The sequence below is a fragment of the Perca flavescens genome, chromosome 11, assembly GCF_004354835.1.
Source record: "Perca flavescens isolate YP-PL-M2 chromosome 11, PFLA_1.0, whole genome shotgun sequence".
Lineage (NCBI taxonomy): Eukaryota > Metazoa > Chordata > Actinopteri > Perciformes > Percidae > Perca > Perca flavescens.
The window spans coordinates 31,180,242-31,252,330 of NC_041341.1; the positions used below are offsets into that span (position 1 = coordinate 31,180,242).

At 40.9% G+C, this 72,089-nt stretch overlaps 2 protein-coding genes and 2 long non-coding RNA genes across 9 annotated transcripts in view; all 4 read left to right on the top strand.

Moving 5' to 3' along the window:
- Positions 1 to 5,810, top strand: part of LOC114563577 (protein FAM171B) — a 20,824-nt gene extending 15,014 nt beyond the window's left edge. Inside the window, exons 7-8 of the mRNA XM_028590378.1 lie at positions 2,456 to 2,579; positions 4,299 to 5,810. Coding sequence (XP_028446179.1) covers positions 2,456 to 2,579; positions 4,299 to 5,199 — 1,025 coding nt within the window. The 3' untranslated portion in view covers positions 5,200 to 5,810. The remainder of the gene's footprint in view (positions 1 to 2,455; positions 2,580 to 4,298) is intronic.
- Positions 5,811 to 8,320: 2,510 nt separating this feature from the next.
- Positions 8,321 to 10,891, top strand: LOC114563581 (uncharacterized). The gene is made up of 6 exons (XR_003693663.1): positions 8,321 to 8,726; positions 9,257 to 9,317; positions 10,027 to 10,152; positions 10,241 to 10,368; positions 10,478 to 10,509; positions 10,795 to 10,891. It is a non-coding gene; the product is annotated as an uncharacterized LOC114563581 (long non-coding RNA).
- A 963-nt stretch (positions 10,892 to 11,854) lies between these two features.
- On the top strand, positions 11,855 to 30,313 carry LOC114563579 (uncharacterized). 2 transcript variants are annotated; one of them, XR_003693662.1, is made up of 6 exons: positions 11,855 to 12,081; positions 25,886 to 25,979; positions 29,152 to 29,277; positions 29,366 to 29,493; positions 29,603 to 29,634; positions 29,870 to 30,313. It is a non-coding gene; the product is annotated as an uncharacterized LOC114563579 (long non-coding RNA). The 2 variants fall into 2 exon arrangements; XR_003693661.1 differs by having other exon boundaries at positions 29,888 to 30,313.
- Positions 30,314 to 30,451: 138 nt separating this feature from the next.
- LOC114563578 (uncharacterized) lies at positions 30,452 to 38,365 on the top strand. Of its 5 annotated transcripts, XM_028590382.1 has the most exons (7): positions 30,452 to 31,300; positions 31,471 to 31,583; positions 31,818 to 31,848; positions 35,569 to 35,697; positions 35,848 to 35,988; positions 36,714 to 36,745; positions 37,487 to 38,365. In XM_028590382.1, exons 3-7 carry the CDS (start codon positions 31,821 to 31,823, stop codon positions 37,766 to 37,768), a joined length of 612 nt encoding a protein of 203 aa, XP_028446183.1. In that variant the 5' UTR covers positions 30,452 to 31,300; positions 31,471 to 31,583; positions 31,818 to 31,820; the 3' UTR covers positions 37,769 to 38,365. The 5 variants fall into 5 exon arrangements, 4 of the variants coding, with proteins under 4 accessions (XP_028446183.1, XP_028446182.1, XP_028446180.1 ...); XR_003693660.1 differs by lacking the exon at positions 31,471 to 31,583 and having other exon boundaries at positions 31,818 to 31,862; XM_028590381.1 differs by lacking the exon at positions 31,471 to 31,583.
- The last annotated feature ends 33,724 nt before the right edge of the window (positions 38,366 to 72,089 follow it).

The window sequence follows — 72,089 nt, forward strand, 5'->3', positions numbered from 1 at the left end:
TAATAAAGATAAATAAATAAATACAGGGGTAATTAATAAAAGCGAGGGCTATGACCAGCTCTTAGCTGAGTTGAGTGCCTGAATGGAACGAGGAATAAAAGAGTTTTTGTATCTCTGTTTAAGAGCCAAGGGTGTGCTAAAACGTAAGCCAGAAGGTAATATTAAGTATTCTCTGTACAGAGGGTGAGGGATGTCCTTGCAAATAGACATGGCTTTTTTTCAACTATCTTGCTGGCCACATTCACAATTTTTAAAAGTGCATATTTATCCTTGATGTAGAACAAAGAGTCTTTGTTGGCCTCTCTTGCACACAGAAGCAGTGTTCAGTTGGAATTTAAGCTGGTTGTCAATCAAGGTGCCCAGATATTTGTAGTATGGCACCATGTCTACGTCCTGGCCCTTGATGACACTACTACAGGGGACATTGGGATGACGTCTGAGATCAATGGACATATCCTTAGTTATTGTAATGTTTAGACGAAGGAAAGCATTCTCACACCAGGCAACGAAATCATCAATCACTGGACCATGGTCATTTTCACGTGTACTGAGAAGATGGCTGACAATAACCGAGTCGTATGCAAACTTGATAATGTGTCTATTATCGTGATGGCTACAACAGTCGTTGGTGTATAGGATGTACAACAGAAGGGACAGGACACATCCCTGTGGGGATCCAGTGGATGACATTAACTTACTGGAAAGCTCACTGTTCACCTGACCCTCTGACATCTCTGAATGAGAAAATCCAGTATCCAGCCTACCAAGCTCGGATCAAGGTTAAAATGACTAATGAGTAATTTCTCTGCTAGCAAATGAGGTTGCATGGTATTGAAAGCAGATGAGAAATCAAAAAAGAGTAGCCTAGCATGATTCCCACTCCGCTCTAGATGCTTATATAGGAGGTTGAGTAAGGTGATGGTGGCATCTTGTACACCCCTCTCTGCCCTGTAGGCAGACTGAAATGGATCTTAAAAGGAGTTCCGCCTTAGCTAAAAGATCAACTTTTATACGTTTTTCTAAGGATTTTATGACCAAGGAGGTCAGGGCAACAGGCCTGAAATCATTAAAGGTTTGGGGATGGCTAACATTGGCAACAGGCACCACCGCTGACTGTTTCCATAGAGATGGCACTCTCTGCTGGGTGAATATATCATAGAATACTGGACCTAGTTGCTCTGCACACACTTTCAGCAGGTGGCTGCTAATACTATCTGGGCCTGGACTTTTCTTAGGTCTGCAGTGTTTAAAGCAGTTGATGACACTACGTTCATTAAAAGGAAGGGATAAATGGGAGAGTTGCCAGAAGACTATTTCTGAGTTCAGAATGTTTATTGCTGAAGTCTTGATTGTCGAATCTGACATAAAACCTGTTAAGGTCCTGTGCCAGCAGTGAGTCAGACTTGTAACTGTTCAGTTCAAGCCTACTCCTCCCCCTTCCCTTGAGCCCCACAATTGTCTTCATACTGTCCCAGGCAGAGCCCAGGTTGTTCATCCTGAGTGGTGTTTCTAGTTTATCTTTGTACTTAAGTTTACCTGCTCTGATTTCCCTTTTAATGTCCTTTTGAAGCTTATGTAGTATCTGTAAATTTCCTTCCTGAAAAGCCCTATACTTTTCCTGGTTTAACATGCTGCATTACAGTAAAGTGATGTAATCTTCTGAACTTACCAAACTGTTCTAGCTGTTCTATTATTTGCATTACCCACTTAGTCATATCCAAAATATTGATGATTATTTATCTAAAACCCAAACCATTATATTTTGTGGAAGCGCTAATAATCAACCCTGCAATATCGCCGCAATATCGACATCCAAGTATTTGGTCAAGGATATTTGATTTTCTCCATAACGCCCAGCCCTAGTTTATTGTCATTTAAACATGTTGTTAAGACATGAAGGAACGGCATTCCTTACCGTGGTCCGGCAGTGTACCCAATACACAATGTCATAGCTAAAATAGACCCTCTAATTAATAAATAATAACCTAAAACCTATAATAAATAGAACACAGAAACCAAGCAGCATGTTAAAAGACTAGTGCATTATATTTTATCTTCTAAGACTATCATCCTGGGCATGTTCAGCAGTAACAGGGTAATGTTATGGTAAATAAAATGCATTAGAGGGAAATTAATGAATGGCAAGCATTGCCTTTAAGTTTTGTAAACCTACTGTGTACTGGGATTGTTCTGACTGTGGCAATTCAATTTCTCAAACCTTGGAACATGATGGAGGAAAAAACTGAGCCTATAAGGAAAAATAATTTAAAAAAATATAACAATGAATTGAAATTGGCCTGGATCTGGCTAAGGTCAGTGAAAAATAAGCACAAGATTTATATTTTAGACATGGCAAAGGTTTGCACCTTGTTCATTTTCATTTTTTTTTTTTTTTTTGCATGTATGTTTTATAATTTATCCCAACTTCTAAATTCAGACCATCTATTTGCTTTAGGTTTCTTTGGATTTGCCATCCCCATTGACTTCATCTTACAGCATTCATCTCTCCTGGTGGCTATCCTCGGAGGAATGCTTGTTATCGCCATCTGTCTCCTGGCTGGGTTCTTGTTTTATTGCAGGTAACAGATAGCCTGGAAATCCAGACCCAAATCCGAAAGATTAAGGGTCTGAAAATGGCCCAACTCGAGGGGCGGCACCAAGCATGTATTTGAAAATCTCACTGCACGCAATTGGATAACACTACGACCAATCACAACAATACACGGGGTGACATATCCAGAGCGTACCCATATGCTTAGCTACCAGCGGAGCTAACTGGTAGATTAAACTCTTAGCTACCAGCGGAGCTAACTGGTAGATTAAACTCTTAGCTACCAGTGGAGCTAACTGGTAGATTAAACTCTTAGCTACCAGCGGAGCTAACTGGTAGATTAAACTCTTAGCTACCAGCTGAACTAACTGGTAGATTAAACTCTTAGCTACCAGCGGAGCTAACTGGTAGATTAAACTCTTAGCTACCAGCTGAACTAACTGGTAGATTAAACTCTTAGCTACCAGCGGAGCTAACTGGTAGATTAAACTCTTAGCTACCAGCGGAGCTAACTGGTAGATTAAACTCTTAGCTACCAGCAGAGCTAACTAGTAGATTAAACTCTTAGCTACCAGCGGAGCTAACTAGTAGATTAAACTCTTAGCTACCAGCGGAGCTAACTAGTAGATTAAACTCTTAGCTACCAGCGGAGCTAACTGGTAGATTAAACTCTTGCCGTATCCGGTCGGCAAAACAGCAAAAACGTCCTTCTTGCCAAGGAAGGATTTGGATTCCGTATTCTGTTCCTCTTTTAGATAAAAAGCCAAGTCTAACTCGTTTCAAACAACTGTTGTTCATCCGTAGCCATCTTGCAGTGTTTACTAATGACTTGGACGTTGCAGCGCTGTCGTCATCTGTTTAGCTCGCCTCTGGCCCTCCTATATCTGATACACTGATGTCATTGGTGCAGCTCGGCTACAAGGGCATAGTTAACGAGCATCATTACTGAATGCCAGAGTGACTCGCTGAGCAAACTCAAATTGTGCTCTCATGAGAACTCTGGATTTCCAGGGTTTGCTTTCATCTCATACCAGTCTATATACTACAAGTTGTGTTGATGTTAACATAATAAGTCAGAATAACATTTAAAGATTTACAATGTGATTTTGTCGCACCCACCCAAATTTAAAAATGTCTCGCCAGCTCACAAATAAAGCACATTTCAAAATATACATTTCATTTTTAAGTTAGTAACATGCTTTATGGCCTGTAACTGAAGGTTTTAGTTCATATATATATATACTATCACCCCTCCAAAAACAGGATTGAGTGTCAAAAACACATGCCTTGGAACCTTTAAGGCTCTGGCAGCATAATCCTGTTCTCCGCTGTTGATCTGCATATGCAGCAGAGTTTCTCCATAACAGCCAATTACACAACTTCTGTGTCTCACTATTACTTCCTCAAACCTCTGAAGCTTTGACAAAAAAAGTATTCAGTGATTTTAGGGGTGATTTGAGAGGTTTTGTTGTATATTAGTGGTCAATCCAAACTTCCTTTAAAGCAAGCAGCGACATTTGCAGAGACACTTAACAAGCCCACAGAACATGAGCATTCTATCATTTTCAGCGGCTTTTTAAGCACTTTTAGATCAGTAAAACCCATTATTCGTAAAATTGAATGTTATAATGTTAAATAATATGTTATAATGTCTGTATTCCGACTGTGTAACCATGTACTGTATGCAGGGTGATCTTTTAGACAGAAGAATTAAGTCAGTTTCATTCACGCCCTGTCTTGTCTGCAGACGTCCGCTCAGTCAAACGAAAGCAAAGAAGATCCTACCGGCGCTGAGAAAAGACCAAACCACCTCCACATGTGACGACGAAGGATGTTCAGGGGACTCCCCTCATCCCCAGGATGGACTGAACCAAACGTTCGCAGAAAGGGGGGAGAATCTGCACAACGGCAACGTAATAGCCAACCCCAATGCTGTGGCTATTACCATGGAGCGCAACCAACTGGAGTTTAACACTGACATGAATGATCTGCTGTGTTTGCATGAAACTACGGATCAGATCAGAGTTCCGGCCTCTCTGACTGAGAATCTGTTCCTTTATAACCAGCCTGTTGCCATTTTTCACGCTCCAGCATTCTTCAGTTTGGATGAGCAGCCCGAGTGGAGCAAGTCGGCCACTCTTCCCCGTGCGGGGGCCGCCGCTGAGCCGCTGGGTAAAGACAGCTTCACCCAGACTCTGCAAAAAGGTCCCTCCGCTGCCCAGAGCCAGGCAGTGGAAACTGAGGACCAGCTCGGGGTTCTGGAAAGCTCTCAGGCAGCAACGTCCACCAACACATCCAGGGGTCACTTCAGCCTCCCAGAGTCCGCGTCGGTCCCGGGAACGTTAAATAAAATCCGGGACGGCAGACACTCCGTGCATGCCTTGGCAGAGCTTTCTAAAACCCCCTCGACTCAGCCTCCCCGGGCCTGGTTCGTGTCACTGGAGGGCAAACCTGCAGCTGAGATCCGTTACGCGGTGTCAGAGCAGCAGAGGAGGCAAAGGCCCGTCGAGAGTCGAGAAACCAGCTTAGACTCAGGAGTGGATATGAGCGAGTTGAACCAGACGTCTGGCAGGAGGTCTGTAACACTGGAGCGCAATGCTACTTTTGTCAAAAGCAAACGCAGCAGCAAACAAGCACCTCCACAGTAAAAACTCTTAACGCTTGCAATGCCTACAGCCCCCTAAGTTTGTATCAAAAGCATCAGTTCTACCTATGAGATGTAACTTATTGACCTCATTGTTTCATTTAACATATAAATGTTAAGGCGCTAGTCCAAGTCGGGGGTAGAGGCCCACATTCCACACACGGGTATTTCATAGGACAGCTGAAGACAGGAAAGGGCTGTGGTTCGGACTCGCGCCACTGCGGTAAGGACTGAGCTTTAGTATATGGCTATCGTGGTGCCACTCCACATATTGTTTTAACCGAAATATATCCGATTTTACAAAGTGTCCAAAAACATTTCATACTGACAAGTTACATAGCTGCAGTTGCTGTTTTTTGTCTGGCTCCAATTGGACAAAGACAGCAATGTGAATGAGATTAATGAGGTCCAACACGGCCATAATGACCAGTCTTAAAACTTTTTATTTCCATCAAGATGAACAGAGGAAAGTCCACACCACCATGGCTAACGGAACACCACTGAATCTTTGTTATTTTAACAATGCCATTTGATTTGTGTTTGTTTGTGCATGTTGTTGTGTATATTGTGATGAAGTGAATCATTTCATTATATTTTAATAAAAAGAAAAACTGACCTTGGCGATGAGCATTCTTTTGTATCTTATTATATACAATATACAGTATGACACTATAATGTTCCTACTTGTGGTTCAAATGCAAGTGACCGCAGATATGTGTCACTCCACATTTTAAACCCACATTATTTCACTACCTCTTTCTAAATACAGTGGAATCATTTAAATCAAATTGTATTTCTTCTTCTTCTATTTCTTCATTTTTTTTATTATTATTTATCATGGCATATTTACTCTCAGTGATGGGTGTAACGCATTACAGAAGTAACGCAATTACAGTAATGTATTCCTTTTTGCTGTAACGCAGTAATATAACGCATTACTGATAACATTTTGGTAATATTATACCCGTTTGCGATCTCAGTAAGGCGAGTTACAACGCATTTTAACCCGACATTTATAAAAATATAGTTGTGAGTGTTATTTCCTGTTGCTTAATTCGATGGTTGAGAGGACTGCATATAGACAAACACATTTGCGACATGGACATTTATTTTCAGGAGTTTTTTACGCTGCGTTCAAGCGAGCTGTCCCGTCACTGTTCCCGTGGTCAGAGCCAGAACCAGAGACGGTAGGCCACTGTCCTGTCAGCGCCTACAGCAGTGTGCCCGAGCAGCTTACATATAACAACATGTCGGGATTTAAAGGTCCCATCACATGGTGCTCTTTGGATGCTTTTATATAGGCCCTAGTGGTCCCCTAATACTGTATCTGAAGTCTCTTTTATATAGACCTTAGTGGTCCCCTAATACTGTATCTGAAGTCTCTTTTATATAGACCTTAGTGGTCCCCTAATACTGTATCTGAAGTCTCTTTTATATAGGCCTTAGTGGTCCCCTAATACTGTATCTGAAGTCTCTTTTATATAGGCCTTAGTGGTCCCCTAATACTGTATCTGAAGTCTCTTTTATATAGACCTTAGTGGTCCCCTAATACTGTATCTGAAGTCTCTTTTATATAGGCCTTAGTGGTCCCCTAATACTGTATCTGAAGTCTCTTTTATATAGACCTTAGTGGTCCCCTAATACTGTATCTGCTCCTTATGACCTCATAAGGAGCAAGATTCCAGATTGGTCCATCTGAGCTTTCATTTTCTCAAAGGCAGAGCAGGATACCCAGGGCTCGGTTTACACCTATCACCATTTCTAGCCACTGGGGGACCATAGGCAGGCTGGGGGAATGCATATTAATATTAAAAAACCTCATAGTGACATTTTCATGCCATGGGACCTTTAATGTTTAGGCTTACTACACGTAATATCATTAAATTTTATCAGCGGTTGACAGTAACTATACTGTAAGCCACTTTGATTCAATTGTAAGGTACTTTTAATTAAGAATTTTCATTTTCTCCTACTTTATACTTCTAGTCCACCACAATTCAGAGTCAAGTAGGCCTATTGTACGTTTTACTTTACTATTTATTTTATAGCTTTAGTTACTTTGCAGATTCAGATTAATAATGCAAAATAATATGAATGAAATGATGTATATAGTGGATAATGATGAGACTTTGTTGATCTCCATGAAATGGGGAAATTCACAAGCTACCTGCCAACTCATACCTGCGCTGTTATTTTGGTGAAAATAACTCAAAAGTAACACAAAAGTAGTGTAAAGCATTACCATTCAGAGAGAGTAATATAGTAATATAACTAATTACTCTCAAATGACTAGTAATCTGTAATGTATTACATTTTGGAAGTAACTTGCCCAACACTGTTCACTCTCACTTGTGATGCTTTAGAGAAATCAAATGTCTACTCACTGCTCATGAGGAGTTACATTCACGTTTCAGATTATTACGTTTATTATTATTATTGATTGAATCACTTGTCTAATTTGAAGGCCTGAAAGGCGACAACTAACCAGTATTTCACAATAAAAGGATGGCATTAGTGGTGGGAAGAAAGTATCATTTACTCAGAAACTGGATGTAACATTTCAGTGTTGAATGTAACTTTGTGAATGTAACATTTACTCAAGTACTGTACTTAAGTACATATTTGAGGTACTTGCACTTTACTTGGGTCTTTTTCTTTTTATGCCACTTTCTACTTCTACTCCGCTACTTTTCAGAGAGAAATATTATACTTTTTACTCCACTACATTCATCTGATAGTTACTAGTTACTTTACAAATCAAGATGTTTGCACACAAAACACATGTAGTTTATACAATACGATGTTTTATAATAAATCAAACTATCCAACAATATATAGGAATAGCTTACAAAATGTGAAGAATTGCCTGCATTGAGTACTTTTACTTGTATTACTATTTAAGTACATTTTCCTGATGACACTTACATACTTTTACTTAAGTAACATTTCCAATGCAGGACTTTTACTTGCAACAGAGTGTTTTTTTACCTTGCGGTTTTAGTACTTTCACTTAAAGTAAAAGATCTGAATACTTCTTCCACCACTGGCAGGCTGGAGGTCAAGTTCAGATCACAGAGTCCACTCAGTGTTCACATAGAAAGATGGGACATTTAACAGCGCTCTGAGCTACAATGGAGATCCCACAGACAGCTACAGTAAGGAGGAGTTCCAATGGGCTGCTGTAGCGCAACCATAGACTGTGAACGCAACACAGAGACATGTAGATGTACATTTACAGATAAACCTGGGAGTGTGCTGTGCTTCAGAGCAGACCTCCACCATGATAAACTGGTGTGTATGCTGCCTTTGTATGCCCTGCCCCCAGCTGGCTGGATGTTCCACACACACACACACACACACACACAGTGGGAGAGAATAAAGGAAGTACAGTAGGCTATACTATCTCTGCTGCCCTGCGCCTAACCCTGGCACAGCGAAGACGCAGGACGCAACAAACTTTTGGTTTCCGTCGTCTATATAGTCTATATAACGTCTATATTTATCTACACCCCGACAAACCTTCCAACAAAGGTAGGATATGTGCGCTTTGTTAGTGTCATAAAGAGACAGTCCAGATGTGGAACTAGTTTGGGTAAAGTAAATATAGCCTCTGTCCTCTGAGTCTTTATGGTGATTGAACTTTTCTGCATACATATGCATACAGGAATTTCCTCATTGTACGTTACTGTGATTTTATTGCACTTACAGATCGTTTTACAGTCGGATAAGCTCCGAGTGTTTTGTGTGCAAACAGTGGATATAGTCCCGCAGGCTACGTGGAGAAAACACACAAAAAACACAGATAGAATTAAAAAGATGAAAAGTTCAAAACAAGTTATTAATTAATTAATTTATTTTACTTGTTGCCCCTTTCTGTCCTCTAACTTTACAGAATAATGCCTACGACTCTTGCATTGTATTGCGTAATTATATAGGCTAAAACTTTTTCACTTTCGGTTCTGGGTGAATTATTGAAATTAAGGTCATTATTTTACAGGAACCAAGAAATCCACGTTAAGCACGTGTCAAACTGCCTTTTTAAATGTTCTGTCTCGTTGCAGATCATGGACCCGGGGCCAAAGGAGACTGCCGTCGCAGAGAAACTCGCGGCTTTAATCTCAGGTGACCCTGATACATCCTTAACCCTTGTGTTGACTTTGGAGCAAATTGACCCGTTTCCAATTTTTGTTTTATATCAGAAAACATGAGACGTAGAAATAAGCGCTGAAAATGTGTAGAAGAAAATAATAATAATTTAAAACGTTGGAGAAAAAAAAGCAAAAGCAGTGCATTAGACAAGACGAGATTGCTTTTAAAAATAATAATCGCAAAGGGAGGAGAGAGCTGTCACTTCTTTTGACATAGTGAGGCAGCTTCCAGAACATTAGCAGCAACAGCAACAGCTTCTCAGCCCTAACACTGAAGCTAAACATCAGCCTGTAAAACAGTAGTATACAGCTGCTGTCTGCACTGTAGGTACTTGAAGTGGACCTCAACATGCATCTGGTTTAAGGCGAGACACGGCAGGCAAAACCATCGTTTTTTTCAACCGGTCAATTTTGAGATTTTGGGCTATTCATCTTCAATAACATGTCTTCTTTCAGACTTGTGGTGAAAAACAGTCCGAAATACACATTTAGGTCTTTATTTTACTACACTTTCAGAATCAGAATCCGTTTGCGTCTGTAGATTTCTCCTAAATTCAACAAAAGTTGGCGTTCTAAATCATCATGCTTCATCATCATTCTTCAATCATCATCATGCGTCAAGTTTCTCTTTTCTATCCATTGTTCATACATTTCTGAAGGATGACTGTTATTCATATTTACAGGCTCACGGACACGACCAGTCGCCGATAGCAACAGTGTTGTTACTGACAGAACAATCACAAATATAAAAGGAAAAAACCTCAACATGGCGGTTGAAACAGTGAGTGATCCAGGAAGCGGTCCGAGTGGTAAGCAGTAATATTCCTCAACACGTTTCAATACAAGAAGGCAATATTTGAATTTAGCTCATATTTTCTTTATTAATTCTTCTTTTAGGAAAAGCTGGTGGAGAAGATGCACAGGCAGATTGCTCTGCACGTGGCAGCAGTGTGATTTGTACTGATCATATATCTGATGTTGAGGTTGATGGTGATATCGATTTCTCAGTGACTGTGAAACCAAAGGTACGTTTGGGTAACATCTGACCAACTTCTGTTCCATATTGACCGGTATTCTGCATATATATTCTGTCTGGACATTTCAGCAAATCCTAACACTGCTCTCCTCTCTCAGGCACAGTAGACAAGACACTGCCGGACTCTCAGGTACACACACACACACACACACACACACACACACACACACACACACACACACACACACACACACACACACACACACACACACACACACACACACACAAAATACTCATTGATAGTTAGTGTGTTTTGTAGGGAGTTTTACTGATTATCCAGAGTGGAATAAATTCAAGGATGTCTTTTTGTACACCTCTATAGTTTAGAACAGAGAGCCAGATAGTGGAAAGAGAAATTAACCTCGTCCAAATCAGATGAATACTTTACTCTTGTTAGCCTCTCTTCACTGAACAGGCCAAGAAACATGGTGTCCACCCCATTCACCTCCAGTCTCCATTACATCCAGGGCCCAGGGTTCCTCCAACTCTACTCATCACAAGACCTGCTCCACATTCCACCATCATCCATGTAGGCTGGCTGGGGTTATTGAGGGTCTTCCTTTTTAAAATAGTTTTAGCATTTGCTGTTTTTTTCTGGGGATGTTAATTAAGTTTTGCTTCATGCTATTAAATATGGAACTATGTTTACTATGTATGTGTATATGATCATCCATGTATCACTGGGGACAGAAACGTGAGTATTACAATACACTAAGTATCTAAGCAAGAGTCTCTCTCTCTCTCTCACTCACTCACACTTAATGTATGCTGTTACACAAGTGAGTCGATTAGTTTGATATGATCCTGCCATCAGCTCTTAAATCTAAGCACCATTTGTGTCTTTCTCCAGCGGTAACGTATCAAATATGAGGAGAAATGGGCATATTTGATTTGGTTCTATTTGATAATTCATTGGGAAATAATTTGGCTCAACCTTTAATTGATACCAGATCGGAGTGTGTAGAGTTTATCCAATCAGAGCATCCAGATTTCTTGCATTGAGTACTTTTACTTATATTACTTAAAGTACATTTTCATGATGATACTTACATACTTTTACTTAACATTTCCAATGCAGGAATTTTACTTGCAACCCAGTATTTCTTTTACAGTGTGGTTTTAGTACTTTGACTTAAAGGATCTGAATACTTCTTCCACCACTGGCAGGCTGGAGGTCAAGTTCAGATCAGAGTTCTCTCAGTGTTCACATAGAAAGATGGGACATTTAACAGCGCTCTGAGCTACAATGGAGATCCCACAGACAGCTACAGTAAGGAGGAGTTCCAATGGGCTGCTGTAGCGCAACCATAGACTTTGAACGCAACACAGAGACATGTAGATGTACATTTACACTATAAACCTGGGAGTGTGCTGTGCTTCAGAGCAGACCTCCACCATGATAAACTGGTGTGTATGCTGCCTTTGTATGCCCTGCCCCCAGCTGGCTGGATGTTCCACACACACACACACACACACACACACAGTGGGAGAGAATAAAGTTAGTACAGTAGGCTATACTATCTCTGCTGCCCTGCGCCTAACCCTGGCACAGCGAAGACGCAGGACGCAACAAACTTTTGGTTTCCGTCGTCTATATAATCCGAGAACTGTTTCATATTTCCTCCTTTAGATCTACAGTCATTTTCTACCCGCAGGTTTTGTTGGACTTTATCTACACCCCGACAAACCACTTCCAACAAAGGTAGGATATGTGCGCTTTGTTAGTGTCATAAAGAGACAGTCCAGATGTGGAACTAGTTTGGGTAAAGTAAATATAGCCTCTGTCCTCTGAGTCTTTATGGTGATTGAACTTTTCTGCATACATATGCATACAGGAATATCCTCATTGTACGTTATTGTGATTTTATTGCACTTACAGATCGTTTTACAGTCGGATAAACTCCGAGTGTTCTGTGTGCAAACAGTGGATATAGTCCCGCAGGCTACGTGGAGAAAACACACAAAAAACACCGATAGAATTAAAAAGGTGAAAAGTTCAAAACAAGTTATTAATTAATTAATTTATTTTACTTGTTGCCCCTTTCTGTCCTCTAACTTTACAGAATAATGCCTACGACTCTTGCATTGTATTGCGTAATTATATAGGCTAAAACATTTTCACTTTCGGTTCTGGGTGAATTATTGAAATTAAGGTCATTATTTTACAGGAACCAAGAAATCCACGTTAAGCACGTGTCAAACTGCCTTTCTGTTAAATGTTCTGTCTCGTTGCAGATCATGGACCCGGGGCCAAAGCAGACTTCGGTAAAGTTAGACAGAAATTGGCAGATTCGCGGGTTTGCGGTTCAATAAATCTTAGATGAAACGTGTTACTTACACAATAGGCAGCTCTATCTAACCGTAGGAAGGTAGACAACAAGCTACAACCCGGTTTTCATCCCCAAGAACCTTCTACTTATATGGATGAATACAATGCATCCCTGTGAGCGTTATGCTTTCAGCCGAGCGTCTAGGGACCGTCTGCAAAGTGCAAAACCGAAAGTGCAAAACCGAAAGTGGATACAAAGATAAAATTCAACAGCTTCACTGTTATTGAGCCTAGCTCTTCCAAAATCACTCCACACATCTATGGCCTCCCTCTGAACATACTACACCAACTAATATTTTACAATATGCCTCAGCCTATTTTGTATGAATTTTTATTGCCAAAAATTCAATACCGTCAATGTTATTGAGTCTTGCTCTTCCAAAATCACTCCACATATCTAGGGCCTCCCTACCAACATACTACACCTTCTTATGTTGGGTAAGCAGGCTCAGTCTATTTTTAAATAATTTTTATTGGGGATAACATCCAATAGCTTCACTGTTACTGAGCCTAGTGCTTCCAAATTTACTCCCCACATCTGGGGGCTCCCAAACAAAATACTACACCTTCTTATGTTGGTAAAGCAGACTCAGTCTTTTTTTTATATTTTTTATTGTAGAAAAATGCAATAGCTTAAAGGTCCAATATGTAATATTTGTACTGTAATAAATCCAAAAATGACACCAATGCCTCATCAGATATTAAGGAAACATGTTAAACTGAAATACTATCTTTTCTGACAACAATGCTAATTTCAGTATTTTTTCTTTTTGAAATTTACATTCCGTGACGGAATTTATGTTAATGTTTTGATCTGTGTGTTGTTATCAACGGCCCAGTTTGACAGGCAGGCCGGGTTGCCAGATATACCTGTAAAAACGTAAACCCAGCACGCTACAGCTGTAACGGTAGTACAGCCATGAAAGCAGCAAACAAACGAACAGGATCAACGGAGATAGATTCTACATGACATAAAAAAAGAAAACAGCATGTTTCTAACAGTTGCGTGACCAGAGACGTAACAACCCCCTGGTAAATATTGGAGATGTATTTGAAAGATGGAGACAGCTTAGAGCCCAAAAGGACGCAGAGTTGGCTTATTTTCTCCTGAACCGGTAAGCATTAGCTTCAGGCTAATTTATCACAGCTACTAGGGATGGGCATTTTTTGTCTTTTCAACATTTGTGTACTGTTTCAACATTTGTGTTGGTTACTCGCAAAAACAATTGAGACATAGCCAGTAAAGTGATCCCGACTGGTCCTGGCTAACGCCACCATGCTAACCCTGCTAACTGTTAACGTTACCGGGCAGCCCATGGCTGTTTACAGCGTGTAGCCTCTTCAGCAGCTGGAGCCGACAACGATGAGTTATTTTAAGCCACGAGAGGGGGGCTGTAAATCGGAAAGAGGGGACTATGAGTTTGCAGTGTGTTTAGCGATTGTTGCCGTAATTCTAAGCAAATGAAGTGTGTTCCGTCGGCAAGGTAGTGGTATTTTTAGCGTTTCGTATTGTAATTCTAAGCCGAGGAAGTGTGCCTGACTGGTGTGTTGAGAGGACAGTGAGGTTGTTGTGTTTTTAGCGGTTCATACTGTAACCGAACTGTTTAAGCCGAAAAAGTGTGTCTGTTAGTTGGTTACAGAGTTCCGCGTGAGCACGGCTTTTATGACTGTCAATATAGCCAGCATCTAACATTAGCTACTCGGCTGTGCTGTGGAGTAATGTCTGGCTATGTGAGACTAGCATCTAACGTTAGCTACTCCGCTGTGCTGTGGAGTAATGTCTGGCTATGTGAGACTAGCATCTAACGTTAGCTACTCCGCTGTGCTGTGGAGTAACGTCTGGCTATGTGAGAAAAGCGTCCAGCTACATTGTTGTGAATGCTGCGGTCTCAGCCTGGCAACCCCCGTGAACTTCGAGTCTGGGCAGGAGGGGGCGGGGGAGACAACTCTCCAGTATTTTGAATTGGTAGTGCAGTAACTATTTTAACCGCTAGCTGCCAGTATTACACACAATATTACATATTGCACCTTTAACTGTTAGTGTGCCTAGTGCTTCCAAATGTAGTCCACACATCTGGGGCCTCCTTACCAACATACTACACCTTCTTATGTTGGGAAAGCTGGCTCTGGATATTTTTAAAGACTTTTTATTGGGGATAACATCCAAAAGCTTCACTATTATTGAGCCTAGTGCTTCCAAATTTACTCCACACATCTGGGGCCTCCCACACAACATACTACACCTTATGTTGGGAAAGCAGGCTCAGACCATTTTTAAATAAGTTTTATTGGTGATAACATCCAATAGCTTCACTGTTATTCAGCCTAGTGCTTCCACATTCACTCCACACATCTGGGGGCTCCCTACCAACATACTACACCTTCTTATGTTGGTATAGCTGGCTCTGTCTATTTTTAAATAATTTCTATTGTAGAAAAATGCAATAGCTTCAATGTTGTTGAGTCTTGCTCTTCCAAAATCACTCCACATATCTAGGGCCTCCCTACCAACATACTACACCTTCTTATGTTGGGTAAGCAGGCTCAGTCTATTTTTAAATAATTTTTATTGGGGATAACATCCAATAGCTTCACTGTTACTGAGCCTAGTGCTTCCAAATTTACTCCCCACATCTGGGGGCTCCCAAACAAAATACTACACCTTCTTATGTTGGTAAAGCAGACTCAGTCTATTTTTTTATATTTTTTATTGTAGAAAAATGCAATAGCTTAACTGTTAGTGTGCCTAGTGCTTCCAAATGTAGTCCACACATCTGGGGCCTCCTTACCAACATACTACACCTTCTTATGTTGGGAAAGCAGGCTCAGTCTATTTTTAAATATTTTTTTATTGGGGATAACATCCAATAGCTCCACTGTTATTGAGCCTAGTGCTTCCAAAATCACTCCACACATCTGGGGGCTCCTTACCAACATACTACACCTTCTTATGTTGGCAAAGCAGGCTCAGTCTGTTTTTAAATAATTCTTTTTGGGGATAACATCCAATAGCTTAACTGTTAGTGTGCCTAGTGCTTCCAAATGTAGTCCACACATCTGGGGCCTCCTTACCAACATACTACACCTTCTTATGTTGGGAAAGCAGGCTCAGTCTATTTTTAAATATTTTTTTATTGGGGATAACATCCAATAGCTCCACTGTTATTGAGCCTAGTGCTTCCAAAATCACTCCACACATCTGGGGGCTCCTTACCAACATACTACACCTTCTTATGTTGGCAAAGCAGGCTCAGTCTGTTTTTAAATAATTCTTTTTGGGGATAACATCCAATAGCTTCACTGTTACTGGGCCTAGTGCTTCCAAATTTACTCCACACATCTGGGGGCTTCTTACCAACATACTACACCTTCTTATGTTGGGAAAGCTGGCTCTGGATATTTTTAAAGACTTTTTATTGGGGATAACATCCAAAAGCTTCACTATTATTGAGCCTAGTGCTTCCAAATTTACTCCACACATCTGGGGCCTCCCAAACAACATCCTACACCTTATGTTGGGAAAGCAGGCTCAGACTATTTTTAAATAAGTTTTATTGGTGATAACATCCAATAGCTTCACTGTTATTCAGCCTAGTGCTTCCACATTCACTCCACACATCTGGGGGGTCCTTACAAACATACTACACCATCTTATGTTGGTATAGCTGGCTCTGTCTATTTTTAAAGAATTTTTATTGGGGATAACATCCAATAGCTTCACTGTTATTGAGCCTAGTGCTTCCAAATTTACTCCACACATCTGGGGGCTCCCTACCAACATACTACACCTTCTTATGTTGGTATAGCAGGCTCTGTCTATTTGTAAAGGATTTTTATTGTAGGAAAATGCAATAGCTTCACTGTTATTGAGCCTAGTGCTTCCAAATTTACTCCACACATCTGGGGGCTCCTTACCAACATACTACAACGTCTTATGTTGGGAAAGCTGGCTCACTCTATTTTTAATTTCTTTTTGTGGAGAAAAATGCAATAGCTTCACTGTTATTGAGGCTAGTGCTCCCAAATTTAGTCCACACATCTAGGGTCTCCCGATCAACATATTACACCTGCTAATTTTTGAACAGCTGGCCCAGGCTATTTTTTATGAATTTTTATTGTGAAAAAATTCAATACCATCAATGTTATTGAGTCTAGTGCTTCCAGATTTACTCCACACATCTAGGGCCTCCCTCTGAACATACTACACCCGCTATTTTTGGAAAATCTGGCTCAGCCTATTTATAATATATTTTAATTGGTGAAAATGTAATGGCTTCAATGTTATTGATCCTAGTGCTTCCAAATTTACTCCACACATCTCGGGTCTCCCTATCAACATACTACACCTGCTGTGCCTATTTTTTAAAAGTAAGTGCTGTAGTACAACCAGCAGGGGGCTTTGTATGTGTGGAGTGATTTGGGAAGCACTACATCAAAAAGAGTGAAGCTATTGAACTAACTATTGGATGGGCTTCTCGATAACAGAATATTTAGATGGAGACTTTCCTAATTTCTGTTCTCCAACTCTTATTTTCACTCTTCGCACTAAACCATCACCATCCGTAGATGTTTCCACTACTCGCCCCAACTGCCACTGGTTCCTTGGGAGGATGTCTTCCTTTATAATGACCACATCGTTCACTCTGAGATTGCGCCAGGCCACATGCCACTTCTGTCGTGTGGAAATGTTCTGGAGGTACTCCCTTTTCCATCGACTCCAGAACTGCTCAATCAAATATTGAACTCGACGCCATCGCTTTGTACTGTATACATCCTCTCTCTCTAACTTTCCAGGAGGTGGAAGAGCTATCTTTGACTTCATTAGGATTAAATGATTAGGCGTTAAAGGTTCAACAGAGTTGGGATCATTCATTCCATCTACTGTTAATGGGCGGCTGTTAACAATAGCCATGGCCTCGTAAAAGAGTGTTCTCAGGGAGGAATCATCAAGCCTACCTAGACTTTGAGTCAAAGTAGCATCCAACACACTTCGAATGGTGCGTATTTGACGCTCCCAAACTCCACCAGCATGACTTGCTGATGGGGCATTGAACACAAACTCGCACTGATTCTCAGCCAGAAACATTTCCAAAGCCTGATTGTTACACTGTTTAAGTGCTTCTCTCAATTCATTCTTAGCTCCTATGAAATTCCTGCCTTGGTCACTGTAGAGTTGGCGCACTCCACCTCTTAGGCTGATAAGGCACCGTAAGGCATTGATAAAAGAGTCAGTGGATAGATCTAACATTTCGATGTGGACGGCTCGAGAATAGAAGCAGGTGAATATCAAGCCGTACCTCTTGTACTCCTTTCGACACCTTTTAATGACAAACGGTCCAAAGCAGTCCATTCCACAGTATGTAAACGGGGCAGATGCTTCAACACGCTCTTTAGGCAAATCAGCCATACGCTGTTCTTCTACCGGACGCCTCAGCCTCCTGCATTGAACACACTTGTGTATCAGCTTCGCAACCAACTTGCTGCAACTCATGATCCAGAATCCATTTGCTCTAAGCTCCATTTGGGTTTGACTTCGACCTTGGTGGCATACTTGAGAATGATAATGTGACAAAACCAGCTGGGTGATATGGCTATCTTTGGGCATAATGCATGGGTGCCTAAATTCTTCACTAAGAGATGAATGTTTCAGTCTTCCACCAACACAAAGTATGCCCTCTTTAAGAATGGGATCAAGGCAAAAAAGGGGACTGGACAGTGGAAGACTTTCTCCTGTTCCAAGTGCCTTTATCTCTCGACTAAATGCTTGCTGTTGAACAAGCTTTATCACCACTTTGGCAGCACTCTCACGCTCTCCGACAGTCACATCAGTTTGACACTTTAGTCCAGACGCCAGTCTCTTAATTCTCGCCACTACCTTAAGGAGTGTTGTCCAAGAGGATATCCTAGACAGACGATCCAGCATGTTTGTGCAATCATTCACTCTTATGGCAAAGGCCTGAATGGTTTTGACCTCTGGGTCACCAACCAACAATTCGGGTGACGAAGTAGGTTCCAAATAAACCTCTTCCTTCCACAAAAATTCAGGGCCTGATAGCCACGTTGTTAACAGAATGTCTGATGCACGGAGTCCCCTAGAGGCGTGATCAGCTGGGTTTTCTTCTGTATCAACATAATGCCACTGGCTCGGATTGGTGCACTCCCTTATAAGCTGGACACGATTGGCCACAAATATGTGAAATCTCTGTGCTTCATTATTAATGTATGCTAGAGTGACTTGAGAATCTGTCCAGAAGAATTCTTCATCAATCTTCATGTTTAACTCTGATTTCAACAGAACACTAACTCTGGCTGCAACAACAGCAGCTGAAAGTTCTAAACGGGGAATGCTTGTGATCTTTGATGGTGCAACCCTAGCCTTTGCCATAACAAAACTGCAGTGAACTTTGTTCTGGACATTCTTATATCGAAGGTAAGAACATGCTCCGTAGCCTATACTGCTGGCGTCTGCAAAGTGGTGCAGTTCTACGCTCACAATCTTGCCAAAGTTTTGTGGATGATAACATCTTGGAATCAAGACTCTTTTCAGGCCTTGTAGACCAGCCTTCCATTCCTCCCATCGTGGGCGCAAGTCCTCAGGCAGCAGATCATCCCATCCAATGCTCCGACGACATAATTCCTGGAGAATGCACTTTCCACTCAGAACAAAGGGAGCCACAAAGCCCAGAGGATCATACAATGAAGCTATGACCGATAGAATGCCTCGGCGTGTGTCTGGCTTGTCTTTCAAGGTTATATTAAAACTGAAACAATCACTTTCAATTAGCCACTGAATACCCAGTGCATGTTCTACTGACACTGAATCAGGGTTGAGGTCAAGGCGTTCGACCCTTGACGCCCTTTCGGATGCCTCAACACAATGAAGAGCCTCAATTTCATTGAAGTTGAATTTGTGGAGTCGTAATCCTCCTCTCTTGCACAACTCTTGTGCTTGAACTATCAGTTCACAGGCATCCTCAACTGTGGGAACACTCACTAGCCCATCATCGACGTAGAAACTATTTTCGACAAATGCCGCTGCAGAGGGATAATGTGCTTTGTATTTCTGTGCCAGGTATTTCAGGCCGAAGTTCGCGCACCCTGGAGAAGAGGCGGCACCGAAGAAATGGACTGCCATCTGATATTCCTTAGGCTCACAGTCAAGGTCTCCATGCTCCCACCATAGAAACCTCAGATAACTGCGATTGTCAGGGGTGACAAAGAACTGATGGAACATCCTTTCAATATCGCAGATGATGGCCACCTTCTCTTTTCTGAAACGACAGAGAACTCCCAGCAAAGAATTAATCATATCGGGGCCTGTCAGCAAAGTATCATTCAATGAGATGCCACGAAATTTAGCTGAACAATCAAAAACGACTCAATTTGTCAGGCTTCTTCGGGTGGTACACACCGTGATGGGGTATGTACCAAACAACCTCTCCGACAGATGCCTCTGGAACTGACTCTGCGTCTCCTTTGTTGATCATATCCTCCATGAATGCCTTATAATGATCACAAAGCTGTTGATTTTCTTTCAGTCTCCTCTTTAAATGCTGCAGACGAATGATGGCCAACTTCTTATTGTTAGATAATGATGGGGAACTGTGGCCTTTAAAGGGGAGGGGCATCTCCAGGTGACCATCCTCTTTCTGCCGGATGGTTTTACTAAGAATCTGTATGAAGCGCACATCATCTTGTGAGACGCCTTTTCCCTCAGAATTCCTCTCGCTGAAGTCAGACTCCAGAACTTTTAAGACATCTACGGCTGATGGAACTGGCATCTCTTTCATTGCAACTCTATGTACGAATCTTTGACTTCCATGCCTATCCAAGTGGGGATTAACTGCCCCTATGATACTCCATCCCAGCTCTGTCTTCTGTGCAAATGGTTCATTCTCACCTCCAGTGATGACCTCAAGGGGAGCCAAAGCTGAAGGACAGTCATAGCCAATCAATAGTCCCACTTCACACTCTTGAAGGGATGGCATCTTATTTACAAGATGTTTAAGGTGAGGCCACTGCGACGCTGTGTTCCTGGTTGGTATGCAAGACTTATCAACAGGAATAAAGTCACGTGTGTATGCTTGCCGTAACTGTATGCAGTTGTCAGAATGAAAACTTCGAACTTGCAAACCACACACACTTTGGCTGGCTATAACTGTGTCCACAGCAGTCATTGTACTAAGCTTCAACTGTAATGGTTGAGAAACTACATCCAGCTCTCGGACAAGGTCTTCCAAGACAAAAGATGAATCGCTCTGTGTGTCAAGAAGAGCATATGTAAGAATTTCCTTCTGAGGTTCTTTCACTGATGACAAAAAAAACTGGGACAATACTTTTGCAGCATTCTGAGTTACTACATGAGACAAAACTTTGTGGACTTCCTGATTTGCTTGTCCTTCTTTGGAACCAGAAGTGAAGCTTCTCTTTGACGTTTCACCGGATCTCTCCTCTCTCTCTTCATGCAAACAGGTTGGATGGCGTCGGCTACACACTCCACAGACATGTCGTGTTTTGCAATCTTTAGTCATATGTCCCTTACGCAAACATCCAAAGCATAAATAATTTTGATGTATAAATGCCCTTTTATCTCCCATAGTCTTGGCAGCAAAGACTGGGCACTTAGCGGTGCCGTGCAATTCATCCTTACAGACAGGGCATGGCAGCTTTGGCTTGAAGGGAGATGAACTTTCTGACTTAAATGCATGATATTTTGTTTGGGCACTTGTACTTAGGGCCTTTGCTCTCTTGGGGAACCTTTCATCTGAGCTGGAGCTCAGGAATAAGGAAGAAGTGATGGGATTACAGGCTATGCGGGCTTCCTTCAGCACAAACTTAGTATAGTGTTCAAAGGTTGGATAATCTCCAGATGCATCAAGCTGTTCTACTACAATTCGGCTCCATTTACGTACAATCCAGTCCGGTAATTTTTTCAAGAGTTTATGATTTTCCTCACAATCATTTAAAATGGCCAACCCTTTAACGTGGGGCATAGATTCCACACAGCTCCTTAAAAAATCTGCAAAATCTCTAAGTGCTAAAGAATCATTAGGACTAATCTTGGGCCATTTTATCAGCTTGTCTCGAAACGCTTTCTGCACAATAAATGGGTTTCCGTACCTGTCCTTTAAAACTGCCCAAGCACTTTCGTATGCATCCTCAGAACTCCGGTAAAAGAATCCTTCCACAGCTTTCCTTGCCTCTCCTGTGAGGTAGCTTTTCAAATAGAGCATTTTTTCACCAGCGGAGATAGGTTTCCTGTCAATTAGAGTTGTGAACGACATCAAGAAGTCAACAAATTTCAAAGGATCATCAGCAAACATAGTTGGTTCAGGAACAGGCAGACGATTTAGACTTAATGAGCTTGCAATTGCTTCAGCTAAGTTGGCTGTTACACTCTGAGATGATGATTGCGATTGGAACTGTCTATTTGAATACATAGCTGGAGTGGTTCTGACGGCAGAGGCTGTATTAGGTTTTCTTACCAAGTTCTCCCCATCACCATCCAGTTTATTGTATGTTCTAACTCAAGCTGCAGCCACTTTCACATCCACGCTTGCTAGTTTTGTTTTCTCCTCCTCTAACTTCAGCTCCACTTCTGCTTGTTTCTGCTTCATTTGTATCATCATTTGTGACTCATGGAGTTTCCATTCACTTTCCAACTTAATAAGTTCGGTCTGTTGAACTTGTAACTCTTCCATTGACTTTGCTTGTTCTAGCTTAGCTGCAAGATCTGCTTCGGCATCTGCTCGCCCACTAGAAGCCTTAGAGCTTGTAATTGACTGGTTATCTAATTTGATGGATTCTTCTGAAGTAACACTTTCAGTGTTTGTCCCACCAAAGACAGATTTATATTCATCACGACTTAAGATCATTCGCACTCTCTCCTTTTCAGCTTCCTCTTTAAAAGGTCTCTTGAACTAGGCCTACATCCAGCCGTCTACTCACAAGGTCACATATCTCTGTTGTCAGTGTATTACAAGCATCCAATTTTTGCACAATCTCTAACGTACTAAGAGATTTGCGTTGAAGTGGCTCATAATTTTGATTTACACAGTCATATCCACTCTGAACTTGTTAGTTTATTTTGTTGAGATCCTCCTTCAAACAGAATTTCTTGAGCCTAGTTCTAGCTTCTCGTGCTATCTGCTTCCAAGATTCATAGGCTCTCAAAAATGCTTTTACGTGCCTTTTAACTTCCTCTTCACGCATTTGTTTGCCCTTTTCTGTAGCCTTTCATTCACGAGAGACCCTTTCTTCTGGGCCTCTAGATTTCTCTGCTGTTGAAGGTTCATTATCAGTGCTTAAATCTTTCTCTTCAGTGGACTTTTCCTTTCCTCCTGACACAGACATGTTTGTATCGCTATTAATGTATGACTAGATTTGAGTAATTCAAGAAGCTGTTGTTATAAGAGGGCTGCGTAGCCTAGTACTGCTCACCTCAAATATTAAGATAGGCTTACTCAAAATGATAATGCAACACCAAAGCACTTTAAATATTCAAGAGAGCTTAATAAGAAATAGAGTGGCTGAAATTAACTTTCGAGATGTAAAACTCTTTACCATACAATTTCATCACATTTCACAAGTTTTAAGAGTGAAAATAAATCAAACATTTCATACATGCAACCATTTCAGATATTTAGCACACAGTTCATTCACAAACAAAAGATCAATCAGGATACGACCATATAGGCAGACAGTTCAATTACCCTTTTTTTTTTCTTTTCTTTTCTTGACAAGAGTCTCTCACCGCATCTGAAGTCTCTGTTATTAAGCTTGCTACCAATCTACGACCTTGCCTGTAAGCGTGGAACAACGTCGGCAACCTCTGGAACAAAGACGGCATGCAGCATAGCAGGCAACTCCGATGTAGCGTCGAGTTTTCATTGTTACAGCCCTTGGGTCCAAAAACGAGAGTCTCAACTGATGCATAAGGCGTCTTTTATTTAGTTTGCCAGTCCAGCATGACGTTCAGCATTCGTTAATTCATCATCACCTTAGCACCGTGAAAACTGTATTGAAAACATAAATACACAAACATTTCACACGTGTTTTCACGGATACAAAACACGTTACGTGAACAAACATTTAGGATTACAAACATTAATTACGCAGCAAAATAGACTATACAAACATACAAACAATTTCTAAATCACTATGAATGGAAACCCATCGTAACTCGCTGCGCTCCCCAAGGAATGCAAACAATATACGATCGTCCTTTCTTCCGTCATGAAACGGGCGTCAAGTTTTCAAAGTTCATAAAAGAAACAAAATCTCAGATAAAAATCCTGTAGGCTCAAACAGCTGTGAGCCATTCACACCCGCCAGCTACCTTTCAAAGCTCATCTCCCATTGTGCAAAAACAAACTACGGTGCCACTAAAAGGACACATTTCAACATTGCGGATACATTTTTCGAATCTCCGGTCAATCACATACAAATATTTTTCCCATCTTATTCATTAACTCCACAGCACATATTAAACTTTTGTTTCTTTTATGAACTTTGAAAACTTGATGCCCGTTTCATGACGGAAGAAAGGACGATCGTATATTGTTTGCATTCCTTGGGGAGCGCAGCGAGGTACGATGGGTTTCCATTCATAGTGATTTAGAAATTGTTTGTATGTTTGTATAGTCTATTTTGCTGCGTAATTAATGTTTGTAATCCCAAATGTTTGTTCACATAACGTGTTTTGTATCTGTGAAAACATGTGTGAAATGTTTGTGTATTTATGTTTTCAATACAGTTTTCACGGTGCTAAGGTGATGATGAATTAACGAATGCTGAACGTCATGCTGGACTGGCAAACTAAATAAAAGACGCCTTATGCATCAGTCGAGACTCTCGTTTTTGGACCCAAGGGCTGTAACAGTGAAAACTCGCTGCGCTCCCCAAGGAATGCAAACAATATACGATCGTCCTTTCTTCCGTCATGAAACGGGCGTCAAGTTTTCAAAGTTCATAAAAGAAACAAAATCTCAGATAAAAATCCTGTAGGCACAAACAGCTGTGAGCCATTCACACCTGCCAGCTACCTTTCAAAGCTCATCTCCCATTGTGCAAAAACAAACTACGGTGCCACTAAAAGGACACATTTCAACATTGCGGATACACATAATTTCCGGTCAATCGCATACAAATATTTTTCCCATCTTATTCATTAACTCCACAGCACATATTAAACTCAGAAGTGGTCTTTTACAACTACTAATGCGATTAAATATTTTAATCGTTTGACAGCACTAATATATATCTTATACACCCCATAGTACATTCATGTGGATTTTTTATTTAGTTTATTTAATATCTTTTATTGTCCATATTATTCATGTGGATTTGTTTATTTGTTATTTTAACACCCTGTTATGATGTATGTTTATGTTGTGTGGGATGTCTGTAAGCTACTGGGACCTTGAATCTATCATGTGATTGCAGTAGACATACAATAAATAATAAATAAAATTTAAATAAAAAAAAAAAGAGACTATTTGAAAATTACATTTTTGGAATTCTATGAATCGATTTTGAATCTGTACAGCTTGAATCACGATTCAAATATGAATCAATTTTTTTGCACAACCCTAGTTTTTATGCAACTAGTGGCTAATCAGAGAAATGCATTAATTGTTTTCCCTTTTGGCTAATACTTCGAGAAAACACACAAAACATTCTACAGAGTATTTTATAGTGGCAAGGAAACTGCAGTCTGATGTCATATAAAATGTTTTCAGACAGCACAGTGGTCAGTTCTTCTAGCTCTGGGTGCAGAGGGCTTACAGAATCTTAATAACCAGTTAACAGGATGTGTTCAGGTGATTGTCTATGTTTGACTCGGTCTACCTTTATGTGTTGTCCTGCCCTCTAACTTGACAGAATTTCCACAGGTGGCATGCTAGTATTTTTTCCCAACTTTTTTTTAATTAATTTTTAAGTTTTAACCAAAAAGTGACAGGCAACAAGAACAAAATGAACACAGCATAGTAAAACTGACGTCACTTCAAGTTTTGTATTTTATTGTGTAATTATATAAAACATTTTCACTTTGGATTCTTGGTGAATTATTTGAAGTTAATTATTTTACAGGGGGGAAGCAACAAATACGCTTTAAGCATGTGTCAAACTGCTTTTATATTAAGTACCTTGTTCAATATTTTCTGTTTTATTGCAGATCATGGACTGGTTGAGGACAGCGTTGGACTGGTTGAGGCCAGCGTTGGACTGGATGTGGCCAGTCGTGGAGAGACTTATGGCTTTATATACAGGTGATCCTGATTACATCCTTAATAAGTCAGGGCTCCAGACTGCGACCAAAATTTGAGAGTGCGGACTGAATTTTACATCCAGTAAATGTGCGACCAGTAAATTACACGTTAAACGTGGAAGGGGCGCGTCAATGAATCCGGAATCTGTGGCAGGTCAATGAGTGTGAGAGGGATAGGGAATGGCCACTGTAAGTGGCTAATGTGTGGAGGGGGAGGGTCCTAGAGATAATCGAGCGTGCGTAAACATCTGTGGGAAGGAGACAGATATCACAACCTACATGCGTCTGAACAAGTCTGAAAACTTTTTTACGAAAAATCCCAAACACTGAACAAACCATCCTCTCCACTGGAGCGGTAAATCTATTGATGCATTATAAGACAAAGACATGCATGTGGCTACTTAATATGCACGTGAATGATGCAATTGTTAGTTTTGCTTTCTTTATTCTTGATGATGCCGATTGTATTATTTTTGCAACAGCATCGTTTCATTGCAGATGAGGCATACAAGACGAATGCGTGGCCTGCTCATCAGGCCATTCATCATTAAAGCTTGGGTTTTCCACATCAACTTTTTTGACAGTGACAGTTTTACCTGACAACAGGCCTTTCTTTCTGCAAGCATTTCCCACCAATCAGGACACTGCATACTACAACGGTGTTTCCATAATCACAGACTTTAACCATCACTCCTCAGTGAACTGCCTCCTAGTCCAAGACCATTTTCTAGTTACAGAGCCACTTATTATGGAGTTTTCATGTTTTTTAGGAGTTTGCTCACACTAATACATGTAAAAAAAAATTATAGCATTACTTCAGCTAGAAAATGAAAATATCGAACAAGAATAGGTGTTTTAGGTATGAATACCCAGATTGTCTGCTTAGAAAAATTCTGGCCCTTGGAAAAATGTACTTGATGACCCCTGTCCTAGTGGAACACAGGAGGATCTGCTCTAAGGGGGAGTGAGTAAAGGCACAAGTTGTTTAGGCCTACTTGTTTATAGTGGAAGGTTATTGGCCACTGTCCCTAATGTTTATTTGTTAAAGCTCCATTGTGTAAGAATTTCTCCCATCTAGCAATGAAATTGTATATGACAACCAACTGAATATGACTTTCTAGCGCCCCCCCTCCCCCATTCCGAGCATGATTAAACTCCTACGGTGGCCGAACCCAAAATTAGTGTTCTTTCCAGTGTAATAATAGTTTTACGTTATTTTGGTACCATTTCATTGCTAACATCAGCTATCACCTGATAGCTGATCTTAGTAAAGTATCAGTGCTGTCGTTATTCTGTTTATTGTACGACATGTGTCGAAGTCAAGGCCCGCGGGCCAAATCCGGCCCTTCTCAAACTTTGATCCGGCCCGCATATCAGTTCAGGTTCATAATAACTTTTTGCCCGCCTAGTTTTTGTCGCTTTTTCCGACAGTCTTGGCACTTGTTTTTGACATTTTGTGTGCTTTTTTTAACGTCATTTACATTTTATATGATGTTTTGGGAATTTTTTTTCAAAACATTTGCCGTTTTTGTTCGACCTTTTTGGGGTTTTTCCCAACCTTTTTTCCCATTTTCACCGTTTTTTCATTGTCAAACTGTTTGGCCCTCGATGTGATTCTCTTTTTCCAGGGTGGCCCTTAGAGAAGTTGAGTTTGACACCCCTTTTGTATGAGGTTAATAGTGTAAGGCAATGTTTACGGCGTAGGAGAGAAGCAACGGAGGTTTGTGTTTTTGATATATTTCTCTGAGCAGTATGAACAATGTCAATGAAACTGAAATTAGCTCTTAGTATCTCCATCGTTTACACGCAGCTGTTCTAGCTGGAGCTAGTCTGTGTTACAACTGCATTACGTGAGTTGTCTGCCAGGGAAATCACGACACGTATGATTACGTTTACGTTACAAGGTAGACAATCCTTTTTCATCATTGACACGAGGAAAAGTATCAAAGACGTCGTTCTAGCTTTATGCACCACCATGCTATAGTTAGCCAAGCAACTATACAACGTTACACAAATAGGTAGAATTACCTGTCGAGAAGAAAGCAGGCAACCTTTTAAAATCCTTGCTCCTTATGAGCTCTTTCCATCTTGGAAAAGCCACTCCAATATTAACTTTGGTCTTGTTGCGTTGTTGTTTTAATTCTCTTTAACTTCCTTGGCAACTTACCTCGTTATCTTCTCCCCCTCCCTGGCATTCGTCACGGTGCCACTGAGTGTAAAAGCGCGAAAGACGGAGGTATGTCCCTCTTTGACTAATGTATTTTAAAGATGGAGGCACAACATGGCTGCTGTCATTCGAGCGAGTCGCTCGTATGTGTTCTGAAGGATTCTGAATGGCAGATTGTACACGTACGAGAATACTTTGATTAGTTGGTGGAAGTAAATACACATGAATGAGCACATGTATTTGTGAAAGAAAAAAAAGGGGCTTTTGCTAAGAATCAACTCATAAAATGACACAATGTAGATTTTAGTATTGTTTTGAACTGTGAAGCACTTTGTTACTAAGCAGGTTTTTATTCTGAATGTATTTTTTTAATATTTGTACTGTCATGACAGCGATGGTGCTGTCAGTTTACCTTCTATGTTGCATCTTCAAAAGTGCACAATAAAATGTGACACTGAATTTGAAACAGCACATTGTAATTTCTGCATCTATTATCAAAGCATTTTTTAGTAATACAATGGAAATTAGTGGAAATGTGAATATTTGGTTAGCATGTTGATTTACTACTATTTCCTAAATCTTCTGGTTGCGCCCCTAAAATGTTCCATTTTCAGACTAACAAAGTTAGTCTGGAGCCCTGTAAGTGTGGGGATATTTTGATCTGTGAATGAGTTTCTCGAGGTACAAAAAGCAAAGCAGTGCATTAGACAAGATGAGAGTGCTTTTGAAAATAATAATCGCAAAGGGAGGAGAGAGCTGTCAGTTCTTCTTTGACATTGTGAGGCAGCTTCCAGAACATTAGCAGCAACAGCAACAGCTTCTCAGCCCTAACACTGAAGCTAAACATCAGCCTGTAAAACAGTAGTATACAGCTGCTGTCTGCACTGTAGGTACTGGAAGTGGACCTCAACATGCATCTGGTTTAAATCAAGTCACAGGTTCAAGTTTCTCTTTTCTATCCATTGTTCATACGTTTCTGAAGGATGACTGTTACTCATATTTACAGGCTCAAGGACACGATCAGTCGCTGATAGTAACAGTGTTGTTACTGACAGAACAATCTCAAAAATAAAAGGAAAAAACCTCAACATGGCGGTTGAAACAGTGAGTGATCCAGGAAGCGGTCCGAGTGGTAAGCAGTAATATTCCTCAACACGTTTCAATACAAGAAGGCAATATTTGAATTTAGCTCATATTTTCTTTATTAATTCTTCTTTTAGGAAAAGCTGGTGGAGAAGATGGACAGGCAGATTGCTCTGCACGTGGTGGCAGTGTGATTTGTACTGATAAAATGTCTAATGTTGAGGTTGATGGTGATATCAATTTATCAGTGACTGTGAAACCAAAAGTACGTTCGGGTAACATCTGAACAACTTCTGTTCCATATTGACCGGTATTCTGCATATATATTCTGTCTGGACATTTCAGCAAATCCTAACACTGCTCTCCTCTCTCAGGCACAGTAGACGAGACACTGCAGGACTCTCAGGTACACACACACACACACACACACACACACACACACACACACACACACACACACACACACCAGAAAATAAAACACTCATTGATAGTGTGTTTTGTGGGGACTTTTACTGATTATCCAGAGTGGAACAAATTCAAGGATGTCTTTTTGTACACCTCTATAGTTTAGAACAGAGAGCCAGATAGTGGAAAGAGAAATTAACCTCGTCCAAATCAGATGAATACTTTACTCTTGTTAGCCTCTCTTCACTGAACAGGCCAAGAAACATGGTGTCCACCCCATTCACCTCCAGTCTCCATTACATCCAGGGCCCAGGGTTCCTCCAACTCTACTCATCACAAGACCTGCTCCACATTCCACCATCATCCATTACCAGATCTTCAGCCAGCTCTCTTCCTCACCACCAGTGTCTACTCAGGCTGTTTGCTAACTTATATTAAGAGGAAGACACTCAATAGGGAGTCCCTATAAGCACCTTCATCCATGTAGGCCGGCTGGGGTTATTGAGGGTCTTCCTTTTTAAAATAGTTTTAGCATTTACGGTTTTTTTCTGGGGATGTTAATTAAGTTTTGCTTCATGCTATTAAATATGTAACTATGTTTACTATGTATGTATTTGTGTATATGATCATACATGTATCACTGGGGACAGAAACGTGAATACAATACACTAAGTATTTAAGCAAGAGTCTCTCTCTCTCTCTCTCTCTCTCTCTCTCTCTCTCTCTCTCTCTCTCTCTCTCTCACACACACACACACACACACACACACACACACTTAATGTATGTTGTTACACAAGTGAGTCGATTAGTTTGATATGATCCTGCCATCAGCTCTTAAATCTAAGCACCATTTGTGTCTTTCTCCAGCGGTAACGTATCAAATACGAGGAGAAATGGGCATATTTGATTTAGTTCTATTTGATAATTCATTGGGAAATAATTTGGCTCAACCTTTAATTGATACCAGATCGGAGTGTGTAGAGTTTATCCAATCAGAGCATCCAGATTTCCTGCATTGAGTACTTTTACTTGTATTACTTAAAGTACATTTTCCTGATGATACTTACATACTTTTACTTAAGTAACATTTCCAATGCAGGACTTTTACTTGCAACCCAGTATTTCTTTTACAGTGTGGTTTTAGTACTTTCACTTAAAAGATCTGAATACTTCTTCCACCACTGGCAGGCTGGAGGTCAAGTTCAGATCACAGAGTTCACTCAGTGTTCACATAGAAAGATGGGACATTTAACAGCGCTCTGAGCTACAATGGAGATCCCACAGACAGCTACAGTAAGGAGGAGTTCCAATGGGCTGCTGTAGCGCAACCATAGACTGTGAACGCAACACAGAGACATGTAGATGTACATTTACAGATAAACCTGGGAGTGTGCTGTGCTTCAGAGCAGACCTCCACCATGATAAACTGGTGTGTATGCTGCCTTTGTATGCCCTGCCCCCAGCTGGCTGGATGTTCCACACACACACACACACACACACAGTGGGAGAGAATAAAGGAAGTACAGTAGGCTATACTATCTCTGCTGCCCTGCGCCTAACCCTGGCACAGCGAAGACGCAGGACGCAACAAACTTTTGGTTTCCGTCGTCTATATAGTCTATATAACGTCTATATTTATCTACACCCCGACAAACCTTCCAACAAAGGTAGGATATGTGCGCTTTGTTAGTGTCATAAAGAGACAGTCCAGATGTGGAACTAGTTTGGGTAAAGTAAATATAGCCTCTGTCCTCTGAGTCTTTATGGTGATTGAACTTTTCTGCATACATATGCATACAGGAATTTCCTCATTACTGTGTATTTATTGCACTTACAGATCGTTTTACAGTCGGATAAGTAGGCTACAGAGTTACGTCGTGTGCAAACAGTGGATATAGTCCCGCAGGCTACGTGGAGAAAACACACAAAAAAAACGATAGAATTAAAAAGGTGAAAAGTTCAAAATAAGTTATTTATTTATTTATTTTACTTGTTGCCTCTTTCTGTCCTAGAATAATGCCTACGACTCTTGCATTGTATTGCGTAATTATATAGGCTAAAACGTTTTCACTTTCGGTTCTGGGTGAATTATTGAAATTAAGGTCATTATTTTACAGGAACCAAGAAATCCACGTTAAGCACGTGTCAAACTGCCTTTCTTTTAAATGTTCTGTCTCGTTGCAGATCATGGACCCGGGGAAAAAGCAGACTGCAGGTGACCATGATATGGTATTAAGTGTATTAAGTATACACTTAATAAGTGTGGGGAGATTTGATCTGTGAATGAGTTTCTCGAGGTACAAAAAGCAAAGCAGGGCATTAGACAAGACGAGATTGCTTTTGAAAATAATAATCGCAAAGGGAGGAGAGAGCTGTCAGTTCTTCTTTGACATAGTGAGGCAGCTTCCAGAACATTAGCAGCAACAGCAACAGCTTCTCAGCCCTAACACTGAAGCTAAACATCAGCCTGTAAAACAGTAGTATACAGCTGCTGTCTGCACTGTAGGTACTTGAAGTGGACCTCAACATGCATCTGGTTTAAGGCGAGACACGGCAGGCAAAACCATCGGTTCTTTTAACTGGTCAAGTTTGAGATTTTGGGCTATTCATCTTCAATAACATGTCTTCTTTCAGACTTGTGGTGAAAAACAGTCCGAAATACACATTTAGGTCTTTATTTTACTACACTTTCATAATCAGAATCAGTTTGCGTCTGTAGATTTCTCCTAAATTCAACAAAAGTTGGCGTTCTAAATCATCATGCTTCATCATCATTCTTCAATCATCATAGTTCTAATCATTAGAAAGCTCGCTCTCTCCTCTGCAAATTGCAATGCTGTAGGATCCAAATATGGTCATTTCCTTTTCATCAGCAACCAATCGTGACAGTAAAAAGGGGAGGGGATTTAACTCTAAATGAGCAATCTCATTGGCTGATGTGAGCCAATTTCTAACAACGGGATTCGTTCAGAATCGTCACGTGACACGCTGATATTTCCGCGGTAGCTCAAAATGTCGAAAGAAGTGCGTCGTCGAAAATCAGCTCAGAGGAGACGGAAACAGTTATTAGCAAGAAGACCCGGGGGATTACAGGCTAAGAAGACAGCAGACGATGAAAGGCCTTCACGTAGTGCGTCCAAGTTCACACTGTCGTTCAGAAAACAGTGTTCGGACAGCGGAGGTAATGAGAGCGGCACACAGCAGTCTCTCTCTCTGCTTTATTAGCATGACCACATTGACATAGCCTACAGTATTGCTAAAGCACATAAACAGGGAAACTTGTTACACATTTACATCCAGTTGTACAGTAGGATGCAGACAAAACATTAAGTTAACATTTCTATAAAAGCAACAATCCTGTCAACAAAATGTAACAATATGAACAAAACAACATAAGCAACAACATAACAAGAATATTACAGTTGTGTGTGTCTTTGTGTGTGATTGTGTGTCTGTATCTGTGTGTGTGTGTGTGTTTTCTCTCAGCAGTTTACAGAAATGTATAGCCTACACATGTAGTTATAGTATATGTAACACATATTTAATATATGGTATATTATGTGTCATACTACACTGTACTGATTGCAATACAACACACTATATTACAAAACAATTACATTACACAACAGTTAGTTTTTGTAGGCCTATAATATATTTATTATACAATACTATCTCTGTACTATCTGTAATTTTGGGATCCTAAAGTGGTTGTGAGTCCCTCAGGCTGTGGCAGACCGATCCATGTTTAGCTGTCAGTGGAGCTGCTGTCCCATCTCCTAGGAGAACTACCAGCTTATTTTATGGAGTTAACTTTGGGAAGTTTTATATTTTGGGCTATTTTTCCAAGGTGTAAATCTCATAGTGAAGATAGTTTTTCCCAGTGGAGGAGGAAGGTCATCTCTGTCTGACCCAGCTGGTGGTCACTGAGCCTGTCTCTCTCTCTCTCTCTCTCTCTCTCTCTCTCTGACCTGTCTGTCTGAGCCAGTTGGTGGTCACTGGGCCCATGTCTCTCTCTCTCTGACCTGTCTGTCTGACCCAGTTGGTGGTCACTGAGCCTGTATTTAGTCAGGATCCGTCTCTTCTTCGTGTCTCCGACAGCGTGCAGATACTCCAATAACAATTTAGTCTACTTTGTTTGCTTTCTCCAATGTTCTAAATATTGATCTTTTGAATGATTCATAATTAGTTTAGTTCCGTTTGTGTTGTTATGAACCAGTGCTGATGGGAGCCTGGTGCGTTAGCTTCACCATCGGCTGACTGAGGGGACTTTTTGTGGGGAAAAGTAAGCTTGAGGCAGCAGCAAGTATGGCCATCTCCACCTTCTATGAAGGTGCCTCTGCCATGCTGTCTGTTATGGAGAAGTTGTGGCTTCAGAGCACAGTTGTGACGGTCAATTCGATGAGAGAAACTAAGATGCTCAGGATCCCGAAAGCTGGGGCCTTCACAACTGCCAGTGTAAAACATAGGCGCAAGAGTCTAAGCACAGCTAAAATACATATGGTGCTGGAGTGGACAATTAGATCCAAGCACAGCTAAAATACATATGGTGCTGGAGTGGACAATTAGATCTAAGCACAGCTAAAATAGCCTATGGTGCTGGAGTGGACAATTAGATCTATCAAAGCTAAAATACATATGGTGCTGGAGTGGAAAATTAGATCTAAGCACAGCTAAAATAGCCTACATATGGTGCTGGAATGGACAATTAGACTTTAGAACACTGTGACATCTACTGTTGGTCTTGTTCTGTGTCCATACAACGGTCTAGTCGGCAACTTTGTACATGATACGCCAATGTTAATTTATTGAGTTACTGCAGTTGTAGGCCTTATATTCCTGCCATGTTATTAAATAATCAGTTTTCATGAGCTTGATATATTCTACATTATTATTACTAAGGGCCAGAGCTTTTATTCTGTTTTTGAGCAATTTTTTTTTCCCAATAGAAATGTATTAAATTCCCCTATTTAAATCTTTTAATGCAGTTTTCTCAAAATGAGTTTTTTGTCATTCTCCAGTATAAACATCTCAGCCCATGTAGCACCTATGTACACCAAACTTTCCAGTTATACACTTAGCAGTATTCTGAAGATATCTTTAGAAGGATTTGTTAATAAATCATTCCTGGCCTGATTTATGTGACATTTTAATAAAAAAAAAAAAAAAAAAAGGCTATTGACAGTACATTTTGATTTCCTAGGTAATGAAAGCAGATATCCTGAAATCCCTCTGGAATTTTTTTTGTCTTGTGTGTAAACAAAATTAAAAAAGAATTTTGCACCTGGCTTTATCATATGTTCAGATCTATCTACCAAAAATATATGCAAAATTGCGCATATTTAATGACATAATACCTAATTTGCATAATTAAACACATTTCAAAAACGTGTAATACATTTTTTTATATATATTTGTGTAAGTAATCAACTGAGGAAGTTTCATGGTTATATCTATTATTTTAAAATGTTACCCTATTCACCTGTAGTGTCTCGCTAGCCTGGTTGACACCGGAGCCTTCTCAGTTGTAACAGAGTGCGTCTGGGGAAGCTTCATTCACAGCCCATTTCCAAAGGGGCGTCACCAACGGACGCCGCTCAAATGCCTCTGGCCGCAATTGGATAGTCCTTCAACCAATCAGACCAAAGATCCGGGTGACGTAGCAGCGACAGCGGCCGTCATGTTGAATGTAAACAAAAAGCTGCTTGCCGTCGCTGCGCTATCGTCATCGTGTAAAGCCCGCCTCAACGGTTGGGATTGGTGAATGGGCTCTTGGCCAGATGACTTAAAGAGCAAATCTCAAATTTGCCGGAAGTTCGTCAGGGTTTTCCCAGGCTAGTGTCTCGCCTTAAATCAAGTCACAGGTTCAAGTTTCTCTTTTCTATACATTGTTCGTACATTTCTGAAGGATGACTTCTTATTCATATGTAATTTACAGGGCCGTCCACGCCAAAAGTGTTTGCTGATGGGAACAGTGTTGTTACCAACAGAAAAGTCACAGATGTAAAAGGAAACCACCTCAACATGGTGACTGAAATAGAGAGACATCCAGGAAGTGGTCCGACTGGTAAGCATGAGTATTCCATGCAGTGGGAAATCATCAAATGAAAAGGTTGTAAAATAGGCTACATGACTATAACTCCAATTATGTTTGGGCCTTTGTAAAATATGTTTTATTACAAGAGGCAACATTTAAATTGATCTTTTCTTCTTTCAGGAAATGCTGTTGGAGAATTTCCCCGAGCAGATTACATCGCAACTGGTGGCAGTGTGATTTGTAGTGATGTATTATCTCATGCCAATATTAACGGTGATCTCAATTTCAATTTGACCATAAAACAATCACAAGTACCTGCAGGTAATTTGACAACCTTCTGTTCCATATTTATTCTGAATTACTATCTATCTATCTATCTATCTATCTATCTATCTATCTATCTATATATATATATATATATATATACACACACACACACACACACATATATATATATACATACATACATACATACATACATAGTACAGGCCAAAAGTTTGGACACACATTCTCATTCAATGTGTTTCTTTATTTTCATGACTATTTACATTGTAGATTCTCACTGAAGTCATCAAAACTATGAATGAACACATATGGAATTATGTACTTAAAAAAGTGTGAAATAACTGAAAACGTCATATTTTAGATTCTTCAAAGTAGCCACCCTTTGCTTTTTTTGATAACTCTGCAAACCCTTGGTGTTCTCTCAATGAGCTTCATGAGGTAGTCACCTGAAATGGTTTTCACTTCACAGGTGTACCTTGTCAGGGTTAATTAGTGGAATTATTTCCCTTATTAATTAAAAAGCAAAGGGTGGCTACTCTGAGGAATCTAAAATATAAGACATGTTTTCAGTTATTTCACACTTTTTTGTTAAGTACATAATTCCATATGTGTTCATTCATAGTTTTGATGCCTTCAGTGAGAATCTACAATGTAAATAGTCATGAAAATAAAAAGGAAACATTTGAATGAGAAGGTGTGTCCAAACTTTTGGCCTGTACTGTATATATTCAGCAAATCCTAACACGGCTTTCCTCTCTCAGGGAGAGGAGACAAGACACCGCCATCCTCTCAGGTACAGTGCGCACACACACACACACACCTACACACACACACACACCTAAAAGAATAATTTGACATGTTGCTTCTGGCCAAGAACCATTTATTTTTCATTTTTAAACTTAAAATTTACTAACATCTTAGTCAATTTAATAGATGCTTTTAGGTGGACTTTGTTACCTTTAGACAGAGCCAGACCAGCTGTTTGCCCCTGTTTCCAGATGTTATGCTAAGCTAAGCTAACCTTAGCTAACTGCCTCTGGGCTCTAGTTTCATAATTAACAGACCAATATTTAAAAGTTTATGGTCAAAATCTGGTTCAAAGATGAGCTGCTGAGCTTTGAGTTAGAACATCTGTCGAGAACTCCACTGCTTTGTTTAACTGCGTCGAAAGAAAAAAAAAAAAAAAAAAAGCTACTGATCCAGTAAACATCTGCTCAGTGAGCAGAGCTGGACCAAACCTACGATTCTTCCATCAGATCTGCTGTTCAGGGAAGCTTAGGCAGAAAGGGGGAGTAAATACTGGACAGGTCACCAGCAACAGGGCAAAGAAAAACACATTCACACTGTCAGACACACGTTGACTAATCAAAATAACCCACATGCACACATACAAACCACATGCTGAAACAGGAAAATGACAGCCAACTTTATCCCACAGCTGTAAAAAAAAGTATAGTTTCCCAAAAGCAAATGACCCATTTCATAAAACCTCATTCATTCAGGATTAATAAGCAACACCTCCTGTCTTTTGCAGGGCCCTGCTGTGGAAATAATCATTCATCACAAGGTGGAACTTATTGAGTGCCTGAGGGCGGATCCCTCCTTCATTCTGCAGCATGTTCACGCCAAACGTATGGTCACAGACGGACAATATCAGAGATTGAAGCATATCTCACAGCCAGAAGAACGTGTTACTGAGCTGATCGATCAAGTGATTGGTGGAGGTCAAGAATCCTGCTCTCGTTTTCTTACAGTTCTCAAAAAGCCTGACATTCTCCAGACCTATCCACAGCTCAAAAAAATGGTGCTAGTTTGAAAGAAATAAGAACTCAGCCTTTCTGAGTTTGTAGGTATGATTTTTACAGATAGCTACATAAAGTAAAGCACTGTAACTTGTATGTATTCCTTGCTGTATGCACCCCATTGACTGCTGGTGCATAAGACTGCAGGGCTTTTAACCCTAGGGCGGAGTTTGTCTCCTGGGAATAACAAGACTTTCCCCTATGGAAACACGAGTTTGTGTCCTGGGAGTGTTAACTCAAACCACGATCTTTTTATTAATCTTAGCTAGTCATTTTGGTGTCTAAACTTAACTGTCGGCACCGCATGACAATCCCCTTTTGTCCCCCTCGACTCATTCCCCACCCCCCGACTCATTTCCAGGTTCTCCTTCTCCATAAACAACATGAAATCAAAGAGAGGGTTAACTTGTCCTGCTACACATTTCCCACCATGGTCAGAAAACACAGGGGAGACATTTTGTTTCTCTAACTATGGCTTTAGAGTCGTACTCGCTCCGAAGCTAATCGCTCTCACCATGCAGAGAGTAAATGTGAATAAGATTACTCGTAATATTTTCTAGTATTGATGCGTCACGCACATTTTTTCACTCCATATCATCCACGTTACCATGAATATTTACGCTTGTACTGAGTGATAACTGTTCCATAAACACCTTCAACTCAAATCTTAAATAGAAATTTGTTCTTAATATTTAAATCGGCGCTGTCTCGCCATCACATTGTCAGCTACGGAGCGGAGGAGGAGGAGATGGCCCGACTGCATGGAATATCAAATACCCTAGCATTAGATAACGGCAGAGCACAGTGTAAATAACTAAATATCCGTCTTTAAAACAGTGCATATATCATCAAATGTCAAAGTCTGGAAATACAGCCGTTAAGCTCTCGCACAATCGTTACCCTTAATGTCCTCGTTATCAGTCTGAACTTTAAAACCGTTTGTGACAAAACCTGCATGAAGAAAAGTGTGTTTGCCTATTAGACTTTATTTTGTCTTCAAATTGTATCTCAGGGTGGGGGATAACACTAGTTGATGCTGTGATTTTAACAAGGTGTTAACAATCACAAATTGTTGTAAACATATAATAACGCTGCATGATGGCACCGCAGGAGGACTACGCTAATGGAAGAATCAGGCGAAAAAGAGACTTCAGTGACCATGACGATGACTGGTGGTTTATATGCCGATCTAGATTTTCTAAAGCTGAGCTCTTGGATCTCTGTACTGAATTGGGTCCAGTAGAGAGGGCAACGCGCCGGAACCATGCCATCCCGGTCCAAATACAGGTCCTCGCCACTCTGGGGGAAACCAGCTGTTTCCAGAGGGAAATGTCAGACAGCTAAGTTTTGTTTTTAAAAAATAAATATTGTATTTAATCTTCAACTTATATAGGCTACGGTGAAAGCTCTGCGTGGAGCCTGCGCACAACCATAAAACGGCCTTTAATTGTCATGTGACCGTGAGAAGCCTTGGTTTCTTTTTTTCGGTATCACACACAGCATTTATTTTTGTATTTCATTCCATGTCATTATGTGAATGCAAGTTTATGCACATTTATAATGCATATGTGAATACCTTAGTGAATATGTAGAAGTGTTTATTTTTTAAAAGAGGGGCATATCACTGAGACTTATAAATAAAATAATTTCAAACAATTTTGAAAGTTGGTGGGTGGGACACAAACTGGATTTTAAAAAGTGGAGGGGACATGTCCCCCCTGTCTCCAGTGGAAATTACGCCCTCGTGTGTATGTATGTCAATACAATATTTCAGTTAGTTGATTTTCATATCTAGTGTCTCCTCCATAATGAATGCACAGGGCTAGAAAAGTAAACCCATTACAATGTGGTCTCAAAAATGTTGCTAAGCTTTAAGCACTAAGCCATTAATGGTAATGCATTTGAAATGGTGTAGCTGTGGCTCAGAGCGGGTCGTCCTTTAACCACAGGGTTGACGGTTCGATCCCCGGCTCCTCCTGTCCAAGTCTCCTTGAGCAATACGCTGAACCAAGAATTGTAGCAAATTGTAAAGCTATTTGTCTGGTCAAGTAGAAAGGTGATTTATAAATGCCATCCATATGAAAAAGAAATCTGTGGGCTAAATTTGGAAAACTTTGCTGTGAACATTTGGTGTTAAAGGTTATCTTTTCTGTGTACTATTTTTGTACTTTGGTAATATTATCTTATGAGAACAATAAATCGGATTTGAGTAGCTCAGTTAAATTCTAGATTCTGTTTTATATTGTGTGCGAGCGCATGTCTGTGTGTGTGTGTGTGTGTGTGTGTGGGGGGGGGTTGGGCATTCATTTTAGGTTATAAAAATGTGTCAATAAAAAAAACAATGATTTTTTACTTAACATGCTTTTGATTTGGTAGTCTAATGGGGGACAGACAATCTTTCTCCAGCAGTGAAGTATCAACCCAGTCTCACGGCATTTCGTATAAATAGCGACGTTATTCTTAATCTATTGATACGTGTCCACGGAGACGTTTTTCTCGTTTTTTGTGTGTAAATGTCACGTTATTTTTCTCGTTTTTTACGTATAAATGTCACGTTATTTTCTCGGGGAAAGGACGCCGAGAGGCGGCTGAAAAGGACGCTCCATAAGACGGGAGGCGCCCGCGAGGCGGCCCGCTGGGGAAGCGCCACAAAAACGGGATGTCGGAGGTTGGGTTTAGGAAAAACCTTACGGGGAAAGGGCGCCTTAAATGCCGGGAGACGCGCCACAGTAACACGCGGGACAAAACGCCAAACAAAGCACCACACGCGATCCCCGCTCGCCCGGGTGAAAGTCCTGTGTTAAAGTCCTGTGTTGTTTGACCCATCCACCACCCCGACCAACCTCCCTACGCGGATTTTCGGCTTTTTATATTACTCCCTACCGTTTTCGTGCTGTGGCCACAAAATATGCTTCCCATTGAAATACATTACTTCACATTTTCTTGTTCTTGTAAAAACCGACAAAAACGTCTCCGGGAACACGTATCAATAGAATACAATAACGTCACATTTACATGAACTGCCATGAGACCGGGCATCAACTATCCAATCTCAATTAGCAAATAAATGATCTTAACCTTAAACTGACTGTGTAGGTTTTATCCAACCAGAGCATCCAGACCTACTCCGTTCATTTGAATCCTTATGAGAGGACATTTGTTGCTGGGTCACATCCAACTGCTACTGCTCTAGAAATACTGACAGGTGAAGATGAATATTGAGTTAATAACTTAGTTGACACCCCTGCCTCTCTGTCCTGGATAGAGGCCCTGGGTATCTGGCTTTGGACCAAGGAGCTCTGGGGGTGTGGGGTAAGAGATAAGACCAAGGAGCTCCGGCTATGTGGAGTAAGAGTTCAGAGGAAGAGAAAGTAGCTGGAGGAAACCAGTTTTTTTCCAGATTGTGTTATTTAGGGAGTCAACTACACTACCCCTGGCACACAGTAAAGACACAGGAAGCAGCAAGCCTTTGGTTTCTGATAGCCGAAAACCATTTCCATATTCACATAAGTCCCACCAAACAAAGGTAGGTTATATGCGCTATTTCATGTGTCATAAAGATGTGGGTCTAGTTTTGGTAAAGTAGCCTACATTAGTTCTCTAGTAGTCTCTTACTTGCATATCCATGAAGAAACATTTTGGTTCTATAAAAAGCACTGTTCAACATTTAGTCACTTAAAGATTAGTATAGATAGAAGTATTTTCTATTTGGACTATTACCTGGAGAAAACACGCAGAAAACACTGTACAAAGTATTTTAAAGTAGCAAGTAAGACTGCAGTATTCTCTGATGTTATATGAAAGGGTTCCAGACAGCACAGTTTTCATGGCTTAAGGCGCAGAGGAAAGAGTTAACAGAACGGTCATATTGGCACGCAGATAACATAAGGGCGTAACCTGTAGACAAGAAGAGGAAGGAAGCAGTGAGCTGTGGTCTCTCATTTAGTAACCAACACCTTTTTAATCTACAGCAGGCTTAAGATAAGTCACACCAAATACAGGTAGGTTTTGTGCGCTATTTGTTGTTGGAAAATTTTGGAGAGCCTGAATTAGGAGATTTGAAGAAGTTTCACGAGAGTTTGATGACTTAGGTAGACACATTTATTGAATCTCGTTTGAGGAGAATTAAGATTAAGAAGTTCCTGTCTTCTTTAAGGTGTATTTAAACTCATGCTGGACATACAAGATTAGAAATGAAGCAGCTGTGTGTGTGTGAGTGAGTGAGTGAGAGAGAGAGAGAGAGAGAGTGTCTTGAGCTGTCTGATCATACAGCTGTTAGGTCTCCCATCATGTATGGAGACTACAGGCAGTGTTGGAGTGTAACTAAGTACATTTACTCTAGTATTGTACTTAAGTACACATTTGAGGTACTTTTCCTTTACCTTTTCATGCCACTTTCTAGCCTACTTCTACTCCGCTACATTTTTGAGAAAGAAATATTGTACTTTTTACTCCACTACATTCATCTGACAACTTTAGTTACTAGTTACTTTACACATTAGGATTTTGCAAACAAAACTACAAAATACAATGTTTGATTTAAATTAAGTACAATATATAACAGCCTATAAGTCCAGCTGAAATGACTAGACCATTAAAGACAACTGTTAGGATCCTTTACACTTTCTAAAATGGGAGGGTTATCCTTCTTTGAGTACTTTTACTTGTATTACTTTAAGTACGTTTTCCTGATGATACTTACATACTTTTACTTAGTGTAACATTTCCAATGCAGGACTTTTACAGTGTGGTATTAGTACTTTCACTTAAAGCTCCATTGTGTATTTTTTTGAGTTGATACTTAACATAAACCTCTTTGTTCTTTCACAAATATGTGCTCATTCACGTGTAATTACTTCCACCAACTAATTTGTAGCCTTTACTGAGAGACTACCTTTTCAAAATTAATAAGGGACTAGTTTTAGCAAACATTTTCAGGAAATTAAAAAGATAATCAGATTGTTGCTAAGGTTTTTGTTCACAGAGTAAGATGTATATAGCTTTGTATGGGTATGTGTACATATACAACATGTGTTGTGGCATTTTTGACACTTCTACCTCAGCCTATTTACGGCACACAGACAAAACTTACATCTCATTCAACTAGTGATGTGCGATACAACTTAATTCCTATTCGATCCAATACCAAGTAATACCCCGGCTGGTATTGCCGATACAAATACCAATACTTTTTATCTAGAGGGAAATTCAAGTATCCAGTAGCATATGAAACATACATAGATTAAACCTATATTAAAATTCTAATTAACTTATAACACAGTAGTCACAGTAAGCAGTGCAAATGGAGTGTAGATGGAAGTAAAGAGTACAGATAGAGCTAGAAATTGTTCTTTTGTCTATTGTCCGCCCTTCCATAGGAGTTGTTGTACAGAATGATGTCCAGGCGGACGAAAAAGATCCCTCTAAATTCTATTAGTTTTAACTATGGGCTATATGCAGCCTCTCTCAATACACTCTTAGCACTGATCTCAGAAAAGCTACTCATTGTTGAATGTATTACATTAGGATAGCTTACTTCATGTTTCACTAGTATTTTCTATTTGAACAAACTGCTTTCTGTTAGCTTGTTGTAAGAATGCTGGGATTCTGGGGAACTCTTGAACAGTCACAGAGCCACAGTACACACACAATTGACTGGTGGAAGGAGAAGTAGTTCCTTCCCCTAACCAGATATAATTAGACTTTTCTGGTGACAACAAGTTACTTATGGTAACATAAACACTCACTCCAAATTACTGAGTTTAAATATCGATCTTTTTATATGAGAATCGATACTAGAGCAGGAGACGTTGGGATCGTAAATATCGATACTTTAGTATCGAACCGCACATCACTACATTCAACCATTTCATGAGCTGAGGAGCTGGTCGTGACATGGGTCAGAGGGTATCAGAGGTCATAAATGATGAATCAATCCATCGGCTCTGATCCTATAGGACCTTGGTGTTCATGTGGACAACACCTTTGGCTGGAAGGCCCATGTTCAAAGTGGGTGTTATCATTTAGAGCAGACACTCACGGTGAATCAGATGGTTTATGTTATACAAGGCTGCATTACAGAGCATATTAATATGAATGTCATGAAGGTAGTGGAGAGGAACAGAAACCCATCTCTCCAGGCAAGCACAGAGAATGTGGTCTGATCTATCTTTATTCTCCATGCCAAGTATGAGCGCTTATCCTCTGGCAGAACATATGAGTAAACTTAACATTTCTAAACTATAGGCCTATTTCGACCTACATCAATTAAAACTTTAAATGTGGGTGTGCAATAGCTTCATGATATGATGCATGTGGTTGTGTGTTGCTTTTGTCACTTTTTTGTGAAAGAAAGATGAGCAATAGATTGTTGCTGTGTGATGTGCTTCAGTCTGACTACATATCACTTTGTTTATGTTGTTTTTTTATTGTAAATAAATGTCAGCTGTATGATAAAACAATAGGTCAAGCATTTGAAGTCAAGGCAAATATCCCTCTGGGGACAATAAGTATCGCCTGTAAGTGGTCTCCATGACGTGTAAAAATGAGAACCTTGTCGTAGGACTATAGCAAACATCGTTGGAAAGGTCTCAACCTGGACAGTAACATATGTCAGTCTGAAGAGGATATATTACTCCTGCTAAATATTGACCTCTGAACCTTGAACCCAGTCCATGTTTGAAGGCCTGTCATTTAGCAACAGAAGGTGCTACACACATAAGACTAGCTGTTCTAGAAAGCTCTGGACCTCAGCTATCATGTATATAGTTTTCAAAGTTTACCCACTGTAAGCACTGTCAAATATGGTAATAAGCCATTTTCACCTATTTAACGTTTCGATTTTTAAAATCTTATGACACCAGTGTGTTCCCCATCCCCCAAAAACCCCAGGGTGTATCCAAAAATATTATGAATATTATGTATTTTTTATATTCTTGTCTGCTGAGCGGGACGTACTACGTCACTTCCGGAGTATTCCGCGGATGTTTTTCAACGTTATTACGGTGCATAAACTTACTGGAACAAAGCCGAGCAACGTGTTGTTGCTGGTGACAAAAACACTGATTATATATGTATATTGAAGAGATACTTGCGTTATTAAAGGAAGTTAAAGAGAATTACGACGATGCGACAGGCAAAGCAACAAGACCAAAGTTAATATTGGAGTGGCTTTTCCAAGATGGAAATAGCTCATAAGGAGCGAGGATTTTAATAGGGGCGCCAAGGTTACCTGCTTTCTTCTCAACAGGTTGGCTAATTCTGCCTATTTGTGTAAATTGGAAGTTTTATAGTTGCTACTTGCTTGGCTAACTATAGCATGGTTGTGCATAAAGCTAGAACGACGTCTTTGATACTATGACGAAAAAGGATTGTCAGCCTTGTAACAAACATAATCACATGTCGTGATTTCCCTGGCAGACAACTCACGTAATGGAGTTGTAACACAGACTAGCTACAGCTAGAACAGCTGCGTGTAAACGATGGAGATACTAAGAGCTAATTTCGGTTTCATGGACATTGTTCATTAGACTTGATAAACCCAGGCCGATCTGTCAGTGATTTTTGCCCTGCAGCTCAGGCTGGAAACCTGTATGTTTATCTATCCTGCTTCCGTTACAATTTTGCGGGGACCAATCACAAACTGGCTTATCCACCTGGCACGCTATTGGCGGGTTTAACACGATGGCTATAGAGAAGCGACCAAGAAGCTTTTTGTTTACATTCAACATAGCGGCCACTAAAGCGCAGCAACTCGTTGATGCCGCTGTCGCTGCTACGTCACCCGGATCGTTGGTCTGATTGGTTGAGGGACTATCCAATTGCGTACATAGTCATTTGAACTATGCCTGTTGATCATGTCTCTTGTGCAGTAGAAAATACAGAGCAGACTCCCCAGACTAATGTTCAATCTTAAAAGATTGAGCTTGGTCTGGTGATAGCAGACTAATGAACTAACATACTGCTCAGAGAAATATATAAAAGACACAAACCTCCATTGCTTCTCTCCTACACTGTAAACATTTAGCCTCGTGAGAGAAAGAAGAGCAAAACATGGCGCTGGAGGCTTTTCTTGGAGGATAAGATGTTTTTGCTCTTCTCCCGACTGGTTTCTGCAAGAGTTTGATCTGATTGGTTGATTTGGCCCGTCTATCACCAACATAGGTGGTGATAGACTGATGGTTTATCCAATCAGCTAACCAGTATTTTCGCCCCTTCCCAAAAGTTCTCCAATGGAAAGTTCCCAGATGGATATGCCGAGCAAATGCGAAGGAGTCAGGTTAGTAAACATTGCCTTACACTATTAACCTCATACAATATACAGAATAACAATAGCACCGATACTTTATTAACATTAGCTTGCATATGTTTGGGAACCTGATAGCTGATGTTAGCAAAGAAATCGTACCAAAATAACTTAAAACTATTATTACACTGGAAGAAACACTCACGGACAAAGTCATACTTCTTGGAATAATACGGTCACCATAGGAGTTATAAGCTCGGAATGGGAGGGGCTAGAAAGTCATATTCAGTTGGTTGTCATATACAATTTCAATTGGAGAAATTCTTACACAATGGAGCTTTAAGTAAAGGACCTGAATACTATTTCCACCACTGCTGACCTGAAAGAGACCTGGGTACCACTGTCTCAACTTACACAGCATGAGTTTGTACTAGAGATGTTCCGATACCGACCAGTATCGGAATCGGCTCTGATACTGCCCAAAACGCTGGTATTGGGAAGTACTGGAGTTTATGCACCAATCCAATACCATGTAATAAAGCCTTAAAGGAAATCTACGTTAAAGAAGTTTATGTTCTTTTTCCGTTATAACTGACTGTCAAACTGTATAATTAAAAAAGTTCTGTGGCAGTCACTGTTTGTGTTTGTTTATGTTTCACAAAGAGTTTAACCTGAGCTAGACCGACAAAGATAGAAATAATATCACATCCATACAGGGATATTAGTATACAGATATTAAAACCTAATAAAATATATGACACACTGGTATCGGATCAGTACTCGGTATCGGCCGATACGCAATTTCAGGTATCGGAATCGGTAAGCAAAAAATGGCATTGGACCATCTCTAGTTTGTACTGTAAGCAGGGAACGCTGACAGCCGGAAAAACAACGTAATCACTGATATTCCCAGGTGTTATGAACTGGCCATTAAATGCAGAATGCTGCGATTTCTCTACCAAGCCACTAGAGGTCACCAGTGTAAAGGGTTTGTTTTTGAAAAGGAAAGGCGGGGTCGGTCGCTCTTTCATGTTCGCTCAATTTCATGTTGACTGTGATGTATAAAGGAAAGGTGTGCAGGACCTGGCGTATGCCCCGTTTTATACATGTGAATATTTCTGTGTGTTGGTACTTTTCAAGTTTTGGCTGTACGCCTTCTTCTGGTATGAAAGCTGCAGAGTTTTTTTTATACATGAGGCCCCTGGTTTTTTCTGGATTGCGTTATTTAGGGAGTAACCTACACTATCCAAGGCACCAGTGGTGTACTTGATACGCAGGTATATGCAATATACCCACTAAGAAAGCTCTAGGATTTCCATATACCCACTTAAAAATGACCAATGACATGACCAATGACATGCAACAATATACTTTTCATAAACTCTTGGATATATTTTGAATTGTCATCTGTATTTTTCAAAAACCCTATGAGTGATAGAGGTAGAGATGGAGTGACCCTGCCCGGAGGAAGCCCGGGGCCCCCGTCTGGAGCCAGGCCCAGACGGTGGGCTCGTCAGCGAGCGCCTGGTGGCCGGGTTTGCCACGGAGCCCGGCCGGGCACAGCCCGAACAAGCTACGTGGCTCCCATCTCTCCAGCCCATGGGCCCACCACCTGTGGGAGGAACCGCTGGGGTCGGGTGCGCTGCCACATGGGTGGCAGTGAAGGTCAGGGGCCTCGACGGACCAGACCCGGGCGGAACGTCACCTCTCTGTGGGGGAAGGAGCCGGAAGAAGTGCGGGAGGTGGAGCGCTACCGGTTAGATCTGGTGGGCCTTACCTCTACGCACAGTCTCGGTTCTGGAACCGTACTCCTGGATAGGGGTTGGACTCTTTTCTTCTCCGGAGTTGCCCAGGGTGTGAGGTGCCGGGCCGGTGTGGGGATACTAACAAGCCCCCGGCTGAGCGCCGCTACGTTGGAGTTTACCCCGGTGGACGAGAGGGTCGCCTCCCTATGCCTGCGGGTTGAGGGGGGGAAAACTCTGACTGTTGTTTGTGCATATGCACCAAAGAGGAGTTCGGAGTATTCGGCCTTCTTGGAGATCTTGAGTGGAGTCCTGCATGGGGCGCCAGTGGGGGACTCCATTGTTCTGCTGGGGGACTTCAACGCACACGTGGGCAATGATGGAGACAACTGGAGAGGCGTGATTGGGAGGAACGGCCTCCCTGATCTAAACCAGAGTGGTTGTTTGTTGTTGGACTTCTGTGCTAGTCATGGATTGTCTATAACGAACACCATGTTCGAACATAGGGATGCTCATAAGTGTACCTGGTACCAGAGCACCCTAGGGCCAAGGTCAATGATCGATTTTGTAATCGTTTCATCTGATCTGAGGCCGTATGTTTTGGACACTGGGGGTGAAGAGAGGGGCAGAGCTGTCAACCGATCACCATCTGGTGGCGAGTTGGGTCAGGGGTGGGGAAGACTCTGGACAGACCTGGTAAGCCCAAACGTGTAGTGCGGGTAAATTGGGAACGTCTGGAGGAGGCCCCTGTCCGACAGACTTTCAACTCACACCTCCGGCGGAGCTTTTCGTGCATCCCTGTGGAGGCTGGGGGCATTGAACCCGAGTGGACACTTTTCAAAGTTTCCATTGCTGAAGCTGCGGCGAGAAGCTGTGGTCTTAGGGTCTTAGGTGCCTCAAGGGGCGGTAACCCACGAACACCGTGGTGGACACCGGTGGTCAGGGAAGCCGTCCGACTGAAGAAGGAGTCTTTCCGGGATATGTTATCTCGGAGGACTCCGGAGGCAGTTGCAGGGTTCCCGAAGGGCTGCAGCCTCTGCCGTGAAAGAGGCAAAGCAGCGGGTGTGGGAGAAGTTTGGAGAAGACATGGAGAAGGACTTTCGGTCAGCACCAAAGTGCTTCTGGAAAACTGTTCGCCACCTCAGGAGGGGGAAGCGGGGAACCATCCAAGCTGTGTACAGTAAGGATGGGACACTGTTGATCTTAACTGAGGTGGTAATAGGGCGGTGGACGGAGCACTTTGAGGAACTCCTGAATCCGACTAATACGCCCTCTATGTTAGAGGCAGAGCTGGAGGATGACGGGGGATTGTCGTCGATTTCCCAAGCGGAAGTCACTGATGTAGTCAAACAACTCCACAGTGGCAAAGCCCCGGGGATTGATGAGATCCGTCCAGAAATGCTCAAGGCTCTGGGTGTGGAGGGGCTGTCCTGGTTGACACGACTCTTCAACATTGCGTGGAAGTCTGGAACAGTGCCAAAGGAGTGGCAGACTGGGGTGGTGGTTCCCCTTTATAAAAAGGGGGACCAGAGGGTGTGTGCCAATTACAGGGGTATCACACTTCTGAGCCTCCCTGGTAAAGTCTACTCCAAGGTGCTGGAAAGGAGGGTTCGGCCGATAGTCGAACCTCGGGTTGAGGAGGAGCAATGCGGATTCCGTCCTGGTCGTGGAACAACGGACCAGCTCTTCACTCTCGCAAGGATCCTGGAGGGAGCCTGGGAGTATGCCCAACCGGTCTACATGTGTTTTGTGGATTTGGAGAAGGCGTATGACTGGGTCCCCCGGGAGATACTGTGGGAGGTGCTGCGGGAGTATGGGGTGAGGGGGTCTCTACTCAGGGCCATCCAATCTCTGTACGACCAAAGCGAGAGCTGTGTCCGGGTTCTCGGCAGTAAGTCGGACTCGTTTCAGGTGAGGGTTGGCCTCCGCCAGGGCTGCGCTTTGTCACCAATCCTGTTTGTAATATTTATGGACAGGATATCGAGGCGTAGTCGGGGTGGGGAGGGGTTGCAGTTCAGTGGGCTGGGGATCTCATCCCTGCTCTTTGCAGATGATGTGGTCCTGATGGCATCATCGGCCTGTGACCTTCAGCACTCACTGGGTCGGTTCGCAGCCAAATGTGAAGTGGTTGGGATGAGGATCAGCACCTCTAAATCGGAGGCCATGGTTCTCAGCAGGAAACCGATGGAATGCCTTCTCCAGGTAGGGAATGAGTCCTTACCCCAAGTGAAGGAATTCAAGTACCTTGGGGTTTTGTTCGCGAGCAAGGGGATAATGGAGCGGGAGATTGGTCGGAGAATCGGCGCAGCGGGTGCGGTATTACATTCAATCTATCGCACCGTTGTGACGAAAAGAGAGCTTAGCCAGAGAGGCAAAGCTCTCGATCTACCGGTCAGTTTTCGTTCCTACCCTCACCTATTGTCATGAAGGCTGGGTCATGACCGAAAGAACGAGATCCAGGGTACAAGCGGCTGAAATGGGTTTCCTCAGGAGGGTGGCTGGCGTCTCCCTTAGAGATAGGGTGAGAAGCTCAGTCATCCGTGAGGAGCTCGGAGTAGAGCCGTTGCTCCTTTGCGTCGAAAGGAGCCAGTTGCGGTGGTTCGGGCATCTGGTAAGGATGCCCCCTGGGCGCCTCCCTAGGGAGGTGTTCCAGGCACGTCCAGCTGGGAGGAGGCCTTGGGGAAGACCCAGGACTAGGTGGAGGGATTATATCTCCAACCTGGCCTGGGAACGCCTCGGGATCCCCCAGTTGGAGCTGGTTAATGTTGCTCGGGAAAGGGAAGTTTGGGGCCCCCTGCTGGAGCTGCTCCCCCCGTGACACGACACCGGATAAGCGGACGAAGATGGATGGGATGGATGGATCTGTATTTTACTTCTTCAAATAGGCTAAATAAAGGTATTTCCACTGTAATTTGGTGCATAAAAGTGTATCTGAATACAGGAAAGGAAGTTGTTGATGCTCAAAACTTCCCTGGGGAGGACATCTAGAACCCCCACTATGATATGCCCTGCCCCTCCCCCAAAGGCAGATTCAGGCCAATATATACCCACTACAATACATTAGACTACACCACTTCCTGGCACACAGTGAAGACAGGAGGCAGCAAGCTTTTGGATTCTGTCAGCTGAAAACCATTTTCACAGTCCCACCAAACAAAGGTAGGTTATATCCGCTATTAAAGTTTTTGACTATTGCAATGACAATTTTTTCAATACTTTTAACAACTTTCCTAAACTCTTAACAAAGTTAGCACAACATCTGTCTGTGTAGGCTATTAGTAAACCCAACAAAACAAAAAATGTATAGAGGCTTCAAGAGAAACTGCAGTTTAAGACAATCTAGGATCAATACAATATACTATTGTCTATTGTATAAGGGCAGACCTGACATAAAATAATGCTGTTTCTGTAATTCCATCTGACGTTAGTGTTTTGTATGACATTGTGCAGTGATTGACTAAATGTTGGAAGAGAACATGTGTTAGTGTTTTGGAAGAATTATTTGACTTTGAGACATGATTGCATTGTTTTGGTAGACATAGTGTATTGTGTTAGTGAATTGTATTTTGAAAATTTGTGTTAGTTTAGTTTTCAATGTGTGATTTTGTGCATGAAATTAACTGTTTTGCCAATTATGTGTTGTAGATGTGTTGGTGCCTTAAGATTTTAGGAAAGTTGTTAAAAGTATCGAAAATATTGTCACAGAGATCGTAAAAAACTGTAAGAAGAGGAAGGAAGCAGTGAGCTGTGGTCTCAATCGTTAGCCGATTGCTAAACGACAGTGGGCACAGCTGAAGCCACATGTGCCATACTGTACAGTCTGCACAGCAGCAGTTCATGTGAACCAAACTCTAGTTCGTTTCTCATAGCTTGAACACAGTTCTCAAAACTCTACACATTTATCCACAACTTTAACTTTAACCACAACGTGCACAACACTATGGATCTACAGCACTTTGTTCAAATGCTAACACAATGTTCAAAACTGTTAAAATATTCAAAACAGAATAGATTTCAGTCTGGTCAAACACTGCTGATTGCAATTTTAGCTGAAAGCCTAAGCAGGTGTCTTGTTTTAGACTAGTTAGTGAACATAGACGGTATTTATACAGAGAAAATTCAGAAAGCCTTTTTTGTACACAAGCACCAAATAAGAATTAAACAATTATACACTGTACCGTTTGACAGAAACAGGTAAAAGAGCAAAGATACCAACATGTCCAGGTAAGATGTCTGAGGTTATATACACAGAGCTATAAAAAAAGTGAAAACACTGTCTTTACTATAGTTTAACTGCGTTCTGTTTTTCAGAAAGTAATGGCGGTGAAAGCAATGGAAACACCACATTCATTTGTATTTAGAGATGACTCTATGCAGACATGCAATGTGATGAAGAAAACTTGCCACATGATGCTGGAGCAAGGCAGGATTAGTCACTCTATTCTTTGGTACTGTTCTGCACCTTTAGTTTTTTGCAGTAATTCCATAAATTACTAGAGACAAAATACTATATTGAAGCAAACTGCTGATTTTCATTCCTTCTTGTTTACCTTACGTAAAAATTGGTATATTACATATAATCTATATCTTTTCTTTAAAGAAACTATTGAGTAGTTTCAAGTCACTCAAATAGTTCAAACTGGTAAGATGAAAAAGTCTGTAATTTGTGTATTGGTGTTTGATGCTAGTGTTTTTACTCAGTGTGTTCTGAGTGACAGTGTGTGTTGTCTCAGTGAGGACTGTTCATAGTGTTTGGCTGCACTGAGCCTGTTTTGAGAAGTGTGTGAAGAGTTCTGTTGCTTGGAATGAGTTTTGCAGGAGATGTGAACTGTTTAGCTCAGCTGACTGTTGGTAATGTAGAATGTAGTTTGAGTTTTGCACGTTACTCCAGTTGTGCCCACTGTTGTCTAGCAATCGAAAAAAAAAAAAACGTAATCTACAGCAGGCTTAAAATAAGTCACACCAAATACAGGAAGGTTTTGTGCGCTATTTGTTGAAGGAGAACTTTGGCGAGCCTAAATTAGGAGATTTGAAGAAGTTTCAGGAGAGTTTGATGACTTAGGTAGACACATTTATTGAATCTCGTTGGAGGAGAATTAAGATTACGTAGTTCTTGTCTTCTTTAAGGTGTATTTAAACTCATGCTGGATTTACAAGATTAGAAATGACCAAATAAGGTTTTATAAGCCCTTCCTCATTCATCTCTGGATGTGTGAGGATGCTACTGCATCATTTACTTTTACAACAACTTTTCTTTCCTAAATTACTACGGTCACGTTGTGGGGACCCCAGAGCACAAGCAGCTGTGTGCGAGCACAAGCAGCTGTGTGCGTGTGCGTGCGTGTGTGTCTTGAGCTGTCTCATCATACTACGGTGGCCCTGAGAGGCCACAGCACGCAACAATAAAACACGTGCAAATAAACCACAGCACGCACTAATAAGACAACGCGTGTAAATAAGACAACACGCACTAATAAAACACGCACTAATAAGACAACACGCACTAATAAGACAACACGCGCAAATAAGACAACACGCACTAATAAAACACGCACTAATAAGACAACACGCACTAATAAGACAACACGCACTAATAAGACAACACGCACTAATAAGACAACACGCACTAAGACAACGCGCAAATAAGACAACACGCACTAATAAGACAACACGCACTAATAAGACAACGCGCACTAATAAGACAACACGTGCAAATAAGACAACACGCACTAATAAGACAACACGCACTAAGACAACGCGCAAATAAGACAACACGCACTAATAAGACAACACGCACTAATAAGACAACGCGCACTAATAAGACAACACGTGCAAATAAGACAACACGCACTAATAAGACAACACGCACTAATAAGACAACACGCACTAATAAGACAACACGCACTAATAAGACAACACGCGCCAATAAGACAACACGCGCTAATAAGACAACACGCACTAATAAAACACGCACTAATAAGACAACACGCGCTAATAAGACAACACGCGCCAATAAGACAACACGCGCTAATAAGACAACACGCGCTAATAAGACAACACGCGCTAATAAGACAACACGCGCTAATAAGACAACACGCGCTAATAAGACAACACGCACTAATAAGACAACACGCACTAATAAGACAACACGCACTAATAAGACAACACGCACTAATAAGACAACGCGCACTAATAAGACAACACGCACTAATAAGACAACACGCGCAAATAAACCACAGCACAGCTGGAGGTCTCTCAGACGCTCTCATAAATAAGAGGCTTTTATTTCGCCGTTGATGGATTATTTGTTTAAGTATCACAACACGTGTCCATTTTAAGAGTAAACTGTGGTTAGCTGCATTTTCAGAGTTAAACTCACCTTAACAACCTTGCTGTCACACACACACACACAAAAATACTGAGCACCCTACATGTACCAGACTACCAGTAGGTGGAATTGATTCTTAATTTCCCACGAAGCTGATCGCAGTTACGTGCGAGTTTAACTACTCATCTCCAATCCTCTCTGTATTTGTGAGAAGTGGCGCTGTCCTGAGTTGAAAGCATATTTTACGGCTTTATTATCGAGTTAATAGGTGTGTGTGTTCGCGTCGGCCGCTGTCCATTTCCATTAAATCCACAAAATTCAATTAAATTGTTGTTCTTGGTATGTCTATGTACCGGAAAGCCAATGGTTGAGGCACATGTGCATCACTTAAAAGTGTCCCCTGGAAACACTTCCGTTGTGGTGTGGGCTATTTGCATGTGTTGTCTTATTAGTGTGTGCTGTGGTTTATTTGCACATGTCTTATTAGCGCGTGTTGTCTTATTAGCGCGTGTTGTCTTATTAGCGCGTGTTGTCTTATTAGTGCGTGTTGTCTTATTAGTGCGTGTTGTCTTATTAGCGCGTGTTGTCTTATTAGTGCGTGTTGTCTTATTTGCGTGTTGTCTTATTTGCGCGTGTTGTCTTATTTGCGCGTGTTGTCTTATTTGCGCGTGTTGTCTTATTTGCGCGTGTTGTCTTATTTGCTCGTGTTGTCTTATTTGCGCGTGTTGTCTTATTAGTGCGTGTTGTCTTATTTGCGCGTGTTGTCTTATTTGCGCGTGTTGTCTTATTAGTGCGTGTTGTCTTATTTGCACGTGTTGTCTTAGTGCGTGTTGTCTTAGTGTGTTTTTTGTCTTATTTGCACGTGTTGTCTTATTAGTGTGTGTTGTCTTATTTGCACGGGTTGTCTTATTAGTGCGTGTTGTCTTATTAGTGCGTGTTGTCTTATTTGCACGTGTTGTCTTAGTGCGTGTTGTCTTATTAGTGCGCGTGTTGTCTTATTTGCGCGTGTTGTCTTATTAGCGCGTGTTGTCTTATTTGCTCGTGTTGTCTTAGTGCGTGTTGTCTTAGTGCGTGTTGTCTTATTTGCTCGTGTTGTCTTAGTGCGTGTTGTCTTATTTGCGCGTGTTGTCTTATTTGCGCGTGTTGTCTTATTTGCGCGTGTTGTCTTATTAGTGCGTGTTGTCTTAGCGCGTGTTGTCTTATTTGCGCGTGTTGTCTTATTTGCGCGTGTTGTCTTATTTGCGCGTGTTGTCTTATTTGCGCGTGTTGTCTTAGTGTGTTTTTTGTCTTATTTGCACGTGTTGTCTTATTAGTGTGTGTTGTCTTATTTGCACGGGTTGTCTTATTAGTGCGTGTTGTCTTATTTGCACGGGTTGTCTTATTAGTGCGCGTGTTGTCTTATTTGCGCGTGTTGTCTTATTAGTGCGCGCGTTGTCTTATTTGCGCGTGTTGTCTTATTTGCGCGTGTTGTCTTATTTGCGCGTGTTGTCTTATTTGCGCGTGTTGTCTTAGTGCGTGTTGTCTTAGTGCGTGTTGTCTTAGTGCGTGTTGTCTTATTAGTGCGTGTTGTCTTATTTGCGCGTGTTGTCTTATTTGCGCGTGTTGTCTTATTTGCGCGTGTTGTCTTATTTGCGCGTGTTGTCTTATTTGCGCGTGTTGTCTTATTTGCGCGTGTTGTCTTATTAGTGTGTGTTGTCTTATTTGCACGTGTTGTTTTAGTGCGTGTTGTCTTATTTGCACGTGTTGTCTTATTAGTGCGCGTGTTGTCTTATTTGCGCGTTGTCTTATTAGTGCGTGTTGTCTTAGTGCGTGTTGTCTTATTTGCATGTGTTGTCTTATTAGTGCGTGTTGTCTTATTTGCGCGTGTTGTCTTATTTGCACGTGTTGTCTTATTAGTGTGTGCTGTGGTTTATTTACACGTGTTGTCTTATTAGTGCGTGTTGTCTTATTTGCACGTGTTGTTTTAGTGCGTGTTGTCTTATTTGCACGTGTTGTCTTATTAGTGCGCGTGTTGTCTTATTTGCGCGTGTTGTCTTATTTGCGCGTGTTGTCTTAGTGCGTGTTGTCTTAGTGCGTGTTGTCTTAGTGCGTGTTGTCTTAGTGCGTGTTGTCTTAGTGCGTGTTGTCTTAGTGCGTGTTGTCTTAGTGCGTGTTGTCTTATTTGCGCGTGTTGTCTTATTTGCGCGTGTTGTCTTATTTGCACGTGTTGTCTTATTAGTGCGTGTTGTCTTATTTGCACGGGTTGTCTTATTAGTGCGTGTTGTCTTATTTGCGCGTTGTCTTAGTGCGTGCTGTGGCCTCTCAGGGCCACCGTATCATACAGCTGTTACATCTCCCATCATGTATGGAGACTACAGGCAGTGTTGGAGTGTAATTAAGTACAGTTACTCAAGTATTGTACTTAAGTACACATTTGAGGTACTTTTACTTTACTTGAGTCTTTTCTTTTCGTGCCACTTTCTACTTCTACTCCGCCAGATTTCAGAGAGAAATATTGTACTTTTTACTACATTCATCTGACAGCTTTAGTTACTAGTTACTTTACCCATAAAGATTCTGCAAACAAAACTACAAATTACATTGTTTTATTTGAATTAAGTACAATATAACGGCCTACAAGTACAGCTGAAATGATTAGACCATGTAGAATAATGTTCTTACTATTTGCAGATAAATATAATAGTTGTTTGCTGTCATAGAGACAGTCACAAAAATAAGTTGTTGCGTATCATTGCAAAGTGGGTATACGGAAATCCTGGAGCTTTCTTAGTGGGTATACTGCGTATACCTGCGTATCACGTAGACTACACCACTGCTGGGTATCACTGTCTCATCTTACACAGCATGAGTTTGTACTGTAAGCAGGAAATTCTTCCGCAGTTTTGAGACTCTCCAGACATGTTTAGTCACGTAAAGATACATTTCAGTGAAGGTTTTTATGCCAGCAGTGGATAATCAGAAATGTGTTGATTGTTTTCCCTTTTGGCTTATACTTGGAGAAAACACACAGAAAACACTCTACAGAGGGTTTACAGAATCTTAATAACCAGTTAACAGGATGTGTTCCGGTGATTGTGGTCGTCTTTGTTTGACCTTTTTGTGTTTTCCTGTCCTCTAACTTTACAGAATTTCCCCAAGTGGCACGCAAGTTTTGTATTTTATTGTGTAATTATATAAAACATTTTCACTTTCGATTCTTGGTGAATGATTTGAAGTTAATTATTTTACAGGAGGGAGCCAACAAATACGCTTTAAGCATGTGTCAAAGAGCTTTTATATTAAGTACCTTGTGCAATATTTTCTGTTTTATTGCAGATCATGGGAATGGTGTGGTCAGCGTTGGACTGGATGTGGCCAGTCGTGGAGAGACTCATGGATTTATATTCAGGTGACCCCAGTAGCAGAGTGGCAATTGGGACTTTTCCCGGTGGGCCGGTAGCGTTTCAAGGATGCGAGGGCCGGTCTGATAATAGTTATACATTACAAGTTCTTAGCAACGCCATCTGGCGGTCTGGTGTGCAGCCGCTGCCAGCTGGTCAAACTGTGCAGCCTCTGCTCAACCCATACGGCGGGTCATTTCAGTCCAAACACAGGCTAATGAGGAAGCACTAAAGAAGTGCAGGTCACAACCATGTCAAGTAGGGGTGGGAATCACCAGAGGCCTCATGATATGATATCATCACGATACTTATGTCGCAATACAATATTATTGCGATTTTAAATATATTGCAATATTCTGCGATATATTGCAATTACATTTTTTCCAACTTCCCAATTTCAAATTATGTCCCCAAAAGGAAACTGTCAACATCTGTTTTATATAAAAAAGATAAATTTCTCCGTTTGTTCATCTCACTTCAATTTTATTGCTGCAAAATGGAATTGTCAGGTAGACAAACTGACCAACACATATATAATAAAAGATTGATTCTTGGCGTCTGTGTATCGATACAGTATTGCCACGGAAAATATTGCGATACTATGCTGTATCGATTTCACCCCCCCACCCATAATGTCTAAGATTTTCAGAAAGATAGGGGGATCAGTGAGCAGACCCTCCCCAAATGGCATATCCCTCGTCGGCCTATGACTTAGAGCCATCGAACACCTCTTTTTCGTCCTCGTCACGTTTGGAAGTCTATCGGTAATGTTAACAGACATTGTGTGAGTCTAATGATGGAAAGCCAAAAAAGAAAAGGGAAAAGTGGCGCTGAGAAGGTCAGACTCAAAAGGAAAACAATTATGGAGGAGGAGGCAGTGAAATGCTCCGGGCATCAATGAGTAAAGATACTACAGGTGAAATAAGCTAACTTTGCAAAGCACCTCATGTCACAGCTAGGCACAGATAGAATTAGCACCAGCTACCAGCCAGCCAAAAGGGTTTTCTATGACATTAGTATATTTTTTATATACGTGGCTAAGATGCTGCCTAGCAGGTAAAACACATTAAAAACACAACGTACTAGGTAGCTAGAAATGATGCCACATGTACCACTGAGAAAGTTTTAGATTCTGTGGAACTGCTGTTTCGGTACTCTATTGAAAATTGTGAACCTCAACATGCATCTGGTTTAAATCAAGTCACAGGTTCAAGTTTCTCTTTTCTATCCATTGTTCATACGTTTCTGAAGGATGACTGTTACTCATATTTACAGGCTCACGGACACGACCAGTCGCCGATAGCAACAGTGTTGTTACCGACAGAAATATCAAAAATATAAAAGGAAAAAACCTCAACATGGCGGTTGAAACAGTGGGTGATCCAGGAAGCGGTCCGAGTGGTAAGCAGTAATATTCCTCAACGCGTTTCAATACAAGAAGGCAATATTTGAATTTAGCTCATATTTTCTTTATTAATTCTTCTTCTAGGAAAAGCTGGTGGAGAAGTAGTGCAGGCAAATTTCTCTGCACGTGGTGGCAGTGCGATTTGTACTGATCATATATCCAATGTTGAGGTTGATGGTGATATCGATTTGTCAGTGAAGGTGAAACCAAAGGTACGTTTGGGTAACATCTGACCAACTTCTGTTCCATATTGACCGGTATTCTGCATATATATTCTGTCTGGACATTTCAGCAAATCCTAACACTGCTCTCCTCTCTCAGGCACAGTAGACGAGACACTGCAGGACTCTCAGGTACACGTGCGCACACACACAAGCACACATGCACGCACACACGGCAGAAAACAAAATACTCATTGATAGTTAGTGTGTTTTGTGGGGAGTTTTACAAATTATCCAGAGTGGAACACATTCAAGGATGTCTTTTTGTACACCTCTATAGTTTAGAACAGAGAGCCAGATAGTGGAAAGAGAAATTAACCTCGTCCAAATCAGATGAATACTTTACTCTTGTTAGCCTCTCTTCACTGAACAGGCCAAGAAACATGGTGTCCACCCCATTCACCTCCAGTCTCCATTACATCCAGGGCCCAGGGTTCCTCCAACTCTACTCATCACAAGACCTGCTCCACATTCCACCATCATCCATTACCAGATCTTCAGCCAGCTCTCTTCCTCACCACCAGTGTCTACTCAGGCTGTTTGCTAACTTATATTAAGAGGAAGACACTCAATAGGGAGTCCCTATCAGCACCTTCATCCATGTAGGCCGGCTGGGGTTATTGAGGGTCTTCCCTTTTAAAATAGTTTTAGCATTTACTGATTTTTTTTCTGGGGATGTTATTTAAGTGTAAGCGTCATGCTATTAAATCTGGTTCTTTTTAGTTACATGCAGACTGCTGCACGTCATCTACCAAGCCACTAGGGGTCACCAGTGTAAAGGGTTTGTTTTTGAATATTTGGGTTTCCCATGTCAATCAATGTAACAGTATAATTTGATTTTATGATTGTATACAATAAGCAATGGGATGACAATTTAAGTAAACTTATCACCTTTCAACATTTTGTACTTAAGCGATTTTTTAATTCTAAGTCCATCTATTGGGACAGAAACATATGAATAATACAATACACTAAGTATCTAAGCAACAGTCACACACACACACTTAATGTATGCTGTTACGCAAGTGAGTCGATTAGTTTGATATGTTCCTGCCATCAGCTCTTAAATCTACGCACCATTTGTGTCTTTCTCCAGTTGTAATGTATCAAATATCAGGAGAAATGGGCATATTTGATTTAGTTCTATTTGATAATTCATTGGGAAATAAGTTGGCTCAACCTTTAATTGATGCCAGATTGGAGTGTGTAGAGTTTATCCAATCAGAGCATCCAGAACATACGCAGTTAATTTTATTCAATGAAAGGACGTACGTTTTTGGGTCACATTCAACTGCTCGCCTGTCAGTTGTCATATCCAACTGAAAGGCGATTATGATATATGGACTTAGTTGACACCCCTGCCTTACGTCTTGGATAGGCCTTGGGTATCTGGCTTTGGCCCAAGGAGCTTGGGATGTGTGGAGTAAGAGTTCAGACGAAAGGTAGCTAGAGGATCCGCTTGGAATGGAAACAGTTTGACGCACTTGGTGGATCATAAAACGGCAGCAGGATTAGCACTGGCCTATGGGAGAAAGTGAATGACAAACACTCTTACACCTCATGTGAACTGTGTGCTTGCCTCACTGCCATATATCGCTCTAGCATTTTTATGGATTTCAGCCACTTTTGAGGCAAAAGCATCCCAACCGTACATCATTTGATGGGGGAACTGTTAGAACACACATGGCAACAAGTCTGTTTATATGTCTGCACCCTAGAAATTTACAGCAAACCACATTTGGCATGTTAATTTGTTGTTACAGTTGAAAACCGATATTTACATACTCTTCAGAAAAAAAAAAAACACAAAAACTTTTATTTCTTTACTGTCATACATTAAATCAGAGTAAACTTTTTCTGTTTTAGATCAATACATATTAACATATTTTTTTGCATTTGTTAAATGTCAGAATCGAGCGAGGGAGAATTTTTATGTATTTTTTTTTCACTTTCAACAAAGTCAGAAGTATACATACACTTCCTTAGTATTTGGTAGAATTGTCCTGAAACGGTTTCACTTGGGCCAACTGTTTTGGGGATCCTTCCTCAAGCTTTCTACAATAGTTTGCTGGAATTTTGGCCCACTCCTCTTGACAGAACTGGTGTAAGTGGGTCAGGTTTGTAGGCCTTTTGTTTCGCACTCGCCTTTTTAGTGTATGTATACTTCTGATTTTGATGAAAGTGAAGAAAATACATACAAATTCTACCTTGCTCGATTCTGACATTTAACAAATGCAAAAAATATGTTAATATGTATTGATCTAAAACAGAAAAAGTTTACTCTGATTTAATGTATGACAGTAAAGAAATAAAAGTTTGTGTTTATTTTCTGAAGTGGATGTAAATATCTGGTTTCAACTGTATACTGTGAACAGTGATAAAAAAGTATTACCCTAAATACATATATTTATGATGGACAGTACCAAAATCCTCCTCAAGTGACACAAGGCAATTTATCTGACTTATTGCACTTTCCTCTGCAGACACAAAAGGTTTTACACACTTTTGTTCACACTTGCAATAGTAATCCCCAACACCTGTAAACTGACTTTGATGTGTAAAAATCAGTGGAGCCTCCCTTTAATTATAGGTAAAGTTGTGAGAATTGAGATAAATACCTTACTGCATTTACAACTTAATTCAACCTAGTTTTGTATGCTCTGAGTTTATTAAAACTCAAACACCTAATCTTACAAGTGAGGCTTTTTCAACTTCACATTCCATTACTAGGCAGCGCGTAGGAGTAGCCTAATATGTCCCAGAGTTGTCTTGAAGATGAATCGCTTTTGATAAAATGGCATCTCTGGTTTTTCTCCATTCAATTTTGCTGTATATTCCAATTAAGGATCTCCTCTGGTCCCCAGACACTTACTATTACCACATTTTCAAGATGACATACAGTATCAGTCAAAAGTTTGAACACGGTTTCTCATTGAATGAGTCCAAACTTTCGACTTGTTGCTGTATAGTATTCTCCAAACTGCTGGAATTATGAATTTGAGATTTCAGATATCAGTCTTTCTGCATGTGATTTTCCTTGATCAGAAAATCCTTGTCAAATAAGTCCAGTCAATCAGTTAAAATAAAACATCATTCTACCCATTAATAAATAATTCTGTCACACACTGATCTGTGGCAGCAAACATCAGAATACATTAGCGTGCCCTATTGTTCTACTTTTCTCCTGCGTCCCTACATGGGGGACATTTTTCAGATGCCACTGCACTGCCAAGCTTTCGAAACGTGAACCCCCGGCAGACAGACAGCGAATGCATCCCAGCGGTAAAAAAGGGGTATCTGTTACCCAGGCAAGAGGCCAGCTCAACAGTATTTGTTTTAACAGCAGGCTATTAACAGGCATGCTTGTCTTGTGTATTTACAAGGGTTTCCAATCATGTCAAAAATCTCCTCTGTAGTAAAGATAAGGGGTTGGATTTTAAATTATTTCAGGCTGTACAGTATCAAGACTGAGGCTGGATATCACATTGCTGGGAATTGAGAATTGCACTAAAGAAGTTGAGACCTTTTGGTCCATGTACAACCTTCTGTTTGTGATCGGTTTAAAGACCATTGTAACTAAAAAACATACAAATTCTAATATTCACTACTATACACTAAATATATAATGCTAAATGCTTGTGAAATTAGTTGAGGGAGAGGTCATTGGGACTATTCATAGATTGTAGTTCATACAAGAACCCAGCAATCATTGAGACGTTGAATGACCATTCTCCAACCAAGACGTTGCATCGTGGTTCATGAATATTTCCAAAATGTCAATTGTGCCGATGACTGTGACGTTTTACAAACAAGTCTTAAAACAGTAAAATTAACTTTTGATTTTTGCTTTTGGGACAGGGGAGAAAAACGGTAAAAATAATGGACGAAGTTTCTCTGAAGGGTCTGAAAAGTGAAGCCATTGCGGAAGTGCTTCAAACCTGCCTTCTATCTAATTTCCAGCAGGGGGCGACTTCACCGGTAGCAAAAGGAACTTCATTTATATAGCAGGCTATGGGAAAATAACCCTACTCCTCAATTGATTTAAACATTTTCAGAATGAGTTTATGATATTCATCACTAGTTTTAACTCTTGTTCAATACAGCATGTTTATTTTGTAAATATGGTCCCATTTATATATGTATATACATAACATTAACGATAAAGCAGGTGGCAAACATAAGTTAGAGAAATATTTTTTTTTCCCGTAACACACACCCCTTTCCTTTGCACACGTACACAAAGCACACCAGTCCCTCAGTTGCCCTTAAATAGCACCACTTGGCGTAAATGGGTTCAGAAATAGCCTGGAGTTAAAAAGGTGCAGACATGGATACCCTGAGAGATTGTTGGGTCTCCAGTGTCATCTCACTTCCTTCATGTTGTTTGTGTCACATACAGTATGGAATCGCCGGGCATATAGGTTCTCATTCTCAACAACTACAGAATAATTGTAGTTTACACTTTTAGGTTCAAGCAGGACCAGGTGATAAAGGCCATAAATGCTGTTCTTCTGCAAACAACTACTCAGATGTATGCAAAAATGTGTTGTCTTTGTTGTGTGTGTTTGTAGAGGGGGACCACCCACAATTGTTTTTTGTACTGAATCAAAGCTGTTTCAGCTCATTCCTCCCTAAGAGACAAACCGAAGTGATGGGTTTGAAACCAATTTCTGTGCATGTGCACAAAACATGCACAGGACACCCTATAGTTAGTTCTTTCAGGTCCATAAAGTCAAGAACACACATGACAATAAAAATTATTTAGGAAATTTTTATTGAATAATTGCATTTCAGCTAATAAATTCTGAATTAAATTTTGGCGGTATGGCTCTGTTCATGGAGTCCTCTGACCTTTCATGAGCACCATGAAATAGCACAGAGTCAGAGGACAGCAGCAGCATTAAGGAACGCTCACACAGTTTAGGAGTGTGTGAGCTGAACTATCCCCCCACATGAACAGAGCAGCAACGATGACATAGAAGCAAATGCCACGTCACACATGACCAGGAGGAGCTGGGGAGGCGGCGGGCGGCAGAGAAGCGAGCAGCAGGAGCAAACTGAACCTGCTTTAAATAGGGTGCCCTGTTTGAGTAGAGCCATTGAGCAGCGAGGGGTGTTGACCAGCTGATGGGCTAGTCCAGATCAGCTGATGCAGCTCAGCTGGAGCAGATCAGCTGATGAGACCGTGTTGATGGCCAATAGCGTTAGCAGCGTCTTGACTACCTGGCCTGCCAGAACTGACGCCGACGCTCAATTTGCTGCAGTCACTAATCAGGCCGTCATCAGTTTCCTTGTGTCTCTACCTGTCCTCACCTCTGTCATCAGCACTATCTGGTTATCGAAACAGAAGCCTTTTTTTTAACATTAAACTATGGAGTGGTGCATTAAATTTACAGCACATTCTCACAACAATAAATGAAAAAGGTTATGAAGAAACCAAATTGCATGCAGTAAAGTTAAACAGAGAACTTTTGGATGTGATTCATTAAATACTTAAGGGTACAGTTGGCACAGTCCAACATGTGATAAGGTGTTTGGGGGTCAAGATGCTGGAATTTGAGGTCACCGTCTTTAAAATAGCCTTTTGGTCTGCAACCTATATGGGAATCTGAAACCTCTATTGGACTAACACAAAATGTAGGAAGCAACCTGATCTCACCAGCAACATGAAAAGTACACTTGCTAAAAAGCAAGCTTAACAGTTTCAACAAGAAAGACACTCTTTGTCAAAAGCTTAAGTATTATAAAAGCTACCTTTCACCGAGATGTGTCCCCTTGCAGCAAAACAATGTGTTTTCTGTACTGCAATGCAAGAAGATATTGGTCTCCACATCAAATGAGGTCATCCTGGAGTCCGCACGGTGCAAAATAAGCTTCACATAACAGAAATGATAAAAGACGACTCCTAGACCTCCTTAACTAGTCGTTTTTCATTTGTAGGTCATAATAAAAGAATTAGCAGTGCTGTTTCGCAGGTAACGTTTACCATGTTCCTATCTTAGCATGATGGCAGCATCAAACACAAAGTACAGCTGAGGCAAAAGTGTAACTATAATATAAATACTACATGTATTTCATCAAAAAAGTATTGTGTGTCCTGTAATGTTGTCCTGATGATGGCATTGGGTCTGGGTATCAATGATTTCCCGAGTTGATTCAATTCCGATTACATTTCCAATTTTATTCAATATCAATTATGTTAGGGACATTCCAGTTAAATTACTGTTTTGCTTGGATAACGAGGGTTAACGGGGATAAAGCCTTTACGCATCCACTTGAAAAGCAGACCCCCCAGGAAGTGCACCGGTCACCTTTGAAGCAAATTGAACATAGTGGCCAAATAGTGGAATTGCAACTGCCAGCACGTCAGGTGAAGCCCTTATTCATCCATGGTGAAAAGGCATATATTAAAAAGATCATTTTCAGGATTCTATCAATCAATATCAGATCACGCAAACAAAAATTATTTTTTTTTTATTGTAGAATAGATTATTTTAATCCAGCTCTAGATAGCATGAGAGGAAGGGATCATCAAAGTGGTTACATTTCAACTTCTGTGAACCCTTGATAACATCTGTACCAAATTGAATGGCATTCATCCAATAGTTGTTCAGAGACTTCACACTAAAACATTTTAACCTCATGATGGCGCTGAAGGAAAGTCAAGGATTCACAAAGTCATCAGGATTCATCCTCTGGGGACCATGAATCACTCGAAAAAATTTATGACAAACTATTGTTGTGGTATCTCAGTCTGGACCAAAGTGGTGGACTAAGCGACCAAGCAATATTGCCACCAAAGACACTGACTGCTAGCATGGCTAAAAACTTGTAAAACATGACACAACATCTATTATAATTAACGATGTATGTACATGCAAAACCCCAGCTTCCATTAGTGCTGCTTTCACATCTTAAATATCAAAAGATAAAAGCTTTCTGATCTGCTATGAACAATAGAAAATGAGACATGTGCTCTGCAGAAAGGGCGGATCAAAGATGGCAGTTAATAGATTTGAAGCCTCGAGAAAAAAAAATCCCAAATTGATTTATGATGTCGGACTTGGAGTTTTAGCCTTTTACAGCTGACTGAAATATATACAAACATTCGTCTATGTGCCCATGGAACTGCAGTGTTGCTTATAAAGTTAAGCTGGAACGCATTTCAATATTTATTTGGCTTGGGGTGCAAATGCAGAGCAGCTGTTTCTCATGCTGTTCTCGGTCCAATGTATGTCACAAGAACTGCTCGGTAAAGGAACTGGGTTTCTCTCCGTCTGTGGTCTGCTGGTTAAATGCTCAACAGACTTTGTTATGTGAGATTAGCTTTGATGATGGGGAGGTGTCTTTACATTGATGGGATGTCTGCCTTCATTTCAGTCACACATTTGACAGATGGTTGCGTTTGTGTGTCTTTTGTGTTTGTACTTGATAGTCTTTGAAAGTAGATTCATAGAGTCAGATTCTATATTTTATTCGAAATCCTCTAAAATTGATCCTTGATCCGGCTATGATCCTTATCATACCAGACTACAATGCAACCCTGTTTTTTTTAGTTTTAACTTAAATGGGGTCAGCAGTGTTAAAAAATGTGTCCGTTTTAGGGGCTCGGAAACGCAGGAGTAGTGTGCATGCCAGGCAAAAAAAACATACAAGTTTTTAAACAAAAACCTATTAGTGTGGATGTAGCATCAGATCAGGCTCTCCAGGTGTAACAACTAGGGGTGCACGATTCAGAAAATGTCACGATTCAATACAGATTTTGAGGCTCAAGATTCGATTCAAAATAGATTTTCGATTCAAAAACGATTCTTGATATAAATGATTATGATTCACAGTATGTAAATGTGGTTACTTTTCCCATGTGATTGCAGTACAATTAAAAAAAAAAAAAATTGGATTTTTGGAATTCTATGATTTGCGATTCGAATATGAATCGATTTTTTTGCACACCCCTAATAATAACGTCTTTCCTTTTTTTTGCCTGTTGTTTGCCCATGTGCTTGATTTACAGGAACGTATTCCTTGCTTGGTTGAAAAAATTTAAATGTAATTACTGTGAAAAGATGGGAGTTTCGAGTGGGAAATGTTCCTGTACGTGTGGCAGTTATAAGCTGAGTCTGAAAATCAAACAGCCCAAAGCACTCTGTAAAATATATGACAGCAGCGAATGAGCATACCGGGTCAAACCAAGGACATGCGTGTTTGTTTTACTCGACTTTCTCATGGTCGTCTGTCCCTCATCTGCACCGTAATGCAAGCGCATCATCAATGCCTTTCAACCGAGGCAGCCGGTTGCTTCAGCTGTACAAATAAAGGGAAGCGGGCCTCACGCTGCGATAATGTGTTTTAGTTGCCATGTTTGTGGTCTGACACCTGTATGGAGTGAGATAAGGGTCAGAAAAGGAGAACTCAGGGTTTGATCATAAGCACTGTGCTTGATTCCTGGATGTGAACTCTTGATTCCATCTGCTTTGCGATTTTTTTTTTTTTTTTTTTTTTTTTTAAATCGATAAAAGGAAATGATATACGCCGGTGATGAAAGCTTAAATAAAATTGCTTGAACATTAAACAGGCTTTTGAAGGCAAGCCAGCTGTGGTTTATCTGCAAAACAATAAGCAGCCTGGCAGCATTTGCCTTTGAAACTAATGAAAATAAATCATTCCTCCTAGCTACAGAGATGGAGCTACATTGCAAATTGGTGGCTGCACACAGATGATTGTGCGTACGTGCAGCCGTGGCTCAAAATGGGATGATACGAGACTGAGGCAAAGTTTCAAATGTCAGTTTAATTGAGCCAAATAATGTAGTTAGTGGTTGGACTGAGAGTTTATGTGGAAGATATGATAAGAGCAAATCCTTTAGGAGCATCACTTTGACCTTTCGGTGTACTGTACAGCACGAGGCATACATGTTATTGCTTTAGTACAATCTGTGGAACACGTGCATGGTCTTTGTCTGCTTCTTCTCATTTATACCCTGTTCCCATCCAAATAAGCACATGTATGTGCAAAAAACCTGCTTAAAATAGGCAATGTACTCCTTTCCCATTGAGTATGCCTTTCTTTTACTCTTCTGGTGTAATGTTCAATGTCACAAACGCGCCTTGAAAACACAGTAGAAAGCAGCTGGGAGGATAGTGACAATGTTACAGGGAGTCGATAAATACCCAGGACTACTGCAGAGTCATGTGTCCCGGGAGTGAATGCCAATTGTAACTTTTCCGAGCCAAATGTTAGTTTTCTGGGGGGGGGGTTTTCAGTGGGAAAGGGGCTTTAGGTTGCACTCTGATGCATCATGGAGCATGTACCTTCCTTGGTGAATCATCATCATCATCATGGAGGTGTTCAGGCACAGTAAACTGTTTAATGATCCCTGCTTGTGCACCCCATGATTATTTATGTTCTATTTTTAATTTCCTGAACTGACATTTGCTGACTTGCAAATCAATCATTTTGAGGCATTTTTCCTTTGAGGATGTGATACATGTGAATGTGTTAGGCTCACATCATATTAAATAAATTTTTTTTTTTTTTTTTTTTTTTTAAAGTTAAATGACAGTATTTTGTCCTCCTTAACTTGGGAACTTGACATGTGCTACCTTTTCTTCACTTTTTGGTACATGCCTATTGGATTTTGGGTTTAGCACTCTACCGAGAATCTCCATTGAAGCGCTACCTCCTTTTTCAACTCAAGGTTTTCTCAACAGCTAAATTTGAAAAGTTTGTCTGCTGCCCTCCTGTGGAACTTCTTTTTTTTATCTTTTGTAAAGCCATATTGTTTGATTTATTTGAAAGTCTGTCTGACAAACGTTACTCAACAATATTGATAGCACACAACTTTGCGTACACTGTGCATACAGTATGTACATGTGATAATTACCAATTATTTTCTGCATTATGGTAGTTCTTATGTACAGATGTAGAACTCTTTCTATACAAGTGTTAAGAAATGAGAATGTAAAATCGTTCGCACATTGCCACAAACCGCATGTGGGCAGTAACATATTTATGTATTTCATCCAAATTAAGATTTCTTGCAAATGACGTGGCAGACTAAAGTAGAAGCCAAGGTCTAATCTTGAATCAAGAGCGTGCACACGGAGTCCATTTAAGTTACAAGGAAATAGACATTAACGGACTTGACATGATCCGTGTATAGGAGCTGAATGTGGTGGAGCAAAGTAAAGACAAAAAAAAAAAAAAAAAAAGTGTTTACTTGTATTTGTAAAACTCCCCGCCCAAACATCTAGTTCCCTAAAGACAAGAGGTGATGTGAGTTATTGGCCTGGCTACACTGCTCATTTCACAATCTGACTCCCCTCTCCTGTCTGGTATCTTCACTGAAACACTTGGTGTAGAAACGGTTGTTCTTATGTAACTCCAATGTGAGCCAATGGCCCATGGTCATAAAGCATGTCAGCCTCCCAATGATCTCATTCGGTCTCACCAGCCTTTCCCTTAATGCAGCTTTAACGCAGTAAAGCAGAAGAGCAACTCTGGCTGAAATTACAGCCACTTTTGTGTGGGAAATGTACAGGTGAGCCAGTATAATACAATATCTATAAAGAATAGCAACTGATATGCTGACTGTACTGTAGGATATTTTGCAACCATGGAATTTTTCTCTTGCCTCTGTCTCTCTCACATCTCCTATTCCCATGACATTGCCATCACCCAGACACTGTTATCTCTAGACAGCAGGGGGTTGCTTGGCAGGGAAGGGAGATACAATATGAGTATAAGCAAACCTAGGCCAAATTTTACTGCCCTTTGGCTCTTTTTGTTTCCCTGCCAAAGCCAATTTTCTTTGGGAAAAACCACAACTGTCTCACAGGAGCGCCTGTGGGTTTCGGACAAAATGCAGCAACAAAAAGATATTTAGCTTAGTCCCAAAAGGCCTTCTAAATTTAGCAAAGGGGAAAAGAGATGGGATACCAGAGCTGAAGCCGTTTGCATATTTCAAATTTATATATCTCTGTCAAATGCTGTTCATCTGCCATTCACAACTGCCATTTGCGGATGCTACGATAAAAAGCCATCTCATTTGCAGCACACAGCGTCTTGACCCGTTAGTTCAACAAAATATTTTAAACATGACGTCATGCTGACAAGCTGGCTAATTACGTAGCTGACGAAAAGCCCACGTTGGGAATCACTGTACGATGTTGGAGGAGCTAGTTCCCAGAAGCTGGTCTAATGTTACAGGATGTTGGGAATGTCACATAATGCCTTTGGAATTAAATATTGCCTCACAGAATACAGTAGTGAGTGTTAAAACCAGTATAAAACAAATTAAAGTTATGGTAAAAAAAAAAAAAAAATATGGTGTGATCTTATGTGCTCCTGTCAGTGATGGAGTACTTGATTCCTGGACTCTGACTTGAGTCGTTATTCTCCGGATTCTTGACTCGACTTGGACTCCTGCCCTAATGACTGACTCCAGGATTTGTGAATTCGGACTTGAGCGTTTATGAAATACAAGGACTCGGAAGTGGGATGAAGTTTCTGACTACTTTTATGTGTAATAAGCACTGATGAAGTTAGTACAAGTCCTGGACTCGAGTGCTGGACTCGAGTCCGAGTAGAGTCGCTATTCTCTGGACTCGTGAGTCGACTCAGACTTTTCTTTGGTGACTCAGACTTGGACTCGAACACAGGGGACTCTAGACTTGACTCTGACTCGACGGTTGGTGACTCTACTACAACACTGGCTCCTTTATGGGGCAAATAGTAAGTGTGGGTGCCTTGGTCTGCTGTCCCCTCCTGCCCCCCATACAACCTTCTATGGGGCATCCATGTCTGAGAGGGCATTGATGTACAGCTGATTAGACCTTAAACTGAAGGCTATCATGTTTATTGATCTGTTGTGACCCTGTTTAATCCTAAAGGATTGATTCGGCACTGCACTTGATAAGGTAGCCTGTTATCCTGCATGTTTAATGATGCCAATGATCCATAGATCTAAAGATGCTAATGTTTGCACAAGGTCTCACCTTACCCTGCAAGATCTTTGTTTTTATTAACATCAGCAGACATTGCATATATCCTTTCTCACACATCATTACTACCCTAAGGAACTTTCAGTTTAATTCATCAGTCACTGAAATCTGTATGCTATCTCACAGAATGTGTTATATCCACAATATCATCACCTACAGTATAACATGTACAAACAAACCTGTGATTTTATTTGAACTGTTTTCTATTGTATATAGCGATGTATTCAACACCTTGAGGTCTAAGACTACTTTTCAGAAGGACTCAGGATTTTATTTCAAGACCAGCTAAGACCACAACTACGGGGGCCTGTTTCACAAAACCAAGATAAGGGATTAAGCCGGGATTTCCTGGTTATCCTGGATGAATTTAGCCTCGACTCGGTTTCACGAAAGCAGAGGCATATAAATCACCATGGAGATTTATTCTGTGCCGCTAGCCTGGTCCTGACCAGGCTAACAGCCAGGATTTAGTTAATCCTGGAACCTTTCCTGTTCACTCAGCAGTGGTTTTAGCCTTTTCTTATCCGCCTGGATTAAAATACAACAGATGCATATTGCTGTTCATTTGAGTACGGTTATTATTTAAAGTTGTGACCAGTTTTTTTTTATAATTATAAATTTGTCATTGTTACTGTTATATTGCTGTATGAAGACTGCTGTTGATATTGTTGTAAGAAGTTTGATGAATATATTATGGTAGTTGTTGAGATAATTAGAAAAGGCTGATAAAATTTCAAATGAGTTTTAAATGAAGTCTGTTACTAAGGGCAATACATACAATGCTGTACATTTCTATAGTTCCCCAATGCACCTTAAATTATTTTAGTTTATAATTTCTTTTTTTTTTCTTTAACAATAAGGATCATGTTTGTTCTGCTTCCATGTGCATTGTATTTGGCATTCTTAGCACACAATTTGTGTTGTCCAGTAAACTGGGACTATAATTTGGGAGGATTGTACAATTTTAAGAACATATCCTAACTGTACAATCCTCCCAAATTATAGACTTAGT

Excerpts from the sequence above, each read along its gene's own strand:
- LOC114563578 (XM_028590379.1), top strand. The coding sequence starts at position 30,943 with ATGGGCTGCTGTAGCGCAACCATAGACTGTGAACGCAACACAGAGACA. Across the intron at positions 31,301-35,568 it reads CGACAAACCTTCCAACAAAG|GGCCGTCCACGCCAAAAGTG; the intron begins GTAGGATATGTG and ends TGTAATTTACAG. Across the intron at positions 36,746-37,486 it reads AGACACCGCCATCCTCTCAG|GGCCCTGCTGTGGAAATAAT; the intron begins GTACAGTGCGCA and ends TGTCTTTTGCAG.